At 50.1% G+C, this 71,584-nt stretch overlaps 1 protein-coding gene across 1 annotated transcript; it reads left to right on the top strand.

Annotated features, from left to right (window-relative positions):
- Positions 1-26,306: 26,306 nt before the first annotated feature.
- On the top strand, positions 26,307-52,001 carry TCN2 (transcobalamin 2). The gene is given in 11 exon segments (XM_065417827.1): positions 26,307-26,335; positions 29,410-29,461; positions 29,463-29,499; positions 41,646-41,835; positions 42,371-42,528; positions 42,963-43,124; positions 43,375-43,550; positions 46,211-46,388; positions 47,124-47,319; positions 48,530-48,651; positions 51,140-52,001. Coding segments are annotated over 11 exon segments (1,362 nt in total). The 3' UTR covers positions 51,202-52,001.
- The last annotated feature ends 19,583 nt before the right edge of the window (positions 52,002-71,584 follow it).

The following is a 71,584-nucleotide window of genomic DNA, read 5'->3' as shown; positions in this document are numbered from 1 at the left end:
TTGATGTCTGGTCCCTCTTAGTCCCAAGAGCGAACAACCCCCAAAAACAAAGAGCACAAACAAAAACCTTCCCCCCACCAAGATTTGAAAGTATCTTGTCCCCTTATTGGTCCTTTGGGTCAGGTGTCAGCCAGGTTACCTGAGCTTCTTAACCCTTTACAGGTAAAAGGATTTTGGAGTCTCTGGCCAGGAGGGATTTTATAGTATTGTACACAGGAGGGCTGTTACCCTTCCCTTTATAGTTATGACACTTCCCTTTTAGCTTCCAGTATTCGGTACGGTCTTATCGTCACCCTTACTCCAGGGCTGGTGACAATATGATGTTGGACCAGTGTCGTATGGCCCGGCTGTGTACAGAACACCTCCTGGTTCTGTTGGATCATATCAATGACCTCTGTTCGTTGTTCTGGGGTTAATTCAGGAGATATCTTCACCTGCCCCTGTAGGTCATCTGTCTGGGGTGGAGCTCCCCGAATGACCAGGCACGTCTCTCGGTCATGCCAGGGCTTTAGTAAGTTGATGTGGTAGATTTGCTCTGGCTTTCGGCGGTCTGGTTGTCTAACCTTATAGTCAACCTCCCTAATGGCTTCCACTATCTCATATGGTCCATGCCAGCTGGCTAGGAATTTGGTTTCTGCTGTCGGCACTAGCACCATCACCCATTCCCCCGGCTGAAATCTCTGTACTTTCGCCCGACGGTTGTAATATGTCCGTTGGGCCTCTTGTGCTTTTTCCAAATGTTCTCGTACTATAGGGGTTACTCAAGTTATTCGCTCTCTCATCTGTGTCACGTGCTCAATGACATTCTTTCCTGGGTTGGGTTGTTCTTTCCAATCTTCCTTGGCGATATCTAATATTCCGCGTGGGCAGGGCCGGTGCTACCATTAAGGTGAACTAGGCGGTTGCCTAGGGCGTCAAGATTTGGAGGTGCCAAAAAGCGGTGCCCCCAATTTTTTTTTACAGCGTTCCTCCCCGAGTGCGTGGTCGCCGCTCCACTTCTCCCACCTCCTAGGCTTGCAGCGCCAATCAGCTGTTTGGTGCCGCAAGCCTGGGAGGAGAATTAGAGCGGGGGCGGCGTGCTCGGGGAGGAGGCGGAGCAGAGGTGAGCTGGGGTGGGGAGCTGCCGCACGGCTCCCCGGGGGGGAGCTGCTGCGGGGGGGGCACCTCAGGGCTGGGGGGGAGCTGCCGCGGGAGGGGCGCCTCAGGGCAGAGGGGAGGCGGGGAGCTGCCGCAGAGCTGGTGTGGGGCACAAGGTGGAAGTTTTGCCTAGGGCGCGAAACTTCCTTGCACCGGCCCTGCGTGTGGGTGGCGTCCGTGTAGTAGTTCAAAGGGAAAGAAACCAGTGGACGCCTGGGGGACTTCCCGTATAGCAAACATTAGATACGGTAGAAGGGTATCCCAGTCTTTTCCATCCTGTGCTACTACCTTCCGGATCATGCTTTTAAGAGTATGGTTAAACCGCTCGACCAGTCCATCTGTTTGTGGATGGTAGACTGAGGTCCGTATGGCCTGGATGCAGAGTAGGGCACATAAGTCCTTCATTAATTTTGACATGAAAGGGGTTCCTTGGTCTGTCAGGATCTCCTTAGGGATGCCCACTCTGGCAAAAACCTGGAATAGTTCTTTTGCTATTTTCTTGGATGTGGGGTTTCTTAAAGGAATGGCTTCTGGATACTGCATGGCGTAGTCAAGGATGACTAGTACGTTTCGGTGGACCCGTGCTGATCTTTCCAGTGGGCCCACTATGTCCATGGCTATCCTCTTGAAAGGGACTTCAATAATAGGCAAAGGTACTAATGGGGCCCTCAAGTAAGGTCGGGGGCTATGCAACTGGCATTCAGGGCAGGAGGCACAATAGCGCTGGACCTCTGCGCGTATTCCTGGCCAATAAAACCTTCTTGGGACTCTATCCAGTGTCTTGTCTACTCCTAGATGTCCCCCAAATAGATGACTGTGAGCTAACTCTAGTACTGCCCTTGTGTGTTTCCGTGGGACTAAGAGTTGCTCTACTTCTTCCCCTCGTATTTGCTCTATCCTGTACAACAGATCACGTTTGAGCACATAATATGGCCTTGGGCCTTTGATCTTTCCTTCCACTGGTACACCATTTATTTCCATTACCTCCTCCCTCACATTCGCATATAACGGGTCATTGGCTTGGTCCTGCCTGAAATTCTCACGTGCGGGTACCAATCTGACCTAATTCTAGGGGGCCTATTTCTACTTTGCCCCTTGGGTTGCTCCTACTTGGGCTAGGAACCACTTCCGAGTCCTCACTGGCCTGAATTATCTCCTGGCCTCCTGAACGGGTTCGCCTACTCACAAGGGAGGTTTTTTAGTTCTCTGCTAGAATCCTGGTCCCTAATCTTTTATCTGCCCTCCTTTATCTGCTAGACTTTCAGGGTTTCCCGGGGGATGAGAATAACTCTGGGGCAAATTCGGCAAACATTGGGGTGAGGCTATCTGTAGGTGCCTCCATCTCAGCCCAGGGGTTGCTACTCTCCCCTGGCTCTATTGGGGAAGTAAACTCTCAAACCCGGGGAAGTCCCTATTAAGACAGGGTAGGGGAGCTTGGGGACCACCCCTGCAGTCACCTTGGTAGTATTCCCCTGTATCTCAATCCGTACCGGGATTGTGGGGTAGAAATTTATGGTGCCATGAACGCACGTTACCCCTGTGGTTTTGGCCTGGGTTAGTTGGTCTTGCCCCACCAACTTCCCCGAGACCAGCGTGACAGCACTCCCGGAATCGATTAATGCTATGGTCTTAATACCATTCATTTTTACTGATCTTGTATACCCATGCGAGGTCATTGTGACCCCTACCAGGCCGATTAGGCCACATTGCTCCCCATGATCCCCCAGATTACACTGCATAGGCTCTTCCCTGTTGGGGCATTGGGCTGCTATATGCCCCAATTCCCCACACTCGTAACACTGCCCCCTTATTCTGGTTGTCATCCTCTGCCTGGGGCTATTTGGCCGGCCCCCCCAGCCCTCTCTTCCCAAACTCCCAGGTCCCTTCTTGGCCTCAGGCCATTCCTCAGTGTCTTTCCTCCCCGTTACAGTTTTCCTATAGTTCTCGACAGTCCGGGGCCCTGGGTTTGGGGTTGGCTTCCTGGATTGCCGTGTCTCCCCGCCTGGGGTCTGGAACAGTTCACGGGCTGCCAGCTGTCTTTCCACAAGGGAGACCAACTCATCATAGGTGGAGGGGTCATTCTGGCCAACCCAAGCCCGGAGGCCTGGTGGTAGCCCCCTCATATACCGGTCCAGTACCGGGAGCTCCATCATCTTCTCAGAGCTGAGGGCCTCAGGGCGCAGCCATTTCTGGGTCAGGTGGATCAGGTCAAACAATTGCGATCGGGGTGTCTTGTCCTCCGTATACTGCCACTCATGGAACCTCTGGGCTCGCAACGCCATCGTTACTCTGGATCTGGCCAGGATCTCTGCCTTCAGCTGGGGGTAATCTGCTGCAGTCTCTGCGGCCATATCGTAGTAGACCTTCTGGGCCTCCCCACACAGGAACGGGGCAAGGATACCAGACCACTGATCTTGGGGCCAGGCCTCCCGCAGGGCTGCTCTTTCAAAAGCCAAGAGGTATGCCTCCACATCATCCTCCCGTGTCATTTTCTGTAGGCAGTGGCTGGCCCGTATGGTCCGGGTCCCTTCGCAGTTGTGGTTCAGTTCCATAAGGGCCTTCATCTGGTTCACCAGCTCTTTCAGCAGGGCTCGGTCCTGGGCAGCCTGACTGATCAAAAGATGATTAGTCTCCTGCTGCATCCAAGTCGCCTCCTGTTGGGCAGTTGCTTGGACCTGGGTAGCCTCCTGCTGGGTCGCGGTGGCTTGTATTAGGGCCTTGACCACGTCGTCCATCTTAAGGATGGGAGGGTTTTGGCTAACCCTGGTTTAAGTCCCCAGCGCGTAGATCCCACCCCTGACACCACGTGTGGCAAATTGCCGGCACTACTATGATGGGTCTCGCGCTTTATCTTCTTGGGGGGGGGGGTTTCAGGGTGCCGTTTCTTGCCCCTGAACCGGGATATTAACTGCCCCACTAGTGTCCTAGAGGAGGGGAGTGGAGAGGGAGGGACCCGGGCCCGCCCTCTACTCCGGGTCCCAGCCCAGGGGCCCTAGGGATAGTGGTAAACCACTTGAACTAGCGGTTCCTTCCCCTGGGCTACTTCCCTCTCCTGCCCTTCAGCTTGTGGAGGTGTTGGGGTCCACTAGGCATAGCTACCAGGTAACTCAGGGGAGTGGAAGGCCAAAGAGCCGATGAAGCTCTTCTGCTCTGGGCCTACCTGAGCCACAATGACTCCATCTTGTGAACTCTCACCTACTTCTATGCTAACTGCTTACATGCTCTGAAGCATGCTGAAGCAGAAATGTAAGGGTCAGCTTTTCTCTAGCATACAGCTGCTGTTTTGCTCAGACTGCTGTAAACAGGCCTTGCAAGGCCAAAAGATAAGCAGACGAATGGGAATTTTTCTAATTGTAACTGCTAGAGAAGGGAGGGGTGGGAGGGGTAAGAGGGAGTAACAGAACAAAGGCTTGCACAGAAACAGCTTGGAATATAAAAGGGAAAATTTTATTTGTATGTGCTGCACTGGATTTGAGACATGCTGGTCTCCTAGTGCAATTTCAGAGCTCTGAAATAAACTTGGCTTGCTTTCTCCCCTCAGTGTCTTTATTGGTGCCAAGCACACCGGGCGACGAACCCTGTTTGCCATCTCGGGGCCCAGTTCTGGGCAGGCAACAGGGGGCTTCCTGCCCTCCCTCTGCACAAGCCAGGTGTCCCTTTACCTAGGGTCTTGGTCTTCTTAGCCCACCGCAGCACTTCTCCAAACTTTCCTCTGCTTCCCTCCAAACTGCTCTCTGCTCCAACACCAATCCACTCTGTTTCTACTCCTTCAAACTGTTCTCTGCTCCAACATCAATCCACTCTGCTCCAACACCAATCCTCTCTGCTCCAACTCCTTTCCCTGTCTGATTGAAGCAGGGGTTTTTTATCAGGTGACTGACTTCAGGTGCTCTAATTAATCTATAGCAAACTTTCTTCCCTCTACGGGGAATAAGGCTCCCTTCTAACCCTCTCCTGCTGCCCTCTGGCCATGCTGTATCACACTGCTTACAGCGTTATCTAGTCCACACAAAAAGTTACAGAACCCTGCTTAAGAAAAAGCCTATTTGTAAGAAATCTAAAAGGATTAAGTTAGAGAATGGTGAGGGGACAAACATGCGATATAAAACTTGGTAGCTGTAAATTAAAAAAAAAAAAACTATTGAAAAAGGACTTTGTGACTATCTGTGTTTCTGATAGAAGGCCTTTGGCCCTTAAGTGAGCTAAAAGTTTTAATGAAGCATCTTGGTTTGTTTTCAAGGAGCTGTATGTCTTTTAAATAAAAAAATAAATTGTTTGTGAGAACCTAGCTCTTGTGTTTTTATGTAAAAGAGACCCATTTACAGCAAAAAGCTGAAATGTATGTTGTGGGAGGGAAAAAAATCCTAAAAATGTGTTTACAATAAAACAAACAGGGCTGGTTCAGACATGTGTTTGAGTACAATAGAGTTGACTTATCCTGTTGAACTGAATGGGTATTAACCACACTCCCACTGGATAGCCAGGTAACTGTGATTACTTACCCTTGTTGCCATAGGGTTAAATTGGGTGGGTGAGGATGGTGAGTTCTGATTAATATGAAATGAAATAAAACCTCAGGAATTCGCAGATGCTATTGGACAGTTTAAATATAACCCCTGGAGTTGGCAGAACTCTATTCGACAGTTTAAATATGACCCCAGGAGTTGGTGGAACGCTATTGGACAGTTTAAATATGGCCCAGGAGTTGGTTGAATGCTATGGGTCATTCTTTCTAGAAAACACCCCCACACCAAACTTTAAGCATTAAAGAAACATGTTTAAAAAAAACAAAAAACAAAAACAAGCCCCAAGACATTCATTGATATCTGCAAAGGGCCCCCCACTTGGAAATGGGTACTGTTTAATACTGTATGAAGGCCCTACAGAAAAATGTATTTTAACTTAAAGAAGGCCTTGGCTACACTCGGGACTTCAGCGCTGTGAAGCGCGAGTGTAGTCGCGCCGAGCTCTCGCAGCGCTGTATGTACTCCACCTCTCCGAGGGGAATAGTGTGCAGCGCTGCAGGCTCTGATTACACTGGCGCTTTACAGCGCTGTACTTGCTGCGCTCAGGGGTGTGTTTTTTCACACCCCTGAGGGCAGCAAGTTCCAGCGCTGTACACCGCCAGTGTAGCCAAGGCCGAAGAAAAAAAAGAAGAAAAGAAAAAAAAAGCCCTGTTGTGCAGACAATTTGGTTCCCCCACCCCAGATCACAAAAGGGAATGCTATGGGAGGGGTGCCTAAAGTCCTTAAGGCTCTATTATTTCAGAGCTGTGGTGATTAAATTAACCTGCTAGATACTATGTTGAAGTCTGTTTGAAACAATGGGCTAGGATGGTATAAAAACCTCAGGTATGTTGGAGACTGTCCTTTTCAACAGAAACTTTCTTGAATGGCTGCTGCTGCTGGACTGTAAAAGGAGGTATGCTCCCTGTTTTTAACTCTGAAACTATATATTATATAATGCCACTCTTTGCCCATGCTGTCTTAGTAAATAATGGTGCCTATGTTTATTGCAGTGTGATCTGTTTAGCATGGAACCAGTAACTTTAAACTGCATTTCACCACCAGGCCAAGGTAAAAAACATTTTAACTATAGTTGTGCTTAAGACTGTTAAATTAAAAAAAAAATTAGGTATTACACAGGTTGTATAGGGATTTGGTGGTAATACTAACTAAAATGTTTGCCTGTTCTTTAACCTGAACCCAAACACACATGGGGGGGGAGGAAACAGAACAAACATGTGCCTGCAACACTTTATTCTGTAGTAAAAGGTAACTTTTGCAATTGGCTTTTAAATGCATGTAGATTTATTGAAAAGTATTTTGTTGCAAACTGTTTTAAACTGTTGGGTGTGTAAAACATAGGTGGGTTTTTAAAAGTATTTGGTTGCAAACTTGGTTTGGGGTGTTTATAAAGCTGTTGATTTTGTGTGTGAGAGGGGTCTGTGCAAGGCATAGGTGTAGGTTTTTTTTAAAGTACTTGGTTTGTTTCAAACCAACAGGGTTTTTTACAGTGCAAATGTGCTGTGTTTTTAAAATGGGGGGTTGATGCATTTGGGGGTAATACTACCTAACATTTTTGCTTGTTCTTTAACCTGAAGGCCCAACACACATTGGGGGTGGGGAACAGAGCAACCATGTGGCTTTTAAATGCATGTGGGTTTATTGAAAAGTATTTGGTTGCAAACTGTGGGGCTTTAAACTGGTGGTATGTGTGTTTCAAACTAACAAGGGTTTCTGTGCAAAATGTGTTTTTAAAATGGATTTTAAAAGCAGTTTGGTTTTTTATTCTGCAAAATGAGATGGTTTTTTTTTTTTAAATGTTTGTGGGTTTTTTGTTGTTTTTTTGTTTTTTAAGTGGTAGAAATAAACTCAAAACTTGTGTTTGTTGTACAGCCTGAAATGGATTGTTTTGTTTTAAAGCTATGACTTTTTAAATAGAAAAACACCCTAATGAATATTTTATTTTTTAAGTTTACAAGATGGTTTCATATGTTTTATAATAATGTTGTTTGCTCCACAGTATGGTCAAAACATGAGAGATCCTTGACTAGAGGATAAACAAGCTCAAAAGAAAAAGGAAAGACAGCTGAAAAGGAAAATTCACCAGCATCAGTGACTGATGGATGGATGAAGCCCAGTAAATATATTCTGCTTATTGGTTTGGTTGTTTTGTGAGGTTTTGTATTTTAAGTAAATACATAGGTGTGGGTGAGAAAGATCGTAAAGTTGAGTTTTGTAAAAAAAAAAAAAAAAAAATTCCTCTCCCCCCGCCCCCCATAGGCATGGGCAACTTTTCTGACAATGCTGTAGTTAGAGCTACAAGGACACCTCCTCCAGAACCGCCAAAGAACCAAGAATCTGCTTTGAGACCTTTAACAAGGCAAAACAGCACAAGAGTGCAGATGAAGCATCAGGGCAGGCCAAACCTCATATACGTCAAACCCAAGGACAAAACAAAAGACTCTGGTAAAAAACAACCACGCCACCACAACTCCAGTTCCTCAGCGGCCACTGCCACACCAAGCCCTGAGGAAACTGTGAGCAAAAACACCCACATTCACAAACCCGGAGCATGCGCTCTAGGGGTTGTGAATAAAAAACCAAGGACTGACAAACCATTCTCCCCAAACCAGAAGCTCGTCACAGCTCCCCCATATTCTAGTATTTGGGAAGAGTTTGATGCTTCATTCAGAAAACTGATGGACGCTGTATCCTCGGGGGGTCTAAAAGAATGGCATTCTAAAAAGGTTTGGGGAAAATATGATGCTTTGTTCAGAACACTGGTGAACTCTGTATCCTCGGGGGCCTAAAAGAAAGGAGGGCTGGAAAGGGTGGCTCTGAGCAGTTGTGACTAGTCGTGGAAAGGGGCCTGGGTAAAAGGGGCACCCTCCAGGGTACACATCAGCTCATGTGTAAACAAAAAGGGGGGACAGCGCTTGGGGGATAAAGAAGATGGCTGCCAAAAAGTTCCAGGCCAGGGTCGCTATAAAAATTTTAAGAAGGGCTAAAGAGGTAATGAGGAAAAAAAACAAAAAGAGATGTCCCCTACTGGAGGCTTTCAAACTGGCTTGTCTGAAAATGAGGAGGCGGAATCAGACTCTGGTTTAGAAAATTCCCCAGAGGGCTCTCTAGACGGGTCCCGTTCTACTCCCAATGACCCTCACAGAGGTGCCTCGGAGTCTCACTCTCAAATAGCATCGGATGTAGAAGATGCCGCTAATGGTCCCATAGAGGAACCCGCAAGTAACCTTGAAAATGCAGAGGTGTATATGGAGAGAGTGAGAAGTTGGCAACGTGAATTACCTAGATTTGGGGGGTCGGTGTATTGTGAAGAATTTCGTTTTGTCAATCTTGAGCAAATAAATTCAGCTCAGCAGGTTGTTGAAGCCAGGGGCGGCTCCAGGCACCAGCCAGCAAGCGCGTGCCTGGGGCGGCAAGCCGTGGTGGGCGGCCTGCCGGTCGCTGTGAGGGCGGCAGTCAGGCGGCCTTTGGCGGCATGCCTGTGGGAGGTCCGCCGGTCCCGCGGTTTCGGCAGCAATTCGGCAGCGGGCACGCCGAAGCCGCAGAACCGGCAGATCACCCGCAGAAATGTCGCCGAATCCATGTGACCACGGACCGCCCGCAGGCATGCCGCCAAAGGCCGCCTGACTGCCATGCTTGGGGCGGCAAAAAACATAGAGCCGTCCCTGGTTGAAGCCATACACAGGGGGATACAGTTAGTGCTCGATGACATTAATGGTAGGCAGGGCCGTAGCAACAAAGAATGTGGCCCCCTCCGAACGGTGGCCCCCTCCGAACATATGTCCGGGCGGGGCCCCTTACAATGCAGAAACTGGAATGCGGTATTTATTTTGCCACTTTTAGGGGCCCCCTTCCTTGCGGGGCCACCTCCGGTCGGAGGGTACGGAGGGCGCTCGCTACGCCTCTGATGGTAGGGTAGGCCCTGATGATTATGTTCAGTTACGTTTAGAGAGCCGTAATTTAACTAACCCTTTGTTTTCGGTCAGAAGAACTAGGGATGAGCTGTCTGCTGAGGAGTTCTTAAATCAGACCTCAAAGCTGCTACAGAGCAATAGAGAGTTGCATGTCAATGGGACATTGCGCCTCGTTGTGACAGTTGTAAAAAAACAGGTGGGGATGCTCGTAGAGTTTTAAATTCTATCCTTAGTAGTCAAATTAGTCACAAAAAAGAGACAATGTTTAGTAGACCTAGCTTACACCGGTACCAATCTGTGTTTTGCAGGTGGGCTCTTGGCCGTCATGTCCGATCGTAAACCTATGGACGCGGAATTGTTAGTGGAGGCGAGAAAGTTGCATGAGAAACTGGGGTGGTCAGATCAAAAAAAGGTTATGCTCAGTGACGTAGCAAAGTTTGAACAGCATTTAGGAGTTAACATACAGGTGGTGCTGTATACGGCGAAAGGCGGCTGGGGCTTTTTTAAAATGGGGGGCCCAGTGTACCCCAAGACTTATTTCATCCTGTTGCACGATGAGCATTACTATGGGGTTCTGGATGTAAAAAAGTTGTTCGGAGCGAAAAAAAATTATTGTGAGTTTTGCCACACGGTGTACAGTCACGACCACTCTTGCAGGTATCGTTGCCGCCTCTGCTTGAGCGTAATGTGCTCAGACAGCATGGGCGTGCAGCTGCGGTGTCCTAGCTGTAGACTGTATTGTCGGTCCAAAGAGTGTTTAGACAGACATATCGACTATGCATCAAAAAACCAAGCTGAATATCTGTCTAAAACTTTGTGTGAAAAGTGTCAGTCTTACGTGGACAAGCGGCATAGGTGTAAAGGGAGGCGGTGTAAGCAGTGTCAGGGTTTGATCGTTGGTGATGTAGACAGTCACCTCTGTTTTATGGACAGCCTTAGAAAGCCCGAATCCTCAGAAAAGTATATTTTTTTATGATTTCGAAAGCACGCAGGAGACTGGGTTGCACACTCCCAATTACATTTTTGTTATGTCCCTAAAGCCAGAAAAATCCTGGGAATTTAAGGGCGATGAGTGTCTTTCTATGTTTCGGGACTACACACAATTCCAAAGATTATGATGCGTACTTCATCGTTAGACAGTTAGTGAAGGAAAAGATGTGCCTAGAACTGATCACTCAGGGTAGTAAACTAATATGTGTGGAAGTTGATGCCTTGGGCATTCGTTTTATAGACTCTTTAAACTTCTTGCCCGTGAAGCTTAGCAAGCTACCACAGGCGGTGGGGTTTGAAGGGTGCAAAGGGTATTTTCCACATTTTTTTAACACTTTAGAAAATCAAAATTACGTGGGGCCTATGCCCGGTGTGGAGCACTATGGTGTAGAAAGCATGATGCCCAGGAAAAAAGCAGAGTTTCTCGACTGGTATTGGGACCACAGCTCTGAGGCGTTTGACTTGCAGAAAGAGCTCGCGTATTACTGTCAGCAGGATGTAAAAATTTTGAGACAGGCTTGTATCCTATACAGAAAAGAGATTATGAAAATGACGGAGAAGGGAGATATAGTAGAGAAAGAACCTGGTAAATTCACCGAGATAAAACTGTGTATAGATCCATTCCAGTACATAACACCGGCATCTGTCTGCATGGCTATGTACAGGTTTATGTTTTTGAAGCCTAACACGGTAGCTCTTCTCCCTCCAGACAACTATCACAGGCAGAAAAAGAGATATTTGACCCCATCTATTCAGTGGCTGTTGTATACCTCTCACAAAGAAAATATACAGCTACGGCACACTTTACAGGGTGGGGAACTACAGGTAGGCCCCTACTTTTTAGACGGTTATGCCCATGTTGATGGGGTACGCACAGCCTTTGAGTTTAACGGGTGTTTTTTTCACGGTTGTGTCACCTGTCATTGTGAAAAAGCACAAAACCCTATGACGGGGACATCCTTTGGGTTTCTTTATTACAAGACGCAGCTCAAGACTGACTATCTAAAACGACTTGGTTTTGTAGTGAGGACTCTTTGGGAGCATGAGTGGGAGGTGATGAAAGAAACAGACAGGGAGCTTGCAGACTTTTTACACCGAGCCCAGTTACCCCAGCCTCTCGTGCCTAGGGATGCTCTTTTTGGAGGGAGGACAAACGCTATCCGCCTATATTACAAGCCTAACCCCGGGGAAGAAATCCACTATTACGATTTCACCAGCCTGTATCCTTTGGTAAACAAAACCAAAGAATACCCTATCGGACACCCCGCTATAGTTTATGACAAATTTGGACCCCTTGCAAATTATTTTGGAATTGCAAAAGTTAAAGTGTACCCCCTGTGAGGCCTCGTTTTCCCATTGTTATCTGTCAGAGCGGGTGGCAAGCTTATGTTCCCACTATACTGAACCTGTGCGGAAACCGAGCAGCGGGAGACATGCACCCATACTGACGAGGAGCGGGCCATCCTGGGGACTTGGTGCACAGTGGAATTAAACGCGGCCATAGCGAAGGGGTACGTGGTGGCTAAAATCTATGAAATCTGGCATTTTAATGAAAAATCTGATGAACTCTTTTCAGAGTACATAAAATTAACCTCCACCAGAAACAAGAGGCTTCAGGGTATCCCGGCTGGTGCACAGAAGAAGAAAAACAAAATAAGTACATTAACGATTTCTACCAGAAAGAAGGCGTGCGATTACGCCAACATGAGCTCAGGTCGAACCCTGCTAAACGCCAAATTGCTAAACTGTTTTTAAATTCTCTGTGGGGTAAATTTGGCCAAAGAACAAACACCAGCACCAACACCAGCATCGTGAGAGACCCTGACGAACTCTTTCAGTACCTGTTTTCTCCCAATTACGAGGTTTCATCCTGCGAGTTTTTTAAAGAACGGTACTCTGTCTCTGTCAATACCAATGTTTTCATAGCCTGTTTCACCACTGCTTATGCCCGCTTAGAACTATACAGCCTCCTAGACAGGTTGCAAGAGCGGTACCTGTACCACGACACTGACTCAGGGATATTTGTGAAAAGGGAGGGTGACTGGAATCCCCCTTTGGGGGATTATTTAGGGGACCTCACGAGCGAGATCCCGCCAAATCAACACATCACTGAGTTTGTGTCGGCCGGCCCGAAAACATTTGGGTATAAGCTGTCGGGAGGAAAGGCCTGTATGAAAGTCAAAGGTATTACCCTAAACGTAGCAAACTGTGAAAAGATCAACTTTGACAGTTTGAAAGATCTAGTCCTGGACTATTGCACAGGTCTGCGAGAAAACACCTCAAAAAAGATAGAGGTGCAGCAGCCCTCTATCGTAAGAAACAAAAATCAGTGGCAAATAGAAACAAAAACCCTTAAAAAAACACAGAAAGTCGTTTACAACAAGAGGGTCGTAGGAGAAGGGTTTTAAACCCTGCCCTACGGCTTTTGAAAAATGGATACGAGGTGGAAACACCCCTTTTCTGCAATTCTCGTGGGGCCTAGCAACTGTGGGAAAAGTTACTTTATAAAAACTGTATTGGATAATGCCAAACAAACACTGTCTGTTATGCCTGAGAATATTGTGTGGTGTTACAGTTGTTGGCAACCTCTGTATAAATAACTGCTTTGTAAATATCCCTTTATCAATTTTGTGGAGGGGCTGCCTGATGCTTTTGACGATGGCCGTTTGTTTCCTACCAATAAAGTAAATATGATTATCATAGATGATCTGATGAACTCTGCTTGTGAAAGCGATGAAATCGAGAAAGCCTTTACCAAGTACGTGCATCACAGGAACCTGAGCATTATGTATATAGTTCAGAACGTATTTTGTCAGGGAAAAAAGAGTCACACAATTAACCTAACACAAAGTACATGGTTCTGTTCAAAAATCCCAGGGATAAATTGCAAATCGCTATGCTCGCTCGGCAAATGTACCCCGGCAAAGCTCAATTATTTCTAGAAGCTTTTGAGGATGCTACCAAAAGACCTTATGGCTATCTGGTGGTGGATTTAAATGCTTCCACACCGGAAGCTTATAGACTAAGAACTGGTCTTTTCCCTCCAGACTGGCCGGCAGTTTATACTTTGAAAAGAACAACAGCCGGGTATAAAAAGAGATGAATTATTTGCAGGCCCCTTTTTAACAGCTGGGGCTGCTGACCGAAAACATGTCTAGCTGCGTGAAGAGAAATCTGGGCCTTACTTAGCAAATCGTCCCCGCAGCAAAGGAGGGCTATACTGTGTTCGGCCTCTGACGATCTAGTACTGACCATCTCAGAAATAGCGCTCAATACATTAAAAGGAAACGTACCTTTAACACAGAATCAAGTGCGCGTGCTGAAAAAGAAACGCATGCTTATAAAAACTTTGTGTAATAAAAGGGTTTCACTTAAAAGAAAGAAGCGTCTGGTGAAGCCGTCTGGGGGGTTTATCGGACCTCTGTTAAATTTTGCTATCCCTCTGATAACGGGGCTTTTAACTAATCGATAATGGAGTATGCAGAAAAAATGTATCTGGTGCCCAGCCGCCAGTTGGAGCAATTACGGGCTCCCCCTCCGGCACAGGAAAATATCAGAATGACGGCAACTCGCTTACTGGATGCTGAAATGAAGTCTGTTCTTCAAAGAACTGACTTAGCCGAATACGAAAAGGCTAAACTTTACAGTGCCGTGCTTCAAAGGTACCTAATGTACGTGAAGCAGAGCGATGCGGATAAAGGGAAAATAAGTCTGTTTCTACCGGAACAGGAACAGAGTGTGACTGCCAAACCCCCAGAAACACCAAAGACCTCAGACTCTGTTGCTCAGGAGGTGTTGGATAACGTGAATAAGCGTTATAAGAAAATGCATTAGTATTGCTAAATAAGCTGGGCCAGGATAAAAATATCTCTTCATGGAACGATAAAGGGGCTTTTGTGTGCATGGTTAACGGTTCTAACATGCTCGACTTTAAACCCCTCACCTGGGGTGCTTTATTGGGTAACGTGGCTATGAAAATCATTGCATGATACACGTCAGGGCTTGTTGAAACATGTTTTGAGCAAGGCTAGGCATGCCCAAGAATTTAAATTTATTTTTTACAAAATTCATCCCCATCCAGTCGTTTTGCACTAAGTCGTTAGAATACAATTTTAAAATCTGGTCAAAAGATAAACCCTTGCTACGATGATGTAAGAAAAACACGCAGTGATAGCCGCAGGCGACGGAGCAGGGGTCTTGTAATTGTCTATTGTGAAACACAATGTCTGTGGCATTTTTGTTTAAAAATTTCATAATGCTTTTAGGAAACAACACACTGTTCGGGAGGTGCCCATATGAGTCAAAAAACTCTCCACGGTTACGCTCCGCCAGATACAAGGCGAGCCAGTGTTCACCCGGTTGGTTGTGTGGATGCGTGTTCACCACCAAACCTAGGGATCTCTGAGACAGCTTGCCTCCAGGGAGCCAATCGCAAGGGAACACATCTAAGAAATTCTTTTTCGTGTAAGGGTCCGTTGATAAGACACGTGAGAGTTGCACGGTGTCCATGTTCACATATAGTCAAACAGAACGTTTCTCCTCTGATTAATCTCTATGACATTGTCAAAAACCCCATACACAATCATATTGACGGTGACCGTTAAAGCCTTCCCAAAATGTATTTCTGCTCTCAGGTTCCCGGTTTTAATCAGTGAATAGTGATTGGTGCATTCCTGGTTGGGAGACAGGTCAAAGGTAAACAAGGTGTAACCCTGTGCAAACTCCTCATGGTCGATTAACAGAGAATGATCTTTCATGTGTTTATCAGCCATCTGTACCAGATTCATGTATTCTCTCACGCAGCGTCCTGCCTCGAAGTCCGGTTGCAGAGGCTTGGTCAGTATCTGTTCACCATCCACATACAAGGCCACAAAATTAATATTGTAATGTTTAAAATGAAAGGGATTTTTAGCGTAACTTCCGCTAAAGGCATCATTATCCACAAACCCTAGGACAAGCATTTTGGGTAACTGTCCCAAGAACAACAGAGTCCTGTGGCACCTTTAAGACTAACAGATGAACTTTTTACAGACCCAGACTAACACAGTTACCCCTCTGATACTTGTCCCAAGAACAGGTTCTCCTGGTTACTGACCCTGCTGTCCGTGAGGATGCTAAACACTTTCATTCCCACACGGTCCATGGGGTATTTAGCATTAGCGGTAAGCAGGGCCTCCGCGTGCCCCAGACAGACACTTGGGACCACCTGTACTTTCTTCACAAAAAGGAACGCTGATACAATGAGCAGTTTAAAGCCTTCAGCCGCACTGCCCATTAAACAGAAAGCATCTTTACTGTGCGTCAGTTTAATTTTCACATCCACTCTGTTCAACAAAAGTTTTTCTTGAAAAAACAGGTCACTGTGTAGATGGCCCAGCAGCTCTACCGTTCTGCTCTGGGCCGTCAGCTTTGTACGCCTCACAAACCCTAGATTCCCTCCATCCAACTCCGTTTCTTTGTGTTGTCCGGCAGTGTCTTTGTAAAACAGGCCGGCGGAAAATTGCGTGGCGAGGGTGTTGTCGCTGTAATTGAGCACCGATTCTATAAAGGCCCTGTAAGGGTAACAGTTGTTGCTTTGGCTTACGAGGCGGTCTCCCAGCGTAACATCCAACTGACTGAAAATAGAGGCCATGGGGTAATTCACCAGACCCACCTCGGCGTCCTTGGCGAGTTCAGTTCAGTCTCCTTTTACAATCTTGCAACACAGGTACAGCAGCGTGTTGTTTAAATCCATATAATCTATGCCATTCCCTGCTATAAAAAAGTCAATGGGGGCAGACTCCGTAATGGCCGATAGAGGCGGCACCTCGATGTAGATGCTTTTCTCGATGCTGGTCTGCGTAGGGGCTATTTGGAACAAGTCTAGTTCGGATTTGGTGCACTCTTCAAACCCGCAGTGAACAAAAGCCATGTTGATTAAAATATATCTCTTTTACCAGGCAGAGAGTGTCTCCTCTTTTGCCCAGGCTTCCTCTTGGACTTTTGCTTATGGCCGGCCCTCCGTGTCAAAGCCCTTCTTTTAAAGGGTTTCGGGGGACCTGTGCATCGCGGGTATGACATATTTCTCTTTCTCTTCCTCCTTTTAATGTACATCAGCCCCGATCCTTCCTGTGAAGCTGTATTCCCCACCTTCTCCAGAACAGCACGGGAGACATGACATACCACATCTTTAGCTATGTTTTGAGCAGCGGTTTTTACGTGGGGTTTAATAATCTCTAGCCCCCTCCTTAAAAGTGGTACGGCTTTTCAAAAGAGGCTATGAAATATTCCACCCGCCCCATGATATCCAGGAAGGGCATATCCAGCCTGTGCTTTGTAATAGTTCCTGTAGATGGTTGGGTTGTCATAATTTTTTAGGATCACCATAATAGTGTTTTGCTTTTTAGAAACCTCGCTCTCTCCGCGGACGCAGATGCAGCTTGACGATCACCTTGCCAAAGTGAAATGAGACGCATCTGTTCTGATCTGTCTTTATTTCAATGGTGATGGTGTCAATGTGGTGTTTACTAACAGGGACGTAATGAGGTTTATCGTAGGTGATGGTAACAAACTCGTTGTTCCTTCCTCGGACAGGGATGCAGCGTAACAGGGGAAGAGAAAAGTCCCCCACAAACTGGTGTTCTACGATATCCGTGTACAGATACAAGGAGTTAAAACCCCCTGTGATGTCTGCCGAGAAGGGGAATTTTTGGACGTTGCGTTACTGTGACGGGTTGGATCACAGAAACCCCCTTGGGAGCTGCCACCCAATGTGCAAAGACTACCCCTGCTTCTGTTTTCCCTGCCAGCTCAGGATTCCAGCACCCTGTCTTGCTGAGCCAGCCACTCCTGTCCGGCTCCAACACAGGCCCAGGGTCTGAATCACTTGTCCCAAAGCTGCAAGTTTACCCAAAAACAGCTCACAGGAGTGTGCTTGTCTTTAGCACTCAGATGCCCAACTCCCAATGGGGTCTAAACCCAGATAAATCCGTTTTAGCCTGCATAAAGCTTATGCAGGGCAAACTCATAAATTGTTCGCCCTCTATAACACTGATAGAGAGATATGCACAGTTGTTTGCTCCCCCAGGTATTAATACATACTCTGAGTAAATTACTAAATAAAAAGTGATTTTATTAAATACAGACAGTAGGATTTAAGTGGTTCAAAGTAGTAACAGACAGAACAAAGTAAGTCACAAGCAAAATAAAATAAAATGCGCAAATCTATGCCTAATCAAACTAAATACAGATAATCTCACCCTCAGAGATGCTTCAGTAAGTTTTTCTCAGACTGGACACCTTCCAGGCCTGGGCACAATTCTTTCCCCTGGTACAGCTCTTGTTCCAGCTTAGGTGTTAGCTAGGGGATTCTCCATGATGGCTCCTCTCCCTCTCTGTTCTCTTCCACCCCTTTATATATCTTTTGCATAAGGCGGGAACCCTTTGTCCCTCTGGGTTTCCACCCACCCCCACTGGAAAAGCACCAGGTTAAAGATGGATTCCAGTTCAGGTGACATGATCACATGTCACTGCAAGACTTCATTACTCACTTGCCAGCACACACATATACAGGGAGACTCACAGGTAAACAGCCATCTGCAGACAATGGGAGTCATCAAGATTCCAAACCATCATTAATGGCCCACACTTTACATAATTACAATAGGCCCTCAGAGTTACATTTTATATTTCTAGTTTTAGATACAAGAGTGGTACATTTCTACAAATAGGATGATCACACTCAGTAGATTATGAGCTTTGTAATGATACCTTACAAGAGACCTTTTGCACAAAGCATATCCCATTTGCATTATAGTCACTTATCATCAAATTTTTTATAAAACTATCCCAGTTACATTATATTCACTTATTATCATGTTTTTATAAAACCATGTAGACTGCACAACGTCACAGCGTTTGGGGCCCAAACCCAGAATGTTAGCTAGCTCCCCGCCGGTAGAAAACAAATACATAAAATCAGTAGATTTAAGTCTAACTTTTCCACCCACAGGGTCATAGTTCATGACCACCTCAGGCAGTCCGGGATGACTAGCCACGGTGCAGTTCATATGATCCAGTAATTCGGGTATGGTCGAGTAATAACCTTGTCGTAGGATGAAATTCCACGTCATATCTCCAAAGGTGATTTCGAAAGGGGTGTCTTCGTTGATAGTATTCCAGCTTGGTGAATATTGTATTTTCACTAACCCCACCTCCCAGGCACCCAGGAGATCCAAGGGCTTAATTAGCCGTATTGTAAAGTTCGAGCTGGTGTTTTGGGGAAAAACTGCAGAGCTGGCATTGCTGGGCAAAGTAATGTAAAACCGGCCATCGCTCATCCATCTCTCTCTCTCTCTCTCTCTCTCTCTCTCTGTCTTTGCAGGAGGAATCTTTTTTGTTGTTGTTTTTGTTCGTGTCTAAATGTCACAGAGTTGAGAAGCTTCCACCCAGCTGTTAAACTTATCGGGCTCCCCCAACCATTTCACCAGTAGCTGCTTTTTTCTCCCTTTTCCTTTCTCCGCTAGAACTTTTTCAATCCTGTAAATCCTGTCTCGTTTCAGGGTAAAAAGATCCAGTAACTGCCTCACCCTCGTAATCTTTTAATCGGTATACAGGTCTCTGGCCCCTGGTTAAGGCTTCATCCACTATGAATATCTCATCGGTAAACGTCTGTTCATAACCTTTTTCAAAAGCGTCTTTGGTTTTAGATAGTCTCACGTGGTCACCTTTTCTAAAAGGGGCAACAACCAGTTTTATTTTAAAACCATCTCCGTAAACCGTTTTCCATACCTTCAGAGAATTTGAAGGGTTAACATCAGTGAGTCTGGTACGTATAGTTCTGTGAAAGCTCTGGTTGTAACTCTTTATAAAGTCAGGTAACCCATCAATGTAGCGAAAGGTGTTATGGGCTGTGAAGTATCTCCACATCCTAGTTTTTTAAAGTTCTGTTAAATCGCTCCACAGCCCCTGCTTTGACTTCATTATTAGTAACAAAATGGTGAACTCCATACCGCTTTAAAAATCTGCTTAAAGGTTTGTTTAAAAATTCTTTCCCCCGATCGGTTTGTAATTTTTGAGGCATGCAACCTTCACTGAAAATGGCTTTAAAGGCCTTGGATACCTCACCACTCGTCTTGTCTTTTAGGCCTAAGGCCCATGCATATTTGGATAGAATGTCTATCACTGTTAAGATGTACTTAAAACTGCTGTTGTGTTTGGAGAACCGGTGCATATCCACCAAATCTGCCTGCCATTGCGCATCCACATCTGAATCAATTGTCTTGTTTCTTTTAAAACATATTCGAGCCGGTTTGTGTAAAGTGTAAGCATCCTGGTCTGAAAGCCAAGCTGTTACCTGTCTTCTATTTAAAGTTTTACTACGCTTTCTGGCCACTTGAAAAAGAGGGTTCACCCCGCCAAAGCTCCCAACTTCCCCAGGGGTGTAATATATTTTCTTTAACAGAGCCGTCTGTGTAGACATGACTGTTACTGGTACCGTCTTTTACTACCACGAGTATGAAGGGGGACACATTCATATTGACACATTTAAATAAGTTTTTATTAATCGCCTGGTTTAACACGACTTTTTACAGCCACCTGTAAAAATGGATGCCATGACCCCTACCAAAGGGTGGGTGAGGAAATGGAGGCAGGGAGAGATGAAATGATTTGCCCAAGTCACACAGCAAGTCCTGGGCAGAGCTGGGAAGAGGTTTCCTTGATCATCTTCACTGACCACTTGCTCAGTCCAAGTGTATGGTGGGGCTTTTGGCCTCTTTCAGATCCCTGACAGCAAGTCTCTGTCCTTGACAGCTGAAGAAGAACCCATCTATGATATGTTTGTTTGAGCTCCTCAGTTATTTCTTTCCTCTCCCTATAGCTCTGTGTAAATCCATTGAAGATGGTGAACTAAGAGTACCTCTACACTGCAATAAAGGACCCACGACACAGCCATGGCTGGCCCGGGTCAGCTGGTGTGGGCTGCAGGGCTAAAAATTGCAGTGTTGACGTTCAGGCTTGGGCTGGAGGCCAGGCTCTGAAACCCCACAAGAGGGGTGGCTCTCAGAACCCAAACTCCAGCTCCCAAAGATCTACCCTGCTATTTTTAGACTCACTGCCTGAGCCCAACAGTTGACCCAGGCTCTGAGACTTGGTGTAAACGTACCCTAACAGAACACACCTGGGCTGTCTGTGCAGGTTGGAGAGTGGGCAGTGAGTGGGGCAGGTGCCCAATCGTTAAAGGATAAAAATAAGCATGGCTGCCCCATTCACTCTGCGCTGGTCCAATCTAGTCACTGAGTGTGCCGTCTTTCAAGATGCTGAGTGCCTCAGCTCCCCATTGAAGTCAGTGGGAGCTGAGGGTGATCAGCACCTTGTAGGAATAAGCCCTGAATGAGCCCAGAAATAGCTGTCTGTGGTCATGGAATGACAGGCCGTGTTGTGATGCGCACACACACAAGGGGGCAGAGTTAAGGTTGCACATGCACCCTGGGCTTTGACACTTCCTGGCTTTTGAACGTTTTGCTTTACAGCCCTGACATTGTCCTAGTGGAGTTTTCTTGTGTGGGGAATTCTTAAACGGGGTTTCAAGTGGAGTTAGGGTAGGGTACATACTTGAGCAGTTATGGCCCTACTGACTCTGAATTTCGGGTCTGATCTGATGGGGAAGAGTTATTTCTTTTAAATTCTAGGTGAAGTTCTAAATGATCTGGGAACAGACTTAATCTAAACCCAGGACTAGAACTCAGGCTATTTTGAATCTTTTCCCTTTGATTTTATTAATAATCAAACCCAATGCGTTGACCCATTCGGGGCTTTGATTAGGTCCTTGCCCCCAGTTTTCCATTCCAGAACTCCTGCTGCCCTGAGCTGTATTCGCTCTGTGCTTCCCGAAGCAAACTACAGCAAACAGCTGACTTCAGCAGTTGAACTAGCGGAGGAGAGGTCACATGACCACAACAGAAAAACAAGAGTGAGAAACAATGCCTTGGCCAGCCTTTGTTCTGCCTCCGGGATCTCTGTGCTGCAGCCAGTCAACAGAGCAAGTAACCAGGGTAAGGACGCCAGCCAGCCTCCTTTTATAACAGCTAGTTTTGGGACCCCCTGTCCAAAATCCTAAGACTGAAGCATTCAGGGGCAGAAAGACCCCCAGACGCCAATGGGAACTGCTGTATTATTGCAACTAGTTTTAGAGCCGCTCAGGCTAGCAGACTAGCTCCGGGCTTTAGTCTGAGCTCCAGGCAGCCCAGGATTTTCAGGGGAGATCCGATTATCGGGTGTAACTTTTGCCCCCTGCTCGTTTTGTTTACGAGCAAGACAGGCAGATTTCCGTCCCTCTCTGGGTCCTAAAGACCACCGGTCTGCTCTGGGCTGGTGTTTGCAGTGCACATGCTTTGTTACACATTTAGCACGTCTTCTGGTTCCTCGTCACTTGCTGATTACTGTCCTGGCCTGACTGTTATGAGCATTTGCAGTTCCGTAGCTCTGGTGCTCTGGAACATGCTGTGTCTGCACAATCTGTGCTGCTGCTTTATTTAGGGGTCTAGATGTGAGGACAGCAAAAGGAGCCTTCTGTGTCCATCACGCCTGCCGGAGCTGCCAGCAGCGGATGAGCTCTGAGGCCAGTGAGAGGAATGGCTAGTGTTCAGAAGGGCCAGAGAGGGTGTGCATCTGGGTAGAGATTGGGTTTAACGCTACCCGGGAGATCCACAGTCAGTGGGGTTTATTGGGTGTCACGGACTCACAGATCGTGCCCACTCTTGGCCCCGTGCGGTCCGTGGGGGGGTGCCCCTATCAGTGCGACAGCCCTTCTCGGGGGTCCACTCTCTCTCAGGGTTAAGCCCCACCACCTCCTGGAGCCGCACCTCTCTGAGCCTTAGCACACCTTTTTCTCGCCGTGGGCCCCCTCAGGGAGTCCCCTCGCTCTGGACCCCTGGGACCTCCACCCCCCGAAGGGGTTGATGCAACCCTGTTCTCTAGACTGGAGTGACTCCCAACCAGCGTAAAACAGGAGGGTTTATTGAGAGTTGAACACAGCACGAAACTCTCAGGGCCTCAGGCCTGGCCTCCCTCAGCCCAGCACATCCCAGTCTCCCTGCATCCAGGTGGGCTCTCCCTGCTCCCCCTCTCCAGCCCAGAGCCCCCCTGCTTCCCAGCTGGGCATCTGAGATCCCCGGCCCCAAGCCCCACCTCTGTCCATTGTCTTCTCTCCAGGTAAACAGGGTCGTAAACTGGGGCCTCCTCTCCTCGCTTCTGTCCTCTGGCTGGAACCAGCTGGTTAGGTCACTGGGTCCTCACTCTGCAGCCCATTGTCCTCCCACTGGCCAGAACCGGCTGCAACTCCTGAGCTGGGTCTCCAGGTAAGGGTCTCAGGTCACCAGTCGCTGGGGTATCCATCCTCCAGGCCATTGGCTGGGGTCCCAAGTTCCCTCTCCGGTCCTCTGTAACAACAAACTCCCTCTCCCCTCACCTCGTTAAACCAGTAACACCCAGGGAAACTGAGTCCCACCCCCTCTGCATACAAACCATTGAAACCTCACCGAAAACAAGAAAAAAAACAAGAAAATCCCCCACTTCATCACATCTCTCCCCCCTTCGAGGCTGAACGGAGCAGGGTAACTTAGCCAGTGACCTGGGGAAGTTCAGGGCCCCCGCCCCGTGGTATAGCATCGGCTATAACATTGGCACTCCCCTTCCCCCTGGCACAGCCCTCTCCCCCCACTACACCCCCCTAGACCAGTGGTGCCCCCTCTCAGGGGCTTCCACCCAGTTGACACCCCGCAGGTTCTGCTTGGCCGCCATTTCCTTCATCTTCAGGCACTGTGCCACCTTGTGTCCCTTTTGGCCACAGTAATTACATTTCAGGTCCCTCAAGTCCCACTTGAGGTGGGACTCCCCTTCTGAGTCCCCGATGTGGGTCTCCCTCCTGCCCCCGATTTGCTGTCCGCAAACTCATCTGCCAGTGCCCCTGCATTGCGCAGATCCTTGGGCTTCCGGTCCACTAGCCACATCTTAAGGTCTGGAGGGCAGATGTCATACAGCTGCTCCAACCCCACCAGGTTATACACGTCCTCTGCGGTAGTGGCCCCTGCGCCCTTCCCCCAGTTGCGGAGATATTCCCCCAGCAAGTTGGTGACTTCCTTGTAAGTGACACCTGAGGTCTTGCGTACACCCCGGAATCGCTTCCTGTACGCCTCGGGGGTCAGTTCAAACTTCCACAGCAAAGCCTGTTTGAACAGGTCGTAGTCCCCCGTCTCAACACCATCCATTTGGCTGAACGCCTGTATGGCTTTGGGACCCAGCAGGGGGGTCAGACAGCGAAGCCTGTTTGCAGGGTCAATCTGGTTCAGTTCACAAGCCTTCTCAAAGGCTGTGAGGTAGGCATCGATATCCCCCCCATCCTCAAACTGGGGCAGCAGTTTGGTGTCCAGATTCCCCCCAACACTGGCGTCTTGGGGCACTTCCCCACTTACCCCCCCCGGCAGGCCCTCTTGGCCCGCTGCTCGTCCAACTCCAACTCATGCTTCCGCTGTTCTACACAGTCCACCAGCCTCCGCTCCTCCAGCTCCAGCTCCTTTGCTTCCAGCTGCAGCTCCAGTCTCCGCAGCTCCTCTAGGGAGGAACCTGACTGAGGTCTCCCTGTACTGACTGGGGAGTCAGGTCTGACACACTCCCAGTCGCTACACAGACTGCCCCCCCGGCTACTCCCCGGCTCTCTGGGCACCCCGGGAGCCCCCCTGGGGCCTGGAGCCTGTGCCTCAGACGGGTCATTCTCTACAAGCTGAGCAATCAGCCGCTCCTTAGTGAGCCTCCCCATGCTCAGCCCTCTCTCCCTGCACAGACGGGCCAGGTCGCTCTTACGGAGCTGGTTCTAGGCCATTTCCAGGCTGGTTCCGTTCAATACCCTTGTTCTATCGCTGGCAGCCACTCACTGCAAAGCGCCGGTGCTCGCAGCCAAACCTCTACAGGGTGCACCCACGAACCATCCTCTGCTACCATGTTGTCACGGACTCACAGATCGTGCCCACTCTTGGCCCCGTGCAGTCCATGGGGGGGTGCCCTTTTCAGTGCGACAGCCCTTCTTGGGGGTCCACTCTCTCTCGGGGTTAAGCCCCACCACCTCCTGGAGCCGCACCTCTCTGAGCCTTCGCACACCTGTTTCTCGCCGTGGGCCCCCTCAGGGAGTCCATTCGCTCTGGACCCCCCGGGCCTCCACCCCCGAAGGGGTTGATGCAACCCTGTTCTCTAGACCGGAGTGACTCCCAGCCAGCGTAAAACAGGAGGGTTTATTGAGAGTTGAACACAGCACAGGAAACTCTCAGGGCCTCAGGCCTGGCCTCCCTCAGCCCAGCACATCCCAGTCTCCCCCTCTCCAGCCCAGAGCCCCCCTGCTTCCCAGCTGGGCATCTGAGATCCCCGGCCCCAAGCCCCGCCTCTGTCCATTGTCTTCTCTCCAGGTAAACAGGGTCGTAAATTGGGGCCTCCTCTTCTCTCTTCTGTGCTCTGGCTCTAACCGGCTGGTTAGGTCACTGGGTTCTCACTCTGCAGCCCATTGTTCTCCCACTGGCCAGAACCGGCTGCAACTCCTGAGCTGGGTCTCCGGGTCGGGGTCTCAGGTCACCAGTCGCTGGGGTATCCATCCTCCAGGCCATTGGCTGGGGTCCCAAGTTCCCTCTCCGGTCCTCTGTAACAACAAACTCCCTCTCCCCTCGCCTCGTTAAACCAGTAACACCCAGGGAAACTGAGTCCCACCCCCTCTGCATGCAAACCATTGAAACCCCACCGAAAACAAGAAAAAAACAAGAAAATCCCCCACTTCATCACATTGGGTTAATAACTAAATAGTGAGCCAAAGGCTGCAGTCAGTTACACCTGACCCGGAGATGCTCCCTGGACTTCTATCCCATAACTGAGGCCAGGATTCAGCCCACTGTCCCTACATATTCCCTTAGCATGTGCATAACCCCAGTGCTATTGGTGGCCATGAATGATCCAGCCATTTTTGCTAGTTCCTGATGCTATTTCCAGGTGTCTGTCCTAGCCCATTCAGAGCTGGGGGAGGGCAACCCTGGGATGCAGTAGTTTCCTAGCTCCGGGACATGGAAATGGTTTGAGTAGCTCTTTCCCTCTCCCCAGCTCCACGTCCCTCATACCCAGCACCAAGAGCTTCTCTAACAGTTCACAGGCATTCAGTAGGCTGGACTCTCCCCTCACACTTGTGTAAATCAGGAGTAGCTCCCGTGAAGTTAGTGAACTTACACCAGTGTGAAACTGACTCGCTTGTCAGGGCTGTCCGACCCTGCGTTGTTCTGCTGTTGTTTGCCCAGGAGAAGGGGCTGAAAGCCCCAGCCCGCCTGGTTAAGATGTCCAACAGACTATCTGTATGAGGACAGGAGACTGCCCCTTAGGGCGGATGACCAGGAGAGCGCAAAAAGAAGCAGGAAAGAAAAGCAGTTGCGCCTCCTTATCTCTGCTCCTAGCTCCTTGCAGCTTTGGCTCTCTGGGTTTCTCTTCATTTCACACTCAGCCAAAGTCCTTTCTCTTTCTGCTGACTTAGCCCCTGAACCCGAGCAGAGGATCCTGTTGCGACACTTCCCTGGTTTAATCAGTGACTTCAAAGGAATTGGTTCAGCACTGCAGCTGCCAGGCTCTGCAGATCAGTGTGTGGTCTCCCTGCCAGGGCTCTGATCACCTCTCCCCACTGCCTTCCCTCCTACTGCAGATATGGAGCCCAGGATGTTGCAGCTCCTTCTTGTCCTCCATGTCTTGGCCCTCCCAGTCCAGCTCTGTGGTGAGTACAGAAGCTTTCTACACACATTCTTCCTGTACCATGAGAGACTTTTAAAGGCAACTCGCTGCTTCTCCCCACTTCCGCTCCATGCATGCATCGATTAACACATGCAGTCCCCGACCAGGGTAGATGGAAGCACCTCTCTTCTTCCCATTAAAAATAAACCACAGCTCAGTATTGGTGCTGCAGTAGGGGGTGCTCTTCCTTGTAAGTCAGTACTGAAGCAATGCTAGGAATTCCTTGTGCTGCTGAACATATGTCACAAGACATAACAGAGCTCCTGACTGTTCTTGAGCATTAAAGAGTCCAGGCGGTTTTGTTGAGATCAAGTGTGTTAGCCCTGATATCCTCCTGACCAAATCCCCTTGTGGTTTTATGCCAGGATTCATCACTTCCTGCTTTAAACTGTTGTGTAGCTTTGCTGTATGCTAGGAAACAGATGCTGTCTTCCTCTCCAGAGGTGGCTGTTTTTCACTAGTGGGTGGCATGATTTGCATCTTCTGGGATTCTTCATGATGGAAAGCATTGTATAAATGCTAGGCGTTTTTCTCTTGGCTAAGAACGAGCTTGAACTCCCTGACAGAACCCCGGTCTGCCCGTGAGCAGCCCTAGATTCCTGCATGTCTGCAGTCACTGGGGGAGTAATGCATATACTTGTTTCAGCTTCTCTTCCAAGTAGTTTCTCTTTGGTGCTTGTGTCTGGCTCACTTGGTTTTTATTTCCTCTCCATTTCCTGGAGTGATGATGGTTTTCCTCTGAGCTGTAGGAGGTGAAAGGTCCTCAGATATCATGGCAATGGGCACCGTGTACGGCCCTGGATAAAAAAAGTGCAGACGATAAGCTCAGGGCATGGCTACACTTGCAGATGTAGAGCGCTTTGAGTTAAACCAGCCTTCATAGAGCGCAGTAGGGAAAGCGCTGCAGTCTGTCCACACTGACAGCTTCAAGCATACTGGCGTGGCCACATTTGCGACACTTGCAGCGGCATTGGGAGTGGTGCGTTATGGGCAACTATCCCAGCATGCAAGTGGCTGCAAAGTGCTTTTCAAATGGGGGGAGGGGTGGAGTGTGACAGGGAGTGTGTTGTGTGTATGTGGGGGGGAGAGAGAGTGGGTTTTTGGGGGGCTGAGAGCATGTCAGCATGCTGTCTTGTAAGTTCAGACAGCAGCAGACCTCCCCCTCCCCCCCGCCCCTCTCTCTCTCACACACAGCATTCCACAGTAATGGCTTGCATGTTGACTGTCAGAAACAGAGCTTTGAAAGGGCATTTCCACATTCCTACAGAGTTCAGAACAATGACAAGAGTGGCCACTTGACTTAAGGGGATTTTGGGACATTTCCAGAGGCCGATCAGAGCGCAGTAATGCAACACCTCGTTCACACTGACGCCTGGGCGTTGTAGCTAAGGCGCAGCAAACGTTATTCCTCTCGCTGAGGTGGAGTACCAGCAGCGCTGTAGCCACGGAGTCAGAGCGCTCTACGTGCCTTGCCAGTGTGGACAGGTAGTGAGCTAGTGCGCCCGGGGCTCCTTTATTGCGCTGTAACTCGCAAGTGTAGCCAAGCCCTTAGTGTTGCATTCCTTTTTTCACTGGAGTGCAGGGCATTTTATAGCTAACGTTAGGCCACATGTGGGAGCAAGCTCTGCCCTTGGTGTGAGCAAACAGCTTCTGTTGAATTGGGAGAGACCAGTGCACTGCTTTATGTCCCTCTCCTTCTTCCCCACACCCTATGTTTTTTAAAGTTAATTTAATGCTCTGAGGTCCCTGGAGCCTATCTGTGCCCAGAGCAGACACAGCATGGGCAGCGGCAATGGATGTCTCCCCCTTCCCAGTGCCTAAATCCTGACCTGGAGGGACCTCCTTCCTCTAGTGGAATGTAGGGTGAAAGCCTGGCCCCACTGAAGTCATTGTGGGTTTTATTACTGAACAGGGGCCAGGGTTTCACCTTTGGTCTCCATGTCCATAGGCGCCGACTCCGTGGGTGCTCCGGGGCTGAAGCACCCATGGAAAAAAATTGGTGGGTGCTCTGCACCCACCGGCAGCTCCCTGTGGCCCCGCCCCGCCCCCCTGCTCCAGCTCACCTCCTCCTCCGCGAGCCTGCCGCCACTTCCTGCTTCTCCTCCCATCCAGTGCTTGCACCGCAACACAGCTGATTCGTGGGGCAGGGAGGGAGGGGGGAGAAGGGGAAATGCGGCACGCTGGGGGAAGAGCAGGGCGGGGATTTGGGGAAGGGATCCAATAGGGGCAAGGAGGGGGCGGAGTTAGGGCAGGGACTTTGGGGATGGGGTTGGAATGGGGTTGGAATGGGGGCAGGGCCAGGGGCGGGGATGGGGTGGAGTCGGGGAGAAAGTTGGCGCCTATGTCCATGTCTTCTTGATCCTTGGCCCCTCAGCTGAGAGTGCCAGCCAGGGTGCCTAGTAGTGCCAGTTATGATGCCCCCCTGGTGGTGAGGACACTTGTCCCCTACAGAGTTGTCCAAGACTCCCAATATATTTCACGCAGACCACTAGCCAGATGGAACCAACTTTGTCATTGCTCACTTGGGACCAGATTCCAACGGGTGGCTTAGAGTCAAAAGACTCCATATCTCCTTCCCGGTCCCCTCAGTCATACAGTCCTCTAGATTAGTATCATGCTAGTTTCATACCCGTGAGGTCACGTAGCAGGCACATTCCTTGGGTGCATTCAGCTCTTCAGTTATTCTTTTAATTGTACATGGGCCATGACTGACGGCTTCTCTCCCTGCTGCCCCAAGGTCAGAATCTCTCTGGGAGGAACCCTGCTTCCTGCTTTCCAAGGCTCAAATCAGGCTGTCTAAAATAAGACTCCTCTCTCTCCAGCTACTGGAGAGAGGCACTAGAGAAATAAGGCTCCCCTAGATGGATATTGCAGGAATCTGTGTCAAGCAGGCCCAAAGCTTTAGTTCCAAGGCGTTGCTGGAGACCCCTGAAGAATGTGAAATAGCACAGAAAGCGTTGTCCATCTCAGCTGTGTGTCCCAGGAAAGCCCCGTGTGCAGCCAGAGCTGCTGCTGCCTTCCTTTATTAGGGATCATATCTTCTTGTCTCCCCCAAATCACCTTCCAGCCCTGCTGAAACCAAAGCAACTGACCTTCCCAACCCAGACCAGAGGGGGGCAACCAATTTGGATCCAGTTGCCCTGTCGGTAGGCCATTGTTTCCTTCCCTCTCATGTTAGCCTCCAGCACCTGCAGGAGGTGTTAGTGAGGCTGTTAGTGAGGCTGGCTTACTAAATAAGATTTAACATAGACTGTATAAAACACCAGGCATCTGTGCTCTGTCCCTTCCAGGCCATCCATGAGTTTGGCCTCAAATTTAAGGTAAGGGCACAATTCTGAATTTGAAAAGTTTGAACCCAGAATGTTGGATTCCAGCCTAAGGACTATGCTCTTAAAATTTTTATGTAAAAAACCCAACCCTTAGTGAGTTAGTGTTAACAGGGACTGAACCAGCACCCTCTAGAGCTAGAGGCATGACTGCCTCTTGCCTGAGCTAAACCCAGATCTCTGAGTATAAATGCTGTCGCAGGCTCTTAAATCTCTCTGTGGTTCCACCACTACAGAGTGCCCCATTGTGTGAACCTGGGTTACATTTACGTGAAAGCTTAGCCCTGGTCTATGCTGCAAATGAGTGTTGGTATAACTACGAAAATCCACACCCTGAGCGACACCGGTGCACCAACCTAACTCCTGGTGTAGGCAGCGCTATGCTGACAGGAGGGTTTCTCCTGCTGACACAGCTACCACCCAGGGCCATCCTTAAGCATATGCAGCAAACGTGGCTGCATAGGGCACCCATGCATTGGGGCACCACTGGGTCTTAGTGTCCACCCTTCCACCTCTTCCTATCCCTGTTCTGACCCTTCCTGCAGGCTCCCACAGGCAGGCTCCCACAGCTAGCTGCTGCAGCCTGGTGAGTCTTCCTCCGGAGGGGATCTAGTAACTTAAAAGTGAAAGGTTTCAGAGTAGCAGCCGTGTTAGTCTGTATCCGCAAAAAGAGCAGGAGTACTTGTGGCACCTTAGAGACTAACACATTTATTTGAGCATAAGCTTTCATGGGCCACAGCCCACTTCAAAAAGAGAATGGAACATATAGTAAGAAGTTATACACCTCTACCCTGATATAATGCAACCCGATATAACACAAATTCTGATATAACGCGGTAAAGCAGTGCTCCGGGAGGGGCTGCGCACTCCTGTGGATCAAAGCAAGTTCGATATAACGCGGTTTCACCTATAATGTGGTAAGATTTTTTGGCTCCCAAGGACAGTGTTATATCGAGGTAGAGGTGTATATAGATACAGAGAACATGAAAAGGTGGAAGTTGCCATACCAACTCTAAGAGGCTAATTAATTAAGATGAGCTATTATCAGCAGGAGAAAAAAAACTTTTGTAGTGATAATCAAGATAGCCCATTTCAGACAGTCGACAAGAAGGTGTGAGGATACTTAACATGGGGAAATAGATTCAATTTGTGTAATGACCCAGCCACTCCCAGTCTCTATTCAAGCCCAAGTTAATGGTATCTAGTTTGCAAATTAATTCCAGTTCAGCAGTTTCTCGTTGGAGTCTGTTTTTTGAAGCTTTTCTGTTGCAAAATTGCCACCTTTAAGTCTATTACTGAGTGACCAGAGAGGTTGAAGTGTTTTCCTACTGGTTTTTGAATGTTATGATTCCTGATATCAGATTTGTGTCCATTTATTCTTTTGCGTAGAGACTGTCCAGTTTTGCCTATGTACATGGCAGAGGGGCATTGCTGGCACATGATGGCATATATCACACTGGTAGATGTGCAGGTGAACGAGCCTCTGATAGTGTGGCTGATGTGAGTAGGTCCTATGATGGTGTCACATCATATCAATCACATCAGCCACACCATCGGGGGTGAAATTTCATAAACACGTCTATTGTTATGGAGATCACACAAAGTAAATTAGTGTTCCCTTTTTCTAAAAGCAATGAACATTGTTATGAACACACTAAACCTCTGTGACTGATTAATTTAAAATAATGTCTTTGTTTCAGTGAGTTAAATATGTAGTAATCTGGAATGATTACTTTATGAAGGCTTAGGAGTACATTTAAAATCAGCTTAGAAATACTGATTAAGAAAATGTAAAACAGAGAAGAGCTGCATCATATATTCCATAATATTTAATGTTGTATTCAGCAGGACAGCTGACTTGCCCTTACTACAAAGTTTTTGCAAATAAATCTTTGACAAACTTCAGGGTATATCAAAAAACCTGTGACTGACATTTTTTATTCCCAAGTTTAGTGTTTTTAATTAGGTATCTTCTGCATGTCCAGTCTTCAGCATCTGGCATGCAGTAGAAAATATGCTCCATTTTCTTTAGAAAGAAATTGCAGAAGAGTGGTTTTTCAATGTCATTTGCTTCATTTGGGTTCAGGGATTTGGCTGGAAGGGAGTGAGCAGAGAAGGGGGAGGGGGAGTGAAGAGAGGAGGGAGACAGTGGGGAGAGGGCGGGGCCTGGGCAGAGTGGGGCAGGGCCTGGGGCAAAGCAGGAGTGGAGTATGGACGGGGCCACAGGGAGAGGTGGCCTGGGGAGCTAGCCTCCTCAAGTGGCAGCTTCACCCACCGCCCATGACAGCAGGTAAGAGCGGGTCGGCTCCCGCACACCCAGCGCGCTGCAGTGTCCTTAGGCAGGGGCCGTATTCACAGAGCCTAACGCGCTGGCTCTGCACATTCTGTGTGAGGGAGAGGGTACGGGGGTCTCTGCGGGGAACTGTGACTCTGCCGCCGTGAGGTGGGCCAGGCGGCTCGATATCCTCTGCTTCCTCATCCCTCCCCCTGCCAGGCTGCGAGCCTGGGCTGCCGTCGGGCATAGGGGCACCAGCTTAATAATACTGTATAGGGCCCCATAAATCCTAAGGACGGCCCTGCTACCACCACTCGTTTAGGTGGTTTTGTAATGTCAGCAGCAGCGTTCTCTCCCATCGGCATAGAGTGGCTACATGAGCGATGTTACAGCAGCGCGGCTGCATCCGTAGAGGTGTGCCGCTGTAAGCTTGCTAGTGTAGACATGGCCTAAAAATCATGGATTGATCAGAGACATTGGATTTATGGCTTATTATAACAGTCTGTAACCCGCTAACCCCTGCTCTTTTGTCCTGTGACTGCAGAAGTGTTAACAGGCCACTGTCATGAAATATGTGCTAACTACTTATGCTGGGGGGGGTGGGGGGCGCACACACACTGTGGCCCCATCACTTTTAAAAGGGGGAGGGGGCAGAGAGGAGCGAGCGGGGGCGGCTTGGGGGCAAGAGGCAGTGTGGGAGCGGGGCCTTGGGGGAATGGGGAGTGCGGGGGCGGGGATTCAGGGGAATGGGCAGCGCGAGGGTGGGTGCTCCGGGAGAAGGGACAGCATGGGAGGGAAGGGGCAGCGTGGGGGACAAGGCCATGGTTTGGGCGCCAGTGGGCCACCCACTTTTAGAAAGCTTCTGCTGTTCCTGTACCTTGCCCACCTTGTCTCTCTAATATCCTGGGACCAACAATGCATACAACAATGGGAGATTCCAGAGCTATAGTTATGTGCAACTTTTAAGTAGGGTGTTAATTATTTGGCCATTTGTGCAACCACATCATACGCGTGGCTTGGAGGTAACTGATTTCATCCTCTGATCTCCCTCTGCAGCATGTCTGGGGCTGGAGAAGATGCTGGGCTGGAATTTTCCAGCCAGAGCTGCTAGGGCTCATATTTCCCCATGCCCCCACAGCTCCATTGTGAGATGCCAGGCATCAGGCCTGGCATCGCTCCAACACCGAGAATTGTTGGCTCCTGGCTCTTTCACTCCCTGGTCTTTTGTACCTCTCTGCTGTAATCAAGCCTGTCTCTGGGTTGGGATGAAGCTAGAAATGTCTTTGGCTGCTTACAGCGGGGACCAAGGAGATGGTTCCCCTCTGCAGATGTCCCCCCTCCTCTTTCCTTCCCCCCAATAGTGCCATAACATGACCGTGCAGCAATGGGAGGGGAAGAGTGGATGAAGAGCAGGCTGTGCATGGGAACTGGCAGCCGCAGGATGGAGTGCCACTTCCACAAATGCTGCAAAACCAGACTGATGAATTCTGCTATGCTGGAGACCTCTCCCCCTCCACAGAACCAGTTCGGCACGGGCAAGCTTCCCTGTGCCATCCCACCCATCAGACTCATCCTTCACCCAGCAGGCCAGCTCTGAGAGGGAGGAAAAGACTTGCTTTTCATCACCTTGGCCTCTGTACTGACAGGGAGTCAGATAACACCAGCTGAGACCTAGCCACCCACCCCCTGAGGGACTGTCTAAGCCTCGTTAACTCATTTCCTAGCAGCAGCAGCAGCCATCAGTCATGACTGACCTGGGATGAATTTGGACCAGTGACCTAGATGTGGACAATTCATCAGCCTATTCATTCTCAACCCTCTGCACCATCCAGTTTCCATGCAAATTCCATTTGGTGTCGTGGAAACTTTCTAATGCTGAGTCTAGTTCAATACCTGTAATTGTTCAACATTATTATCGGTGCCAGGGGGCCATGCTGAGATTGCTCAATTAGGGCAAACTGCAAAGAATGGGGCAGACAATCCCCAAAACTGGTGGTTATTCTAATACTTAGATTCACCAAGTCAGCAACAAAACAGCTACAATACCTTCCTGGTTACCCAGAAGCCAAAACACAGTTCTCTTAAAGCAACCCAGCCTTGAGCTCCCACCCAGACAGCCAAGTCAAATATGATGAGGATTATTGAAAATCTTGTTAATCATATAAAAAGTTCTACCAATCCCAAAGGATCAGACATATTACCCCCCAGGTAAATGAATATTTCAGATCTTACCCAAATACCTGCTTACAGCCAATTCTTCTTAACTAAACTAAAATTTATTAAAAAAGAAGAGAGAGTATAGGTTAAAAGATCATTACACATACAGATATGAATGAAGTTCTTAGGTCAGTTTTATAGTAGAGATGGTGAGCTTTTGAGTTGCAAAGAGTTTGTTCCAGAATCAGTTCATCAGGTTATAGTCCAATGACCAATATCCAACATCAGGGCAATCCAGAATGGAACTGGAGACCACAGTCTTGCAACTCAAACTTCCCCTGATGAAACTTAAGTAGATCTGAGGTAACAGGATCAGGGTCCAAGCATTCTTTTATAGACCACTGGCAGGTTATGATAGCCTCTTGACAGCAGATATTCCTTGGGTGAAGAATAGTTGCTTAGAAATAGAATTACCTATTTCCTATGTATACACAGGTAACTAGTTGCGTTCATCAGCATAAGGTAATTATCCATTAAGCAGTTCATAGACTGTTTACTACAAACTTTAAAGAGAAATATAGGTTTCATCTAAATGCTAATATTCCCTTTTGATCTCTGACTCAATAGATTATGGAACCATAGAATATCAGGGTTAGAAGGGACCTCAGGAGGTCATCTAGTCCAACCCCCTGCTCAAAGGGGGGCTAATCCCCAGACAGATTTTTGCCCCAGATCCCTAAATGGACTGAACTCACAACGCTGGGTTTGGCAGGCCAATGCTCAAACCACTCAGCTATCCCTCCTGCCCCCAACCTGAGCCCTCTGTTTACATGGTTAACATCTAACAAGATATAAGTAAACACAATTAGTATTCTAATTCTCTAACCATACAGATTTGCATTTCAAAGCTCTAGTCTATTTAACATGAAGTGGCCCTAATTACAATTTACATACTTTTTAAACATGTCTCTAAAGGTTAAAAATTAGGATAATTTAGCCTGTGAGCTGCTTAATCCTTTCTGGACTTGTGTCACATTATCCAAATTGCAGCTAATGGAAAATATAGCAACATTTCATCTCCTATAAGGCTGCTTTTATTAATCATGATATATGGGAAGCACCGGACAGGTACTGGTCTCCTTGCTGGGAGACCTCAGTTCTCTTCCTGGCTCTGCATGATTTGTTGTGGGACTTCAGACAAGTCATTTCCCCTTCTCTGTGCCTCAGTTTCCTAAAGGGGGACTTCACTTTGTGAAGCAATTTGAGATTTACGGATGATACTCTGAGTGTTACGGACTTGCTGTTTCTTCTTCAAGTGCTTGCTCATATTGATTCCAATTAGGTGTGCGCACACCACGTGAACGATCGTCAGAAGATTTTTACCCTAGCAACACTCGGTGGGTCGGCTGAGGCGCCCCCTGGAGTGGCGCGCTTATGGCGCCGGATATATGCCCCTGCCGACCCGGCGCCCCCTCAGTTCCTTCTTACCATCCATGACGGTTGTTGGAACTGTGGAGCACAGCTAGCTGTTCTCCACGCTCCCTAGCATTTGTGTTAATAGTTCTCATTAGTGATAAGTAGTTGTTTACAGTTGTAGTAGTTAGTGTAGTTAGATTAGATTAGTTTCTTTCTGAAAGGGAGTGGGGTCTTCCCCCCCCCCCGGCCCGATGCCTAGGCCCATGCCGGGGTCTCTGGGTTTCAAACCCTGCTCGGCTTGCCTGAGGCCGATGCCGACGGGAGACCCCCATGACTCCTGCCTAAGGTGTGTGGGGGAATTCCACCAAGCAGACAAGTGCCGCATTTGCAGAGCCTTCAAGCCAAGGACCAGAAAGGAGTGGGACTTTAGATTGAAGCAGTTCCTCATGGAGGCGGCACTTAGCTCAGTCCCTTCCACTTCGCGGGACCCGGCACCGTCATCGTCGGTGCGGAGTGCCCCTGCGGCACCGACTGGTCCGGCACCGCATTCGGACTCGTCAAAAGACGCGCGCCAGACCTCCACGGCGCCTCCACCACCATGGCGCCAGTCCCTGTCTCCTTGTCAAAGGAATAAGCATCCCAAACAGGTGCTGGCCGCTTCCAGCTCGTCGGCTCACCAACCGCCGGCACCTCCCGCACCGCAGCCAGAGCCGCGTCCGTTGCCGGAGCGCATAGGACAAGTAGCAGCTCCTGCACCGTCGACTCCTGCACCGCAAGGGCCATCGAGTCCGGTGCTTGTGAGCTCCCCAGGGCACACCGTGGTTGAGCTGGGACTGCCTTCTACACCAGAGACCTTCTCAACAGCGCAGGACTTGATCGCGCTCACAGAGCCGGTTCTTCAGCAGCCCCCAGCACCGCCGGTGCAGACATTCCGGTCAAAAGGGAAGCCGTCCCTGATGCGACCGCCGTCGCCCAGCGAAGCAGGACAGCACCGGTCCCGATCCCGATCGTGGTCCCGGCACCCGCCTCGGCGCCGCTCACAGTCCCGGCACCGATCTCGTTCTCGGTGCCAGTCGCACTCGCGCTGCCACTCGGGCTCACAGAGGTCTGAATTGTCGTACGGCCGGTACCGATTGAACTCTCGGTGCCGCTCCCGGTACCAGTCCCGGAGCAAATCTCGGGGCCGATCTCGTCGGAGGTCTCCATTGAGATCTAGATCAGGCTCTCGGTACCGCTATGACCGAAGGCATCGTTCGCCATCTCGGTACAGCTCCACATCACGCCACTGGTCCCCGGCACCGAGGGACTCGGCGCCGTCCCATATGGCACCGCCTTGGCCGTCCCGCTCCGCTTCTGCATCATCACGCTCACAAGGTGGCTTCCATGCCCAGGACCAGGGCGAGGGCGATGCAGGCCGTGGCTGGAAGAAGTCCAGGACCCAGGCCAGGAACCCCCACAGTGGTCTTTTTGGACCCCTTGGGCATACCATCAAGCCCAAGGGGCTCTTTCGAGGGCCTCTCATTCCGCCCCTTCGGAGCCACGAGTACCGGAGGCCATGGTATCTCACCCCCCGCCCCCCCGGGGGGATGCTGAGGCAACTGCTCCAGTGCCATTGCAGGCCCACTCTGCTAACGTGACGGACCTTGAACAGCAAGACCCTCCACAGGAGGACCTCAGCCAGGGTCCTTTAGCCCCAGGGGTATCTTCCTCGTCCTCGCCGGACGAGGCGGTGGCGGGCACTACAGTTACGAGTCCTCCCCCTATGGACCTCCGCGCCCACCAGGAACTGCTCCGCAGAGTGGCGTGCAATATGAACCTCCAAGTGGAGGAAGTGGTGGAGGTAGAGGACCCGGTGGTGGACATTCTGTCGGCGAAGACACCGTCCCGAGTGGCCCTCCCCGTCATACGGACTATACAGGCCCCTGCCAGGACAATCTGGCAGTCGCCATCCTCTATTCCACTGATGGCCAAGGGCGTGGAAAGGAAGTACTTTGTTCCCTCTCAGGAATACGGGTTCCTTTACACACACACCCAACCGTGCTCCCTTGTCGTGGCTTTGGTCAACAAAAAGGAACGTCACGGCCAGCAGGCCCGTGCGCCTAAGTCAAAGAACACTAGGCGCCTAGACTTGTTTGGGCGCAAGGTGTACTCAGCGGGAGGCTTACAGCTCAGGGTGGCCAACCAACAGGCACTCCTGAGCCGTTATGACTATAATTTGTGGGTATCTATGTCCAAATTCAAAGAGTTGGTCCCACAGGAGTCCAGAGAAGAGTTTGGAGCTCTAGTAGAGGAGGGCAGGAAGGTGGCCAGAACCTCCCTACAAGCCTCTCTGGACGCAGCGGACTCGGCGGCTAGGACCCTGGCCTCGGGCATAGCCATGCGCCGTATCTCATGGCTGCAGGTCTCTGGATTACCACCAGAGTTGCAACAGACTCTCCAGGACCTACCCTTCGAGGGCCAGGGTCTGTTCTCTGAAAAGACAGACTCAAGGCTGCAGAGTTTGAAGGACAACTGGGCCATCATGCATTCACTGGGCATGCATACACCGGTAACACAGAGAAGGCCCTTCAGGCCGCAGCCGGTAACACAGAGAAGGCCCTTCAGGCCGCAGCTCGGCCAAGGCAGGACTTCTCGAGAAGACGTGGCCAGGGTGGTAGGAGGAGACAATCTGGCCCTCAGAGGGGCCAGAATCAGGGCCCCCCCAAACCATCGGCGGGGCCCAAGCAAAATTTTTGAAGGTGCGCCTGAGGGCGGAGCACCAGTCTCCTTACAGGATCCTTTTCCACCCTTCACCAACCGCCTCTCCTATTTCCTCCCTGCATGGTCCCACATAACATCAGACCGCTGGGTCCTATGCATGGTAGAAAGTGGATACCGATTCCAATTTGTTTTGTCCCCCACCTTCCCACCCTCCCTCCCCATCCCTCTTCAGGGACCCCTCTCACGAGCAACTCCTTCTACAGGAGGTGCAGTCGCTCCTGGCTATCGGAGTGATAGAAGAGGTTCCAAGAGAACTGCGGGGCAGGGGGTTTTACTCCCGTTACTTCCTAATCCCCAAGGCAAAAGGGGGGCTACGGCCCATTCTGGACCTGTGCGTACTCAACAAATTCATGGTAAAGTTGAAGATCCGCATGGTTTCCCTGGGGACCATTATTCCTTCCCTGGATCCTGGAGACTGGATCACCCTCGACATGAAGGACGCGTACTTCCACATAGCGATTTTCCCACCCACCCACACACACACAGGCGTTTCCTCCGCTTTGTGGTCAACCAACAGCACTTCCAATTCACCGTCCTCCCTTTCGGCCTCTCCATGGCCCCCAGGGTGTTTACAAAGTGGATGGCAGTTGTAGCTGCTTCCCTTCGTCGACAACGGATTCAAGTGTTCCCATATCTCGACGACTGGCTTATTTGAGGTCGCTCCAGAGATCAGGTGCAGTCTCATGTTCAGACCACCATGACCATGTTCAATCGACTAGGCCTACTGCTCAACGTCGCGAAATCTACTCTGGTACCAATCCAGAGAATAGAATTCATAGGAGCAGTCTTAGACTCTGGCCTAGCCCGGGCACTTCTGCCGGACACGTGCTTCCAGTCCATAGCGAACATCGACCGCGGCCTGCAAACCTTCCTGACCTCAACCGTGAAAACATGCCTATGCCTCCTGGGACACATGGCATCTTGCATGTATGTGACCAGGCACACCAAGCTACGACTATGTCCGCTGCAAGCCTGGCTATCAACAGTTTACCGACCAAGTCGGGACAGTTTGCACACGGTGGTTACCATTCCGCCAGGAATATTAGCCTCTCTAGACTGGTGGTTGGACTCCAAGGTAGTGTGCGAAGGGGTGCCATTTCATGCCCCACAGCCCTCCGTCTCCCTGGTCACAGACGCGTCATCCCTGGGATGGGGGGCCCACCTCAGGAATCTCCGTACACAGGGACTATGGTCGGCAGGAGAGTTATCCCTACACATCAACGTACAGGAACTCAGAGCAGTGCGCCTGGCATGTCAAGCATTCCGACAGCGCATTCAAGGCCGTTGCGTTGCAGTCGACTCACAGACAACACAATGGCCATGTTTTATATCAACAAGCAAGGGGGAGCCCGGTCGCCCCCTCTCTGTCAGGAGGCCACTCGTCTGTGGGAATTCTGCATAGCCCACTCGATCCATCTGGTGGCGTCGTTTCTCCCCGGAGTCCAGAACACCTTAGTGGACCGCCTCAGCAGATCATTCCTGGCTCACGAGTGGTCGGTTCGCCCGGATGTTATCCATTCTGTCTTCTGGAGGTGGGGCTTTCCCCTGATAGACCTATTCACCTCTCGCGACAATCGGAAATGCCAGGTGTTCTGCACTCTCCAAGGTCGCTCCCCGGGTTCTCTCTCGGATGCCTTCCTAATACAGTGGAAGCTTCACCTGTGCTATGCCTTCCCTCCATTCCCGCTAGTCCACAGGGTCCTGCTCAAACTGCGCAGGGACAGAGCCCGGCTGATTTTGATCGCCCCGGCGTGGCCCAGGCAGCTGTCAGTGGACACTCCCATCCCACTCCTGCTGTGGCCAGACCTGATCACTCAAGACCACGGACGGTTCTGTCATCCCGACCTACAATCTCTCCACCTCACAGCGTGGATGCTGCATGGCTAAATCAATCTGAGCTGTGCTGCTCTCACTTGGTTCAGCATGTACTCTTGGGTAGCAGAAAGCCCTCTACCAGATCCACATACTTAGCCAAGTGGAAACGTTTTTCTTACTGGTGCGCCCGGAATCATAAGACCCCCTCCTACGGGCGTCAGTTCCTGTCATCTTGGACTACCTCTTGTCCTTAAAACAGCAGGGCTTGGCGATATCATCCATCAGAGTGCACCTGGCAGCTATTTCAGCATTCCACCCGGGTAAGAACAGGCGTTCTATCTTCTCCAGTCCCATGGTCACTAGATTTCTCAGGGGATTGGAGCGCCTGTTCCCACGAATTAGACAGCCAGCCCCTACATGGGATCTTAACCTGGTCCTCTCCAGGCTCATGGGTGCCCCCTTCGAGCCCATGGCGACCTGCTTGCTCCTGTACCTTTCCTGGAAGACAGCCTTCCTCGTAGCTATCACCTCGGCGAGGCGGGTGTCTGAGCTCAGGGCACTCACATCGGAACCACCGTATATGGTGTTCCACAAGGACAAGGTACTGCTGCGACCCCACCCACCTTCCTTCCTAAGGTGGTGTCTGCCTTCCATGTCAACCAAGACATCTTCCTTCCAGTCTTTTATCCGAAGCCGCACGCTTCTCGACGAGAACAGCTGCACTCCCTAGATGTTCGCAGGGCCCTCGCCTTTTACATCGAGCGAACGAAACCTTTTAGGAAGACGACCCAGCTGTTCGTAGCTGTGGCAGACCGGATGGTCTCCACTCAGCACATCTCGTCCTGGATTACATCATGTATCCGTGCGTGCCATGACTTAGCTGGTGTCCCAGCTACACACCTGACCGCCCACTCCACTCGGGCTCAAGCTTCGTCCTCCGCCTTCCTGGCGCATGTACCCATACAGGAGATATGTAGGGCAGCGACTTGGTCATCGGTACATACCTTCGCTTCCCACTATGCCATAGTGCAGCAGTCCAGGGATGATGCGGCATTTGGTTCAGTGGTCCTTCGCTCCGCGACATCTCACTCCGACCCCATCGCCTAGGTAAGACTTGGGAGTCACGTAATTGGAATTGATATGAGCAAGCACTCGAAGAAGAAAAGACGGTTACTCACCTTTGTAACTGTTGTTCTTCGAGATGTGTTGCTCATATCCATTCCACACCCGCCCCCCTTCCCCACTGTCGGAGTAGCCGGCAAGAAGGAACTGAGGGGGCGCTGGATCGGCAGGGACATATATCCGGCGCCATAAGCGTGCCACTCCAGGGGGCTTCACAGCCGACCCACTGGGTGTTACTAGGGTAAAAATCTTCCGATGATCGTGCACGCGGCGCGCACACACCTAATTGGAATGGATATGAGCAACACATCTCGAAGAACAACAGTTACAAAGGTGAGTAACCGTCTTTTTTCTCACACAGCTGCCTACCCTTTACTCTGTTCCGTGGCTTCCATTCTTCCTTCCTTTGTTTTTATCCAAGAAATCCCCAGGGGAAATTCTGCTCTGATCAAATGCCTGAACATGGAGCTCTTGAGACTCAGCCAGGATCTGTCAGAGGAGCTCAACCCCAGTGTGTATGTGGCCCTTCGTCTTTCTGCTGACCACAGTCTGGAGAAAGAGGCCCAGTACCTCCAGAGACTGAAGAATGTTTTCCAGCCCAGTGCCAGCAGGTATGGCCAATGGAGCCCAAATCCCACCATCAAGAGTGTAACAAGGAGCAGGGCCCCTCTGTATCTTGCCACTTGCAGGAGCACCCTTGGGGCAAAGGCATTCTAGATGAACACGCTTTCCCCCTGCCCTCCCCAAAGCCCGTCTTATTCCTGTCATGGGCTCCTCTCAAAGGGGCTGGCTTTCTGCTCACTTGTGTGTGGGGACCTCCCACACTTGCCCCAGGATCCTGTGCCCCAGCTGCTCCAGGGGAGATGCCCGGACAGTGTGAGGGTGGGCATGGCTCTCTGCTGATTTACTGTTGGCGTGGGGCTGGATGCATTTACGGGCTCCTGTCAGGTACACAAAAGGCTATGGTCAGTCAGGCCCCAAACTCTGCTAAGGATCAGACAGAGACGCTCTGTCCCAGAGCTGGTGTTTGCTGCCCCTGGGGACACAACTCCCCTCAGCCGGGGGGTGGGGGAGGCGGGAGGGCTGGGGGCACGTGTGGGAAGGAGGAGCCATGTGGTGAGTATTTGGCTTGTGTTGTCACCTCAGCTCCGTAGCAGGTGGCCAACAGAAGCAGCCCAACACGGGCCGCCTGGCTCTGTACCTCCTAGCACTGCGGGCTGCCTGCCAAGACATGGAGACGCTCGTGGGGAGGCAGCTGGTGACCCGGTTGAAGTACCATCTGCACAAGGAGAAGGAGCAGATAGGTAAGAGGGCGCTGCTTGGGGCTGGCACTGTGGGCTACTGCAGAGAGTGGCAGGAAGCTGCCTGGGGTGGCGTGCAGCATCTCTGGGACGCTTCCCAGCTCAGTGTCCCTGCCGGAGAACGGGGGTCAGTGGAACACTAGTTCTTTGCTCACAGCTCAGGCCCAGCGGCAATATCCCTCCTGAGCCATTCATAACAGAGAGCCACACTGGGATCACCAGGAAGCATCTGTCCACCCCCACCCCCAACTCAGTATGCACCGGGTGAGGATCAGAAGTGGGGGCAGTGGCTTGGATTACAAGCTTGCTGTATTAGTTCCATCCAATGGGGTGCGATGAGGAAAGTCCCTGGTGCAGAATCCCGGGACATGGAGGGGGAGGGATGGCTTGTGCTGGGGGGAGGGGAGCTCATCCTGATTCCTTTCTCCTGCTTACAGCTTTCAAAGGGAACGGCCGCCCCATCACCAGTTACTACCAGTACAGCCTGGGGGTCTTGGCCCTGTGTGTCCATGGCAAGAAGATCGACACCCATGTGATCCAGAAGCTCCTGAATGCTGAGAAGCACAACAAGTTCACGCATGGCGGCAAGCTCTCCGTGGGTACGTGCTTGTTGGCATGGTTCTCCGTGCCAGCTCCCCAGGCTAGCCGGCCTTCCTGCCATGACTGGAGACAGCACAGCCTTTGCATCTCCGTTGGGAGGTACATGCAAGTCAGCTCCCTCCGAGAGGGGTTTGGTTTCTCCCATTCTCAGCTCCGTGCTCCAGCCACACAGGGCCGTACCTCCACTGAAGTCGCTTGGGCATGGGGTGGTTCTCCTCGTAACCCCTTCTCCTGCTCTTCCTCACACAGACACCAAGGCCATGGCAGGCTTGGCCTTCGCCTGCCTGGAGCAGGCCAACCTCTACGAGCCCAGGCTAGTGGCAGCGATCAGCCTGGCTGTCCAGAGAGTGACGGACAGGATTCTCCAGGCTCAGACCACCAAGGGCACCTTCGGCAACATCTTCAGTAGCCCACTGGCCGTGCAGGTGGGGAGAGCGGGTCTCTGGAGCACGTCCTCCTCCTGCATGGCTTGCAGGATCCCAGCATTGCCAGCTTCCCGTAGCATAGCCCTTTGTTCTGGGGGAGCCCTCTGAGGGTACGTCTGCACTGCACACAAAGCCCGTGAGACATCCACACTGCAAAGAAGGACCCGCGGCACCGAGTCTCAGAGCCTGGGTCAGCTGACTTGGCTCACCCTGCAGGCAGTGTGGATGTTTGGCTGCGCTGGAACCCGAGCTCTGAAACCTGGCAAGGGGGTGGGTCTAACAGCCCGAGCTCCAGCCCGAGCTGCACGTCTACACAGCTATTGTCAGCCCTGTAGCACGTATCCTGCGAGCCCAAGTCAGCTGACCCAGGCTCTGAGGCAGGCTGTGTAGCTGTACTCTCGGTGTTTCCAAGTCCATGCTTGAACGTCCACACGGCATTGTGAACCTGGGTTTACTGTTGTTGGACTTGGATCTCAGCCGTGCTAATGTGACCATGCTGCACTACGCAGACCTTCTAACCGGTGTCTATGGCTTGAGCTCCCTCCACACTGCAAAGTGACAGGGTTTGGACCCGAGTCGCAGCAGGACTTGGGTGCTGACCCACCCCCCAGCAGGGTCCTAGGACTGGGCCCTGAGTGCTTGCTGACCGAAGTCAGACTGATTTGTGTGTGGATGAAGGGGCGCTTGAGCTCAAATCTGAGTCAGAGCCCAGGCTCAGTGTGCAGTGTAGACATACCCCGAGTCACCTGCTTGTCCATCAGCATGACCTCTGCCCTGCCCCATCTTCTTACCATACAGAGTACAAACTGGCTTAAAGGGACATTGTCCATTTAAAAACATAGGGCCTGGGTCAGGTCTCACACTGATGTTCTGCTTCAGTGGAGTTACTCCTGATCTACACCAGCATCTGGCTGATGTAGGTTTATTCCCAATGTCCTTGCCTGATTTAGTACCATAAAACTGACAGAGGTCAGCAAATCAAATCCAGTCTTTATCACCAGGCTAGCTAGGTTTCTGGGATCTCTTAGCCTCACTCCTTGTTGGAAGGCAGTCACCTCTGGGGTGGAAGCAGCTGCTCTTTAGCAATCTCCATCATCACTGCACAGTCACTTAGGACAGGAAATTAAGAACAATTTCAGCTGATCCTGGAGTGGGAAGAATGATCCCATGTTGGAATTTGGAGACCCTGGAGTTAACAGATTTCACTCTGAGAAAAAGTGCCAGTCAATGTGTGAGGGCCACAAGCAGAAAGGGCCTTGGTTTTATGTCTCATTGGTTCGTTTGCTTTTTGCACTTGGCTCAGCTCAAATAGAAAAACTAGTTGGTCGGTTGTGCTTCCTGGTTCTCCTGCACTAGCGCATGGCCAGCCTCTCTGAGTTTCTAACATAGGGCGAGCAGGGGGTGACATTGAAACCCTAGTTTATTTGAATCTTTTCTGAGTGCCAGGCCAACATTATTTGGCAATGCTCCTTTAATGGAAAGCACTCAGAATGATGATGAATATGACTCTGTGTCTTTCACAGAGGTTGCGGAAGTTATGGATTTCATGACTTTCTGCGACCTTTGTGACTTCTGCAGCGGCCAGTGTGGCTGAACCCAGGGCTGCCCAAGCAGCTGGCCCCGGGGACCACCTGAGCAGCGGTCCCAGGGGCGCAGCTTGGCGGCCCGCAGCAGCGGTCTCAGGGGCGGACGCAGCAGTGGCGGGTGAGCAGCCCAGCAGCCAGCCGCACCAGCACTAATGGAACGGCCCCGGGCAGCTGGCCCCAGGGAGCACCTGAGCAGCGGCCGGTGCAGCTGGCCCTGGGGACCACCTGAACAGCGATCCCGGGGGCTGTGGGAGCAGCCGCAGCTCAGTGGCCCCCAGCAGCTGGTGCCACTGGCTTGTGAGCCCCCCACCCAGCAGTGGCCCCCCAGCTTCCCCGCCCAGAGCAGTGCCCCCTGGCCCCTAGCTAATATTTAGTCAGGGGTATTTATAGTACAAGTCATGGGCTGTGAATTTTTGTTTATTGCCCGTGACCTGTCTATGACTTTTACTAAAACTACCTGTGACTAAATTGTAGCCTTAATGATGAGCAGGCTTATTTATATGGAGATATATCTATCTCATAGAGCTGGAAGGGGCTATGAAAGGTCATTGAGTCCAGTCCCCTACTTTCACACTAGGACCAAGTATCATTCCTGACAGATTTTTGCCCCAGATCCCTAAATGACCCGCTCAAGGATTAAACTCACAACCCTGGGTTTAGCAGGCCAATGCTCAAACCACTGAGCTATCCCTACCCCCTAGTTAGTGTAAGCGTGTTTGGCACACATGGGACAGTCACTCACCCCAGGGATAATACCACCCCAGGCCCCCCGGCTCTCTTCCCCCACATGTTAAATTGTGTCAGGCTGCTGACGCTTCACCCCTGCAGGTGTTACTATCCTGCCCTTCCTCTTACAGTGACATGCTCAATTTTATCCTGGCCCCACGTCCATCCCCGGGTGGGAGCAAACTGAGCAGGTGTCCGCCCACCCAACTCGTGTGAAGGGAAGTAGCTGCCTTGCAGGGGGTGTTGCCCGCCAGATGGTTCACTTTCCCCTGTAGTTGGCTTTGACACGGGGGGGGTCAGCTGTTTGAAATGAGGCTTCTCTCCCTTCCTCTGAACCCTTCCTGTTAGCTCTTGATCGCCACCGGGATGAGCAAGAAGCCAGAGTGTCCCAAAGGCATGGATGCCCTGCTGGGGAGCCTGGAACAGGGTCACTTCCAGAACCCCATGATCATGTCCCAGCTGCTGCCCGTGCTGGATGGCAAGAGCTACCTGGATATTGCCACCATGGAGTGCCGGGCAGAGCAAGGTAACAGGAAGGACAGGGATGCTAGAGTGAGGGGCAGGGTTTGGGAGCCCTGGGTCCCACACCTAGTTGCAGATCCCACCAAGAGGAAGGGAAGGGGAGAGGCTAGAGTTACAGTCACTGCAATAGGGGCCTTTGAGGAAAGGAGCTAGGGTGGAGAAATCCCAGGAGCCCAGCAAACATGCCCCGAGAAGAGGGAAGACTAGGACAGCAGGTTGTCATGCTAGGGCTCCCCACAGGGGTCTGCACATAGGCGCCGCATAGGCAGGGGGGGGGCGGTGCAGGGAGCTGCCAGTGGGTGCTCCGCACCCACCAATTTTTCTCCGTGGGTGCTCTGGGGCTGGAGCACCCACGGAGAAAAATTGGTGGGTGAGGAGCACCCACTGGCAGCTCCCCTCCCCGCCCCTCCCCACCCCAGTTCACCTCCACCTCCGCCTCCTCCCCTGAGCGGCTGCCGTGTCCTGTTTCTCCCCCCTCCCTCCCAGCGCTTGCGCCGCGAAACAGCTGTTTCATGCGGCAAGCCTGGGAGGGAGGGGGAGGAGGAGTAACGCAGCACGCTTGGGGAAGAGGCGGGGCCAGGGTGGGGATTGGGGGGGGGGGGCCTCCAATAGGGGCAGGGAGGGGGCGGAGTCAGGGCAGGTCCGGGGGGGCTCGAGCACCCACTGGCGCCAACAAAAGTTGGCGCCAGTGGGTCTGCATGACTATTGGTGCTTCGGACAGCCTCTCCCTCTTTCTCAGACACTTTGGAGCTAGACACCAAGTGCCCAGGATCCAGGACAGTAATTCTGGGGACCAAGATGATCACCGTTCAGCTGGCTGTGGAGCACCCTCCGAGCCCTGAGACACTGTACAACCACTCCATCCAGGTGCCCTCTGGGTCCTCCCTCCAGGACGTGCTGAGAACCGCTGCGGAGCAGGGCCCTGAGCAGTTCACGTGAGAGCCTCCTGCTTGTGCTGGGAACAAACTGATGGGGAGGCCTGGGAAGAAGACCGCGCCGCCTCCTAAAGGGGTGGGGGGAGGCAGTCCAGTGCATGCCCACCCACAATGCTAGCAGGGAATCTGCCTGCACACCCCCAGGACTAACGCTAGGAAGAGTGGCCCGGGGCCCAGGCCTGTAAGGCAGAGCTTCTTGGTTCCGTTCCTGGCTCTGACACTCATTCACTGTGTGTCCTTGAATAAGTTGCTCTCCCTCTCTGTGCCTCAGTTCCCCCTGCCCCGCTCCCGTAATATGGGGATGATCACACCCACCAACCTGCTGTGAAGTGCTGTGAGACCCTTTGGTGCAATGCGCTGTTAGTTCAGTAACAATACAGTGTCCCGTCCTCCTCCTGGACCTGGTCTGGATTTTCCAGGCCCCCTCAGGGATTCCAGACAGTTACCAGGTGTCAGATTCTTACGACAGTTCTGGAACATCCGTCACTATGAAACAACCCCTCTGTGCTTGAATAGGTTGTAGTTTCTGTAGGGATCTACTGGGTATGTGGGGAAGGTCTGTACAAGTGGGATGATCCTGAAGGGAGAGTAACAGGGTCTCCCCAAACCTGGCATCTGCTTCAGTTTCCCCACTCTTGTGCTAGCCGGCAGACCAACTCAACAGCCAGCACGTTGGGAAAGCTTCCTCCAGTATCAGCATTTCATTCCCTTCTCCAAGGCGGAGATTTATTGTTCACACAAATTCAGTGCAACATCAGTACAGATAGGTGAACCAGGCCCTGCCATCTGACGCCTCCTAAGGTCTCTGCCTCAGGGGCTTCTGCTGCTGCCAGCACCCCAGGGATCCCCAGCCAGGTCTCTCCCCTGGCTGGTGTGGCCAATTCCCTTCCATCTCTGTTCTCTGGCCCAGGGTCTCCTGCAGGAGCCTGTCTGCAGCGCTGCTTGTTAGTCTTTTATCCCACCTGCGGGAAGGCAGCTAGTTAGTCATAGGTGCGGGCTACACCCAGCACCTCCCTGTGACAGGAGGTTTGGCCCCATGTGCAGCTATGTGTGGTCAGGACTATGCTCCTAGCCCATCAGTCCCTGTGCAAGGGCCCTGATGTTGGGGACACGCTGCTGTTGCTGCCTGAGTGGAACCAAAGTAGAAACAACCTGCTCTCTGCTCTGCCTGGAGGTCACGTCCCCTCTTCTTCTTCCCCTTCAACTCTAGGTATGAAACCCAAAACACCCTGCATGGGCCGTTGTTAACCGCAGTGATGGGGGTGAAAGCCAGCAATGGAGAGCGGAGATACTGGCAGCTCCTCCAGGCCCCAGACACCAGTCTTCAGAAAGGTGAGGGAAACAGCGCGTGGGAAACAGTGCAGTCTGGCACCTTGCATGGTCAGTGTGTGCTTGGGGCCCCCCCAGCTTCCCTTGCCGCCCCCCCCAGGCACCCCTGGAATTTTCTGTCTAGCTGCTGCTGCTGCAATGCACCAAAAGCTGCTCTAAAGAACACGGGCAGGGGCTGTTTGCTCACGTGGCTATGAAGGGCAATGAATTCCGGGCAGAGGGGTACAGCTCTGGGGCACGGAAAGGGAGAGTGCTGTAAGAAATGGACCTGCTGGCCTGGATCCACCCCTCTTCCTAGGCCGCAGGATTCTTCCAGGGATCGACCAGCTTCAAGAAAGGCTTTTCCATGCATCACACAAACCCTAGGGGCCAAATTCAGGCTGGTGTAAGCAGGTGTAATTCCCATTACTTCAGTGAGAGCTGCATCCCCCAGGGCTGGATTTGGTCCCATATCTCCAGATGGTGCATAAAGGGGTTATGTTCCAGCTGCCAAAGGAATCGCAGTGATAAAGTGCAGTTCTAGCCTAAAATGTGGTTTTAAAGTGGCACCCTCTTGCTTGGCAGATCTGCTCTCTGTGGGTCTGATGTCCCACTGTCCAGCACCTTGTGCTGTCACCTACCCCTCTGCACAGTTGCTGCTGGAGGCAAGTTGAGCCATCTGGTTTGGTGGCTTTGTGCACAGCTGTTATAGGGCTACGTGAGGTGCCAGGTAATGGGGAATCCGGCTACGTGCGTGGGTAGGTCAGTGCTGTCTGAAGCTCAGGTAGATGTACCCATGGCAGCGTTGCTACACAGAGCAGTGGAGATGCAGTGCCGTGGGCGGCAGCAATGTGAGTAGGTACCCAGGGATCCAGGCTGGCTTGGCGAGCCTGTGCTGAAGCTCATGCCACTGCAGCTACACTGCACTGTTTGTAGCAATGCTAGTGCAGGTAAAGCTAGCAAGGATAGGTCTGCCTGAGCTGCAGTCACACCTTGGATTGCAAGCTAGACTTGCCCTGTGTCCCAGCCAGATTAGCCCACTTTAGAGATGAGTGTGGTTGCTGTTACTGCTCTTAGCACTGCAGCACGCCTGGCACTGGGAAGGGAGGTGGATTCCATTCTGGCTCATGCATCATCAACAAATCTCGCCTTCAGAGACCCCTGGGCTGCCCCACTGAAGACAGTGGCTCTTTTCAGGGGACTTCTTAAGCCTGTATATATAGTGCCTGCCATCACCAGTGGCTTATATCCCAGGGGCAGATGTGAAGCAGACTGGGCGTGTAGGGACAGGTAGCTACGCAGGTGGCTTGAGATGCAATAATACCTCTTAGGGGAACCTAAATAGGCTGATAGGTTTCAGAGTGGTAGCCGTGTTAGTCTGTATCAGCAAAAACAATGAGGAGTCCTTGTGGCACCTTAGAGACTAACAAATTATCTCAGCAAGGTGGGCCAGACTCACTGTAGGCCGATGGCACAGAAAGGGTCTGGGAGAAAATAAAGGAGCACATGACTTGGGAAGTCAGACCTAGTGGTTGGAGCTGGGTGGTCAGCATCCAGGAACAGCACCAAAGGTCAGAGCTGTGGTCAGAAACCAGAGCAGGAGTCAGAGCCAAGGGGCAGGAGTCCGAGAGCGAGCCAAATGGCAGGTCTGTCACTATGGCTGGCAGGGGAGCATAGAAGCTTCAAGAGAAGCTGTCAGTCTGGCCTGCTGTGAGGGCTCTATCATAGCTGCTGAGTAGTGGCATGGAGATATCGGCCTTCCCGCAGACCTGGGGTCTAGCCCCGCAGAGCCCCAGGAAGGCTTATAAGTAAACAGAGCCATTCACAACCAATTGTCCTACTTAATGGGAGCCATCAAGATTCCAAGCCACCATTAATGGCCCACACTTTGCATAATTACAATAAGACTTCAGAATAATACTTCATATTTCTAGCTTCAGATACAAATAGGATGAACACAGTCAATAGATTAAAAGCTTTGTAATGATACCTCAGAAGCATATTTCCATAACATATGGAATGCAACATCACAACTCCATGATGTCACCCCTTTGGGGCTCAGCTACTGCTCTGGGCTCCATCTCATCGAGAAGGATGGTCCAATGGTTAGAGCACTAGGCTAGGACTTGGGAGACAAGGGTTCAGTTCTCTTGGGCTGGTCACTCACTTGCTCTGTGCCTCAGTTCCACACCTGTACAATGGGGATAATAGCACAGCCCTGCCTTGCAGGGTGATGGGAGCATAAATACATTAGATATTGTGAGGTATCAGACACTACAGTGAAGGGGTGGATAAGCACCTTAGGCAGATCCTCCAAGCACATGAGCCAACACCCAGGAAATCATTCTCAGTGCCTCCTTCATGAGGAATGGTACCAAACCCCGAGGAAGCCGACTGTCTCTGAGGTAGTGGCTCTTGCTCCTAATTCAGCTGTGCTGCATGAATTCCTTAATCTGTGCCCAGGCTGCTCCTTCTGACTCATGGACTTGTGCTCTGCTGTCTTGTTTTGTAGGCATCTCTGACTACCAGCCTCAGGACGGAGAGTCCATCATCCTGAAGGTTAGCCCGTGGTAGACGGCCTGCTGCCTGCCTTCCAGCTCCCTGCCCCACCTCAATCCACAGTGAACTCTCCGTGTGTGTCTCTCTCTGCCCCAGAAGCAGGAGGTCTCAGCTGGCATACGCTTGTCAGCCTGCAAGCCCTGTGCCCACAGAGTGGTATCTTCCTCCCCACAGACTGAAGTCCATAACACAAGTCCCTGGCCCTCCTGGCAGGGGGTGTGTGTGTGTGTGCGTGTCTGTCTGTCAAAAGGGGCAAATTCCCTCCTGCCCCGGAGACCTGTTCTGCTGTGGATCAACCACAACCATCCACTCAATGGAAACTGACCATGCCAGGGGGTGGGGAGCTGCAGGTTTGGTGTGAATGAAAAACCTTGAATATGACGACACAGCGCATCATAATTCTCATTTTCTAATGCAGCTTTAACCCTTGCTATGCTGTGGCTGTCTAAACTGCCACCCAATGAGTACATAGGAGGAGGTGTCTGCATCCTCCTGCTGGACACACTTTGCTCCCCCCGGGCCCACTGTACCAGCGCCCTGGTGTGACTGGGCTCCTGGGGATTCTCTAGACTGCATCCCTCTCAAGCAGTCACTGCACGGCTCGCAGGCCAGGGATTCCCTCCCTGCTCCCGCCCCAATTCCTGAAGTGACAGAACTGCTGCTATGATGAGAGGATGTGGCTGATATCTCTGCTGTCTGGAGAGCAGTGGGTGGGAACCTGGCACCTGTGCCGAGGGGAGATGGTGCCCCCATGCAGCCACTCTCCCTCAGTCTGACATTTGGATCTGAAATGATTAAAGCTTTGATTGCAAACCTGACCTTCCAGTTTGTCATTTGGCCCTTACCCAGAGCACCCAGGTCTCTGAGCCAGGCCTGGGCCCTCAGCACGGAGCTGCCTTCAGGGTCTGGGCATTGTCCTGTGGGTTTGCATCATTCCCTACAACCAATGGACAGTTCTGTTCTCCTGGGTGACTAATCACCAGTTTGATTTTTATCTATTATTTGTATGGTTGTAGTACCTAGGTCCCCCAGTCATGGACCAGGACCCCATTCTGTTTGCCAGAAGCTGGGAATTGGTGACAGTGGATGGATCACTTGATTACCTGTTCTGTTCATTCCCTCTGGAGCACCTGGCATTGGCCATTGTCAGAAGACAGGATACTGGGCTAGCTGGACCATTAGTCTGACATAGTATGGCCATTCTTATGTTCATTGTGCTAGGTGCGATATGGACACAGAGCAAAAAGACACCGTCTCTGTCCCGCCCCAGAGAGCTTACAATCTAGGGATAAGACAAGAGACACCAGATGGAGAGAGACAGGCAAGTACAAAGAAACAAAGACAATACTGGTGGTGATGGGCAGTGGTCTCTGCACACCAGCAGCCTAACTGGTGTCAAGATTTATATAGGCATCACAGCAAAGGAGAGTTTTGAGGCAGGACTGGAAGGAGGACAATGTGACACTAAGCACACGTCTTCACAGCTCGCACTACTATGCTAGTAATCTTGTACAAAATATGCCTTGTGAGTTATCATTTGAAAACTAATAATTCACTGATCATTAATATTCTTGCATGATGTATGTACATGATGGGTATTAAGACACCAATATATGCTGGAGTTATAACTAAAGAGTGTGTGAACTAGATAGGTCAGGGCAAGTTGTTAAGCAGGTCTAGCCTAAAGAAAGAAATGTGTTTACCTCAATTTACATATAAGCAGTAAACAGACTCATCAATCTAACAAGGGGTGGAGGCAAAGTCACATTAACAAGCTGGGGGTGGGAAGGCAGCATGGCGCCCACATCTGGCAAGAGCGAAGCTTGGTCTGGGATTTACTTTTCAGAAGAATCCAGTGCAAAGGTTCACTGGGCTATACAGACAGGGGGGCTGAGCCTCAAGTGATAAGCAACTGAATCAGCTGATTGGATACAATATGACCGTATTATACAAGTGTTCAGAGTGGGGTCTTTGCTGAAAGCCTCTGAGATACTGGTGATTAATATCACTGTGAACAGCCCGTATTAACACTAGGAGGAATTATGGATATTCATTGATATGTTTTAAAGTGTGAGGCCAAACAAAGGAAGGGACAGTTCCCTCCCAGACAAGAGGTGGGCGAGCTATTTACCTGTCGCCTATGTAAATTAAGCCTGATAGAATCAAAACAATGGAAGCCCCATTTACGTAGAAATCACACTGGGAGATGGGAAGCCCACAGGAAGGGAAGAACAGCATGAGGTCATCCTGCCTCTTGAACCAAGGTCATTGAGCTTTGGAAGATATAAGCAAGGAAAGAAGCCACCTTTGGCATCACCAGAGCCAAGGGAGCAGAGCTCTTGCAAGCAGGGGAAGATGGGTCCTTCAACCAAGAGGTGGGGCCTGAAGAGGGAGTTCTCCAGGTGAAGGAGGAGCAAATACAGGACCCTTGAGGTAAGTGGCTGTCTGTAGTGTGTGTTTGTGTTTGGGGGTTACTTGATGTGTGCTGAGCTTCTGTTTGTCAGTTTGTTTGTTTATTTGTTTGAAGGACCGTGTGCTGTGGCCGACATTTGAAAGCTGTGAGCTTCTAAACAAGGTTTGAACTCTAGAAGCCTCTGTTCATTGGCTGAGCCTTAGTCAGGGGGCGGGGCTGTCAGGGAGGCCAGGGCTTTATAAAGCAGTGAGTCAGTGACCAGGGGCCGCTAACAAGGAGCTTCAAGAGGGAGTTTGGAAGGGGGTGAGGTACACTTGCCATTCTTTAAACCTTTAAACTAAACTATAATCAAAACTTCTTGATTTAAACAAAAACCCCTGTCAGTAACCTAGGCAGCTGTAGGAGAGTGGGGGCTATCTTGTTTATTGCACTCAGTGTAGCATGTATGATTACCTGCCCTGTGGGCAGGTGGCGTATGTGTACATTCGGTGCAAGGAGCGCCTGGCCCTCAGAGACCGCGTACGGGCTTTGGAGGCCAGGGTGGCGGAACTGGAGGAGCTAAGGGAGGTAGAGAGGTGTGTTGATGAGGCTTTCCGAGACACTATAGATTTGTCCCACCTCCGGTCAGACAGCCCCAGCACTGTTAAGGAGGATGAAAGGCTCAGGGAAGGAGAGCAGTCAACAGGAGCAGAGGGAAATCTTCCCATAGTTGGGACCCTCCTTCCAGATGATGTTGGGGTATCCTCTCGCACTGAGGTTACCTCTCCGGGGGAGGGAACTCCAGTCATTAGGAAAAGGCAGGTGTTAGTAATGGGAGATTCGATCATTAGAAACATAGATAGCTGGGTTTGTGATGACCGGGAGAACCGTACGGTGACTTGCCTGCCTGGTGTGAAGGTTGCGGATCTCTCAAGGCATCTAGATAGACTTATGTGTAGTGTTGGGGAGGAGTCGGTGGTCGTGGTACATGTAGGTACCAATGACATAGGGAAGGGTAGGAGAGACGTCCTGGAGGCCAAATTTAGGCTGCTAGGAAAGAGACTGAAATCCAGGACCTCTATGGTGGCATTCTCAGAAATGCTCCCAGTTCCACGCGCAGGGTCAGATAGGCAGGCAGAGCTTCAGAATTCCAATGCGTGGATGAGATGATGGTGTAGGGAGGAGAGGTTTAGATTTATTAGGAACTGGGGAAACTTTTGGGATAGGGGAGCCTATACAGGAAGGATGGACTCCCCCTAAACCAAAGTGGAACCAGACTGCTGGCACTAAACATTAAAAAGGTTGCAGAGCAGTTTTAAAACTAAGAGATGGGGGGAAAGCCGATTGCTGCAGAGGAGCACGTGGATCAGACAGAGACTTCTCTAGATTTTAGTCAGGAGCAGAGGATGGAAGAGGATAAAGTGTGGGCCAGATCAGACAAGAAACATTCACATAAAAAAGAATCGGACACATCAGAAAAGGGCAGACAAATAAACAGTGACACGTTTTTAAAGTGCTTGTACACAAATGCTAGAAGTCTAAATAATAAGATGGGTGAACTAGAGTGCCTTGTGATAAAGGAGGATATTGATATAATAGGCATCACAGAAACCTGGTGGACTGAGAGCAATCAATGGGACACAATCATCCCGGGGTACAAAATATATTGGAAGGACAGAACAGGTCGTGCGGGGGGGAGGGGGGGGAGTGGCACTATATGTGAAAGAAAATTCAGAATCAAATGAAGTAAAAATCTTAAATGAATCCACATGTTCCATAGAATCTCTATGGATAGTAATTCTATGCTCTAATAAGAATATAACAGTAGGGATCTATTATCGACCACCTGACAGCACAGTGATAGTGACTATGAAATGCTAAGGGAGATTAGAGGCTATCAAAATAAAGAACTCAATAATAGTGGGGGATTTCAATTATCCCCATATTGACTGGGTACATGTCACCTTAGGACGAAATGCAGAGACAAAATTTCTCGATACTTTAAATGACTGCTTCTTGGAGCAGCTGGTACAGGAACCCACAAGGAGAGAGGCAATTCTCAATTTAGTCCTGAGTGGAGCATAGGATCTGGTCCAAGAGGTAACTATAACAGGAGCCAGCAAACAGAGCTGTAAACAGGGGAGTTTCAGTGGGAGTTTGCAAGGGGAGTTTCTGGGGGAGACTAAGGGAGGCAGGAAGAGGAATAGACAGGCTAGTGAAGGGAGGGGGTGGTGGTGTGCCAGTGTTTTGGTGCCTGCTGTGTGTGTGTGTGTGTGTGTGTTTTTTTTTTCCTTTCTCTGTGCGTGGTGGTGGTTTGGTTTGTGTTTCCCGGACTACCAGGTTTTAGGTGGGAAGTCTATGACCGATACAGAGGCAGCAGTGGAAGACACAATGAGGATGACTGGATGTGGAAGCTGTGGAATGTACATGATCCTGGAGGGGGTATCTGAAAAGAGTTTTGTCTGCATGAAGTGCTGCCTGATAGAGCTGATGGAAGAAAAGATTCGAGGATTGGAGATGCAGGTGGAAACTCTGACTGAGTTTAGAAGGGGGTTCGAGCAGATGATGGAGCAAAGACATGAGGAGGCTGAAGGAAAATGCTCAGACTTACAGATGGAAACAGGACCACAGAATTCTGAGGGGAAACTGCTGGGTGAGGAAAGTGGACAGTGGAAGCATGTGACTAAGAGAACCAGGCAGAGGAAAAGACGGGCTAGTGAAGGAGAAATAGAGCTCAGGAACAGGTTTGCGGAGTTGGAAAATGAAGGAGGGGCACAGCAGGTGGTCGCTGAAGGTGAGAGGGCAAGGAAGAAGAGAAGAGCAGCTAGTCCTATAGGAAGAGGGGAAGAGTCAATGGAGATAACAACACCAAACATGAGCCCCAAGAGGATACGGGATGGGTTGCGGAGGATTACAAGGGACAATAGAAATCGAGAGGACTTGCACCCAGAGGGAGCAGGGGATAGACCGGAGAATCTCACCGTTACCAAGAAAAGGCAGGTCTATGTGATTGGTGACTCCTTACTGAGAAGAATAGACAGGCCTGTAACTAGAGCTGATCCGGAGAACAGAAGAGTGTGCTGTCTGCCGGGTGCTAAGATAAGGGATGTGGACCTGAGACTGAAAAGGATCCTAACGGGAGCGGGAAAGAATCCACTGGTTGTCCTTCATGTGGGAACAAATGATACAGCTAGATTCTCGCTGGAACGTATCAAGGGAGACTATGCCAGGCTGGGGAAGATGCTTAAGGAAATCGAGGCTCAGGTGATCTTCAGTGGGATTCTGCCCGTTCCTAGAGAAGGGCAACAAAGGTGTGACAAGATTATGGCGATCAACAGATGGCTCAGGCAGTGGTGCTACAAGGAGGGCTTTGGGATGTATGGCCACTGGGAAGCATTCATGGACAGAGGACTGTTCTCTCGGGATGGACTTCACCTGAGTAAGGAGGGAAATAGACTTCTAGGATGGAGGCTGGCGCAACTGATGAAGAGAGCTTTAAACTAGAAATTTGGGGGAGATGGTTGGGAGATGTCCAGGTAATCTCCACGCCGGAATTTAACATTGAGAAGGAAGAAAACAAAGTAAGAAAGGATACAGCCGTGGGTATGAGAATGGACGTAAGGAGGAAGGGTTGTGTAGATACCAGTCTAATAGGTGACACTGGCGGTAGAATGTCTGTGCCTAATCGGGTAAAGGATGTCAGGAAGCCAAATGGCAAAAAATTAAGATGTTTGTACACTAATGCGAGGAGCCTAGGTAACAAAATGGAGGAACTAGAGCTACTGGTGCAGGAAGTGAAACCGGATATTATAGGGATAACAGAAACATGGTGGAATAGTAGTCATGACTGGAGTACAGGTATTGAAGGCTATGTGCTGTTTAGGAAAGACAGAAATAAAGGCAAAGGTGGTGGAGTAGCATTGTATATCAATGATGAGGTAGACTGTAAAGAAATGAGGTGGTGGAATCTCCTTCCTTGGAGGTTTTTAAGGCCCGGCTTGACAAAGCCCTGGCTGGGATGATTTAGTTGGAAACTGGTCCTGCTTTGAGCAGGGGGTTGGACTAGATGACCTGCTGAGGTCCCTTCCAACCCTGATATTCTATGATTCTATGAAATAAGAAGTAATGGAATGGAGAAGACAGTCTGTCTGGGCAAATATCACATTGGGAAAGAAAGCTACTAGAGCCTCCCCTGGGATACTGTTTGGGGTATGCTACAGACCACCGGGATCCAATTTGGATATGGATGGAGACCTCTTTAATCTTTTTAATGAAGTAAACACTAATGAGAATTGTGTGATCATGGGAGACTTTAACTTCCCAGATATAGACTGGAGGACAAGTGCTAGTAATAATAATAGGGCTCAGATTTTCCTGGATGCGATAGCTGATGGATTCCTTCACCATGTAGTTGAAGAACCAACAAGAGGGGATGCCATTTTAGATTTGGCTTTGGTGAGTAGTGAGGACCTCATAGAAGAAATGGTTGTAGGGGACAACCTTGGTTCGAGCGATCATGAGCTAATTCAGTTCAAACTAGATGGAAGGATAAACAAAAATAGATCTGGGACTAGGGTTTTTTATTTTAAAAGGGCTAACTTTAAAGAATTAAGGAAATTAGTTAGGGAAGTGGATTGGACTGAAGAACTTGTGGATCTAAAGGCGGAGGAGGCCTGGAATTACTTCAAGTCAAAGTTGCAGAAACTATCAGAAGTCTGCATCCCAAGAAAGGGGAAAAAATTCATAGGCAGGAGTTGTAGACCAAGCTGGATGAGCAAGCATCTCAGAGAGGTGATTAAGAAAAAGCAGAAAGCCTACAAGGAGTGGAAGATGGGAGGGATTAGCAAGGAAAGCTACCTTATTGAGGTCAGAACATGCAGGGATAAAGTGAGAAAGGCCAAAAGCCATGTAGAGTTGGACCTTGCAAAGGGAATTAAAACCAATAGTAAAAGGTTCTATAGCCATATAAATAAGAAGAAAACAAAGAGAGAAGAAGTGGGACCACTAAACACTGAGGATGGAGTGGAGGTTAAGGATAATCTAGGCATGGCCCAATATCTAAACAAATACTTTGCCTCGGTCTTTAATGAGGTGTGACAAAGTTCCTCCTCTATCTTGGTGGGTCCTGCACTTATTGACGGATTTTCTTGCCTCAGAGATTCACCATGTGGGTTGGGGAACAGCCCAGAGACCTTCCCCTCTGGAAGAACCCACAGTCCAGGTCAATTGGGAGGTTTGGGGGGAACCTGGGCCCGCCCTCTACTCCGGGTTCCAGCCCAGGGCCCTGTGGACTGCAGCTGTCTATAGTGCCTCCTGTAACAGCTGCATGACAGCGACAACTCCCTGGGCTACTTCCCCATGGCCTCCTCCAAACACCTTCCTTATTCTCACCACAGGACCTTCCTCCTGGTGTCTGATAACGCTTGTGCTCCTCAGTCCTCCAGCAGCACACCCTCTCACTCTCAGCTCCTTGCGCCTCTTGCTCCCAGCTCCTCACACTCGCACCACAAACTGAAGTGAGCTCCTTTTAAAACCCAGGTGCCCTGATTAGCCTGCCTTAATTGATTCTAGCAGCTTCTTCTTAATTGGCTCCAGGTGTCCTAATTAGCCTGCCTGCCTTAACTGGTTCTAGCAGGTTCCTGATTACTCTAGTGCAGCCCCTGCTCTGGTCACTCAGGGAACAGAAAACTACTCATCCAGTGACCAGTATATTTGCCTTCTACTCCTGTACCCCACTGGTCTGGGTCTGTCACAGAGGCTAATGAGGAGCTTAGGGATAATGGTAGGATGATGAATGAGGAGATGGAGGTAGATATTACCGCATCCGAGGTAGAAGCCAAACTCGAACAGCTTAATGGGACTAAATCGGGGGGCCCAAATAATCTTCATCCAAGAATATTAAAGGAACTGGCACATGAAATTGCAAGCCCATTAGCAAGAATTTTTAATGAATCAGTAAACTCAGGGGTTGTACCATACGACTGGAGAATTGCTAACATAGTTCCTATTTTTAAGAATGGGGGGGGGAAAGTGATCCGAGTAACTATAGGCTTGTTAGTTTGACATCTGTAGTATGCAAGGTCTTGGAAAAAATTTTGAAGGAGAAAGTAGTTAAGGACATTGAGATCAACGGTAATTGGGACAAAATATAACATGGTTTTACAAAAGGTAGATAGTGCCAAACCAACCTGATCTCCTTCTTTGAGAAGGTAACAGATTTTTTAGACAAAGGAAATGCAGTGGATCTAATTTACCTCGATTTCAGTAAGGCATTTGATACGGTTCCAATGGGGAATTATTAGCTAAATTGGAAAAGATGAGGATCAATATGAAAATTGAAAGGTGGATAAGGAACTGGTTAAAGGGGAGACTACAACGGGTCATACTGAAAGGTGAACTTTCAGGCTGGAAGGAGGTTACTAGTGGAGTTCCTCAGGGATTGGTTTTGGGACCAATCTTATTTAATCTTTTTATTACTGACCTTGGCACAAAAACTGGGAATGTGCTAATAAAGTTTGCAGATGACACAAAGCTGGGAGGTATTGCTAATACAGAGAAGGACCGGGATATCATACAGGAAGATCTGGATGACCTTGTAAACTGGAGTAATAGTAATAGGATGAAATTTAATAGTGAAAAGTGCAAGGTCATGCATTTAGGGATTAATAACAAGAATTTTGGTTATAAATTGGGGACACATCAGTTGGAAGTAACAGAGGAGGAGAAGGACCTTGGAGTATTGGTTGATCACAGGATGACTATGAGCCACCAATGTCATATGGCCATTAAAAAAGCTAATGCGGTCTTGGGATGCATCAGGCGAGGTATTTCCAGTAAAGATAAGGAGGTGTTAGTACCGTTATACAAGGCACTGGTGAGACCTCATCTGGAATACTGTGTGCAGTTCTGGTCTCCCATGTTTAAGAAGGATGAATTCAAACTGGAACAGGTACAGAGAAGGGCTACTAGGATGATCTGAGGAATGGAAAACCTGTCTTATGAAAGGAGACTCAAAGAGCTTGGCTTGTTTAGCCTAACCAAAAGAAGGCTGAGGGGAGATATGATTGCTCTCTATAAATATATCAGAGGGATAAATATCAGGGAGGGAGAGGAATTATTCAAGCTTAGTACCAATGTGGACACAAGAACAAATGGATATAAACTGGACATTAGGAAGTTTAGACTTGAAATTAGACGAAGGTTTCTAACCATTAGAGGAGTTAGCCAAAAACTCAAAAGGTAATAACAAAATGTTTTTTAAGTACATCAGAAGCAGGAAGCCTGCTAAACAACCAGTGGGTCCCCTGGATGATCGAGATACAAAAGGAGCACTTAAAGATGATAAAGTTATTGCGGAGAAACTAAATGAATTCTTTGCTTCAGTCTTCACGGCTGAGGATGTTAGGGAGGTTCCCAAACCTGAGCCGTCCTTTGTAGGTGACAAATCTCAGGAATTGTCACAGATTGAAGTGTCACTAGAGGAGGTTTTGGAATTAATTGATAAACTTAACAATAACAAGTCACCGGGATCAGATGGCATTCACCCAAGAGAACTGGTTAGTTTCCACTGACTCAGGCTTCCCAAAGGCTGGGCTGGGCTAGGAGGGCTCTGGCTGCAGTAACAGCTGCAGTCCGTTAGCTGTGCTGCTCTTGGCCGGTCAGGAACAGGCGGAAAGAGCAAAGCAGCCGCTCGAGGAGGTCCTCGCACACAGCGCGCCCCACAGGAAATGGGAGAGGGTGCAGAAAAGAGCCACAAACATGAGCCCCAGGCTGAAGAAAATGCCTGACAGTGGGAGACGGATAAACTGAACTGATCAGGCTCCATCCGAAGGAAGACTGAGAGGGGATGTGATTACGGTGCCTAGCTACCTTCGCGGGGAGACAACTCGGGTACCAGGGGGCTCTTTGAGCACATGGAGAAAGGCAGAACTAGACCCAGTGGCTGGGAGCTGAGGCCAGACTCATTCCAATGGGAAATGGGGCCCAGTTTTTCCCCTGGCAGGGCGATTGTTCCAGTGGCTACAGTCCCACGGAACTTGGGGGAGCCTCCATCTTTGGATGTCTTCAACCCCTGACCATATGGTGCCTTTCTGGAAGACGCACATTAGCCAGATGCTAGTTATTGGGCTCCAGGCAGGGGTAACTGGGTGAAAATTAATGGCCTATGCTATGCAGGGGGGTCAGCTGAGATGATCTAATAGTCCCTTCTGACCTTACACTTTACAAACACCCCCTCCCCCACCAGGCCCTTCGCAGGGCCAGCACAGTCCCCCCAGGAACAGCACCTGATCCTCCCGCTGCCTGTAACGCCCAAGAGGCAGCTGCTCCCTGGCTGTGAGACTGCCTCCCCATCATGTGTGCTGTTCCTGTGGCCGGCTGCTCCAGGGCCATTCAGGAGAGCAGCCTTGGTGGAGCTGCCAGCCACAGCAGCAGGAGGTTCCTGCACGGAGAGGGGGATATAGCAGCTTTCCTGACCCCTGCTCCCCCATGCCAGACCTCCCCCTCCCCAAGAGCCCACCGGCAGCCAAGCTCCCCTCACCCCCCACCCCACCTCCTCAGGGGAAGAGGCGGGGCAGGGATTTGGAGAAGGAGTTGGAATATTGGCAGGGAGGGGCGGAGTTGGGGTGGGAAGAGGCAGGGGCGGGGCCTCATGGAAGGGGTGGAGTGGAGGCGGGGCTGGGGGCAGAGGTGGGGTTGAGCACCCACGGGAAAGAGGGGAAGTCGGCGCCTATGGCCTAATACCCCTGCTCCCCTGCCCCAATGCAGATGGGTAGGTAGGCAGGCGGGAGCCATTTCTAATAGCAAGTGGCAGGGGGTTGTTTGTTTGCTGCACCTGGACACGCAGGGCCCAATTCTGCCCAAACTGATCCCTTTACAGCCCCACGGACATCAGGGCAGAATCTGGTCCATGCATTATTGGCTCAAACCCTTATCTTCTGAGTCCCATCCATGTGATCAGATCATAGCGGGAGGCATGGTCCCTGCCCCAAGGCACTGCCTCTGTTGGAGTCCCTGGCAAACTTTGCATGAATTCAGAGCTGGATCTGGCCTCTATCTACGCCCAAACCTCTGGGCTACAGGGCAGGAAATGGGCAAAAGGTACGTTCTGTGATGTTAACATACCGAGTATGAGCCACAGGCGGGGGGAGAGAATGGCTGCCAGCCCCACCTCCAAGCCCCTCTGAGAGCTCCCTCCACAACCAGCTTTTCAAAGGTGAGGTGCCTGTGAGAGCAGATCGGTGCCCAACTCCCATTAGATTTCACTGACCGATTTCAATGGGAGTTAGGCATCGAGGGGTTTTGTGGGATTTTCACAAGCTCCCGTCTGCTTCGTTAGATGCCCAGATGGTTGAGTTCAGGATCCTCACAAAAGGAAGAAAGGAGAGTAGCAAAATACGGACCCTGGACTTCAGAAAAGCAGACTTTGACTCCCTTAGGGAACTGATGGGCAGGGTCCCCTGGGAGGCTAATATGAGGGGGAAAGGAGTCCAGGAGAGCTGGCTGTATTTTAAAGAAGCCTTATTGCGGTTGCAGGAACAAACCATCCCGATGTGCAGAAAGAATAGCAAATATGGCAGGCGACCAGCTTGGCTTAACAATTAAATCTTCGGTGAGCTTAAACTCAAAAAGGAAGCTTACAAGAAGTGGAAACTTGGACAGATGACTAGGGAGGAGTATAAAAATATTGCTCAGGCATGCAGGAGTGAAATCAGGAAGGCCAAAATACAACTGGAGTTGCAGCTAGTAAGGGATGTGAAGCATAGCAAGAAGGGTTTCTACAGGTATGTTAACAACAAGAAAAAGGTCAGGGAAAGTGAGGGACCCTTAATGAATGGGGGAGGCAACCTAGTGACAGATGATGTGGAAAACGCTGAAGTACTCAATGCTTTTTTTGCTTCAGTCTTCACAGACAAGGTCAGCTCCCACACTGCTGTCCTGGGCAACACAGTATGGGGAGGAGGTGAGCAGTGGTGAAAGAACAGGTTAAGGACTATTTAGAAAAGCTGGACATGCACAAATCCATGGGTCCAGATCTATTGCATCTGAGGGTGCTGAGGGAATTGGCTGATGTGATTGCAGAGCCATTGGCCATTATCTTTGAAAACTTGTGGCGATCGGGGGAGGTCCCAGATGATTGGAAAAAGACAAATATAGTGCCCATCTTTAAAAAATGGAAGAAGGAGAACCCGGGGAACTACAGCCTCACCTCAGTCCCTGGAAAAATCATGGAGCAGGTCCTCAAGGAAACCATTTTGAAGCACTTAGAGGAGAGGAAGGTGATCAGGAACAGTCAACATGGATTCACCAAGGGCAAGTCATGCCTGACCAACCTGATTGCATGCTATGATGAGATAACTGGCTCTGTGGATGAGGGGAAAGCAGTGAACGTGATATATCTTGACTTTATCAAAGCTTTTGATACGGTCTCCCATGGTATTCTTGCCAGCAAGTTAAAAAAGTATGGATTGGATGAATGGACTATAAGGTGGATAGAAAGCTGGCTAGATCGTCGAGCTCAATGGGTAGTGATCAACGGCTCAATGTCTAGTTGGCAGCCTGTATCAAGCGGAGTGCCCCAGGGGTCGGTCCTGGGGCCGGTTTTGTTCAACATCTTTATTAATGATCTGGATGATGGGATGGATTGCACCCTCAGCAAGTTGGCAGATGACACTAAGCTCGGGGGAGAGGTAGATACGCGGGAGGGTAGGGATAGGGTCCAGAGTGACCTAGACAAATTGGAGGATTGGGCCCAAAGAAATCTGATTAGGTTCAACATGGACAAGTGCAGAGTCCTGCACTTAGGAAGGAAGAATCCCATTCACCACTACAGGCTGGGGACCGAATGGCTAAGCAGCAGTTCTGCAGAAAAGGACCTGGGGATTACAGTGGATGAGAAGCTGGATATGAGTCAGCCCTTGTTGCCACGAAGGCTAACCGCATATTGGGCTGCATTAGTAGGAGCATTGCCAGCAGATCAAGGGAAGTGATTATTCCCCTCTGTTCGGCACAGGTGAGGCCACACCTGGAGTATTGTGTACAGTTTGGGTCCCCCACTACAGAAAGGATGTGGACAAATTGGAGAGAGTCCAGTGAATGGCAACGAAAATGATCAGGGGGTTGGGGTACATGACTTACGAGGAGAGGCTGAGGGAACTGGGCTTGTTTAGTCTGCAGAAGAGAAGAGTGAGGGGGGATTTGATAGCAGCCTTCAACTACCTAAAGGGGTTCCAAAGAGGATGGAGCTTGGCTATTCTCAGTGGTGGCAGATGACAGAACAAGGAGCAATGGTCTCAAGTTGCAGTGGGGGAGGTCTAGGTTGGATATTAGGAAACACTTTTTCACTAGGAGGGTGGTGAAGCACTGGAATGGGTTACCTAGGGAGGTGGTGGAATCTCCATCCTTAGAGGTTTTTAAGGCCCGGCTTGACAAAGCCCTGGCTGAGATGATTTAGTTGGGGTTGGTTCTGCTTTGAGCAGGGGATTGGACTAGATGACCTCCAGAGGTCTCTTCCAACCCTGATATTCTAAGATTCTATGATACCTCTAGAAATCTGGCCTCCAGCACCCACTCCTCAGCACCCTCTCCTGGCGGGAGTGGCTCTCTGCCCTGTTCCCCCCCACACCCACCCCCCGCAGGCACGGGGCTTTGGACAAACGGGGCCCCCAAACTTACCCCTGCACTGCTTCAGAGTCCTGACCTTCCTCCCTGCCCTTCTCTCCCTCCCTGAGCCTTCTGGGGGGCCCTGAGTCTCCCTGCCCAGACACAGACTTGGTGTGGGAAGGACTCGCTCTCTCCCTCCCACCAGCCCCCAGGCCTCTGGCCCAGCATCTAAGTGCATTCTGTGGGTTCAGTGCATGGGAGCAGGGCTCCCTCTACTGGCTGGCCTCTGTCACTGTGACAGCTGGCTACGTACCGCTCCAGACATTGCTCCCATAGCTGGAGTGGTAGGCGCCTTTCCTCTGACCACTATGGTGCCTGTATGTGGCCACAGGTCCGACCTTAATCTGCCGCTGCCTGGAGAACAGAGATGAGGAGACAGCCCCCATGTGGACTTGAATCACTGTGACTGGCCATTGCTGGCCTTTTGGGGTCTGTTTACATTGCAGTGGAAGCCCAGGGTTAGCTGAACTCGAGTTAGCAGACCCTGGGTTTGTTAACTTAGGGCTTGAGCGTCTACACTCATTTGTAACCCCAGGTTCAGAATTGTTGATCCCTGGGTCCCAGCCTGGGGCTCCAGCAGCTACAATATATATGGAGACATACCTATCTCACAGAACTGGAAGGGAGCCTGAAAGGTCATCGAGTCCAGCCCCCTGCCTCACTAGCAGGATCAAGTACTGCTACACTGCCTGAGTACACCCACCCATATCCCAGACTTCCTAGCGCCTTCCCAAAAAGTGCCACTCTAGCTCTTTGTTTGTAGTGCAGTGTAGGGAAAACGTGACTGTCCACCAAACTTGACTGTACAGAGGACAAAGAAAGTAATCCTATGGAATTATGGGATACTTTTGGCAGACTGCTGGAGTACATCTACACTGTAACAAAAGGCCCACGGCTGGTCCATGGCAGCTGACTTGGGCTCAGGCTGCGGTGCTATAAAACCTCAGTGTAGATGTACAGGCTGGGGCTCTGGGAACCCATGAGGGGGTGGGTCACAGAGTCTGGGCTCCAGCCTGAGCCCAAACATCTACACTGCAATTTTACAGCCCCGCAGCCTGAGTCTGCTGACCCAGGCCAGCCATGGGGGTTTTATAGCAGTGTAGTCATACCTCTAGAGCATGAGCCCAGTGTGGCTGCGTCCACACTACAAAGCAGCAGGGCTTGTAACCTTGAATCCCAGCTTGGCACAGGCTTGGATCCTCCACCCCATGGGGTCCTGAGCTCTGGGTTAGAGCGATTTGTGTGTAGACGGAAGGGGGTTTAGGCTGGAGCTGGAGTTTGAACCCTTACACTGCAGTGTAGATAGACCTTTGCAGAGCCTGGTGCCCGTGCCCAGGAGGTCCGTGAACTGCAGCGTGCCGGAGAGGCTGTGACAGATTTCTGTTACCAATTTGCCTGAAGCGTCAGGTGATTAGGCTGAGGCCACAGGATTGTTTGGGGAGGAGATGACGAAACACACCAAGTGTCTAAGGTTTAAAGAATTGTCTTCATGGCTTCTCCCCTCCAGCCTCACGCCATACCACGGCTCAGGGCCCATCAGCCACTCGAACCAAGGAGAGCCTCTGGAGGTGTTTTTCCTTTTTATAATTATAATTATTTAATTTATTTTATATACAGGATTTTAGTGAAACATTTTTACTACAGGGCTTTGGAGCAACAGGCAAGGACAAGCACACCCACTTTTGAGGAGTTCACTCGGTACAACCTTTGGTGTTTAATAGCTTCCCTTCCTCCCCAGCCCACTGGCTCGAGGTCTGGAGTAGCCATATGAGGAGTGGGTTAACTTTCCATATTTTTTACTTTAAAACTAATTTTTTTTAATATGGTGTTTATTACCTGAGGATTTTTTTGCAGTATTTTTTAATATACAATATTAGCAACAAGACAAACAACACAAACAACACAAGACAAAACATGAAACACAAAACACAATTTCTATTGTGACAGTAAATTTATGGTATTTTGGGCTGCTCTTCAGCTGGTATCAGCTTTTCCTGATTTTTTGAAAGACAAAAAGAACATGTTTCTACCCCTTTGGGGGTGGCAGATTCTTGCTTAAAATATTTCTTTTTTTTATAAATACCTTTGCTGATTGCAGGCAAAACAGAACAAAAAATACCCCCATATTTTCCTGTGTTTGTTCTATAGGCAGGCTAGGTTTCCATGGCTTTTACCTTTATTAGTTAGGTAATTTGCATTAACACAGATACTTTCTGGCTTGCTTTTGGATTTAAAGCAAGCTCAGAGACTTTGTCTTAAAAGGAACACAAGCAACTTTCACCAGAGTTTTGATTACTTTTAATTTTTAATTTTTGCTTTTAAAACACACAGTGATTTGAAAAGGAAAACACAACCTCTTGTGGCTTTTCTGGGAGCCCTTATAGGAGTTTAATTAAGTAGCATGGTAGGTTTGCAATTTTTTATATATTTTTTTACAATCTACACCGCACATATTCTGGGGAAAACGCACATTTCTTCTACACTGCTTTGTTTTTACATAGTTGTATATAGATTACATCCCCTTTATACATTTGGGGCAGTTAAGTTTCACTAGACACTCCTTATGTTTTTTTAGCAAATTTGACTAAATTGTTTATAGTCAAATGATTTAAATTAGATTTTTTTTTTCCTGCCTGGCTTATTTACAGACATTTTTTTGGAAAAGGGACCATTTTTCCTTCAGAATGGGTGCAAAGAAACCAAGAATTTTTTTTAAATATTTTTATAATTTTAACCGTTTAGGAGTATTTTTTAGCATTTACAGAGTTAACTTTTTACTTTTTTTTTAATTATTTGCTTATTTTTTTAAATGACACCTTAATTAACTTAGATGTTACCATTTTAAGTACTGTTTCAGAGATTTAAATTTCCCATGTCTGCACTTACTTTTTCCTTTACTCCTGCCACTATGCCCTTAGGGCTTCCAACCCATTTTCCAATCTTTTTGTTTGCTGCCTGCCTGCTTGGCTGGGCCCAATCCTGCTTTTTTGTTGAACCGTTCCTTTTCATGGGCATAGGCTTTGTTCCACTACCAATTTAGCAAGGACGGTGGGCTCCTTAACTATCCCCCACCCCTCCTGATCCCTTTCCTTTTTGTAATTACCCCATGGGGTGCTCTCCTCATAGTTGGGGGTGCCGTACATATGACCTTCTCCCCCTTCACCTGCTGGACCTCTCCTCGGTCTTAATGAGGGCCGCTATAGGGGTGCAACAAGGTTCCGCCCAAAATTGAGGAGCCTTACAAAGGGAGAGATCAAAGCCCTCATAAGTGTCACCCGAATCATCCCCCGTGAGGCTCGCCACCTGGACCGAACGCACGGCCAATTGATGTTTTAACTGTTCAATTTTTTTTTTATGGCGAGCACACTGCCGTCGCGGCGTATGCTGAGCATGAATAATCAAGTCTTTGACAAGTCCCTGGAGGACTGGTATTTGCTTAGCCAGTGCTTCCAGGTGGGTGCGGTCCACCTTTTCTGCCTGGAAGTCCTGTCTTAAGGCTTGCAACTTGTCCTGGGCATAGGCCTGGGTTGCTGCCTGGTTAGTGATCTGCGCTTTCAGTTGCTCAATTTCTACCAGCTGTTGGGTACACACCTCTTCCCTTCTCCACAACTTTTTTTTTTTTTCCGTTTCAACAACATTTCATAGAATATCAGGGTTGGAAGGGACCTCAGGAGGTCATCTAGTCCAACCCCCTGCTCAAAGCAGGACCAATCCCCAGACAGATTTTTGCCCCACATCCCTAAATGGCCCCTCAAGGATTAAACTCACAACCCTGGGTTTAGCATGCCAATGCTCAAACCACTGAGCTATCCCTCCCCCCCATTTGATACCACATGGCTGCTGCAGTCCAAATTAATCCCACAACTGCCCCTAGGTTTTTACCCTTCAGCTTTTTATACTTGGCATACAGGTCTAACAAATCCTGCCAAGTCTGCCCTCTTTTTTGAAGCTCCGCTACAGAACCCCAGGGATTGTATCCCACCTTGGTGAGAGCCCTCTCCAGCCGGGAGAGGTCTTCACCCCCCTTTGAAAGAGGCAGCAGGGTCCCGTCCCTCTTTGCTGCCTCTCCCATGGCTCGGGCATCAGGTTCACCTGCCTCCCGTGACGCCAGCTGACCGGGCCTTGAACCCATCATTGATGCCATCGCCCACGACTGCGAAACTCCCGAGTCCACAGCTGTACCCTTCTGTTTCCTGAACATGTTGTCACAATTCGTTAGTACAACTTTTAAGATTTTTTAATTATTTGAGATTTCACGTAACTCACGCCGGCACCAATGTTACCCCACTGGGCCAGAGGGAGAGACGCTAAGCTCAGCCCCCAGACCTTGTGGAATCTCAGTGCAGAGGGCGGGGAGCAGCAGGAGCAAGTGCCTTGGCAACCCTACTGCTGCTGAATGGGTTTGGGAGTGGAACAGGATCCCCATTCATCATTCACCTGCCTTGGGACAGGCTGAAGTCTGCTCAAATCATCACTCACTCACCTGTTTGATAGACGGCTGACTGTCCGGATGCTGCAAGCTATATCTAGGCTGTGCAGCAGCGTGGGGGCTGTAATGATGAATGATTGTCCATGTGTACAGTACAGCCTTTCCTCCTGTAGGGAGCCAAACCATCCAAAATATACTCGTCTGGGGTGAAACATGGCAGCAGCTGATTAATAGCCTATAACACCAACAGCTGGGATAAGCTCTTCAATGGAAACTACAAGGGAAGCAGAATGTAATTCTCCACTTGCAGCATGGCCAGGATGCTGGGGCTAATGCATCCACTCTAGTAAGAAAAAGTCCCCTGGAATCTCTCTCGACTGCAGCCAGTGAGTGCCTCAGGATGGCGCTCTATCCCCTCTAGTGGCGGCTAGGCTACATAGAGACATTTAGGAGCCTGCTGCAGCCTTGACTACCAAAGCTTAGCTGAGGCAGTAGAGGCTCACACAAATAATGTAGTTCAATTCCCACTGCTGACAACTCAAGCAGGTGCAAGACATTGCATCATCTTTACATCTTGTCCAGCAGACAACCTCTCCAGTAGCTGGGTGACCCTACCACCACGCTGGCAGCCAACTTACTGGGGTGAGGGATAGCTCAGTGGTTTGAGCATTGGCCTTCTAAACCCAGGGTTGTGAGTTCAATCCTTGAGGCCATTTAGGGATCTGGGGCAAAAATTGGGGATTGGTCCTGCTTTGAGCAGGGGGTTGGACTAGATGACCTCCTGAGGTCCCTTCCAACCCTGAGATTCTATGATCAGTCAAGAGTCTGTCTCTCCCCATCACCACTTCCTGCTGTTCCTTAAGAAGTCTCCCCTCTAGGGCCGGGCCTGGCCTGGCTTGCTTGACCTGTTTAGTTCATGCGTGAGAGCCAGTAGGATCACAGCACAAGGTGGTATGTCAACAGGTGATTGCTGTTGATGTAGTTAGCATTGTAAAGCTATGGGAACAGCTACTACATTTAGCAGGGTCCCTGCCAGGTTACCCTGCACCCTTACTCTGCAAAGTGCCATGGGCTCTTTAATGTGCATCAGAAGTTGGGAGCTTTGTTTTACCTCCCTCTCCCTTGAGAGTGGGTGTGTTATATGGGCTCCCTGCAGCTGGGTCTCTAACCCTTAGGGATGAACTGCCTTGACTCTTGTTTCTCTTTCTCGACTCTGTTGCTATAACTTTCCAGCTTTTGGAGCCCTCCCTGGGAGGTGAAATCCACTCACCTGGGCAGGATTCAGCACCTGGCAAAGTTTGTGGCGTTTGCTGAACAGAGGTGAAGGGTAATTCAGCGGTAAGTGCAGACAGCCCTGTTTGTTCCTATGGACTCAGCTCTGTGTCGCTGGACAGGGATCACGTGTTTCTGCAGGGCCTTTACCTGTAAAGCACAACGTACATGTCGTTTGGTGGGATAAGTGCAATCGGTTCAAAGCAGGACTGGCTGCCTCTGTCTGTGCAGTGCCTAGCATAATGGGGGTGCTGCTTCTGAGAAGAGCTACTAATCTAAGCAGTGACTAGTGCTCAGAGCTCATAGAGCTGTGCTGTCTCTAGTATATCCTGCAGCCACCAGCTGCTCTGTTAGAGCCACTTTGGCTCAAGCTGGACCATAGGACTTGTAACCTCACAATTAAAGGTGAGGGACCTCCATCTCCTCCGTTTCATGCCATGTGGCCGGGTCCAGTTTTCAGTATGCTGTCCCTGTGGCCTCAATCAGGCAAGGTCTGCTGCCCCCTCATAGTGCTCAGCCCTGCATGGCTATGGAGACAGCTTTTGTAGTAATCACTACTTCATTCGGCAGGCTGTTTCAGGAAACTCAGACCCTGTCTTCTACCAGGGCAGCCATTATGCCAGCTGTGCCAACTTCTGGTTGAA

Source organism: Emys orbicularis, chromosome 16 (genome assembly GCF_028017835.1).
Source record: "Emys orbicularis isolate rEmyOrb1 chromosome 16, rEmyOrb1.hap1, whole genome shotgun sequence".
NCBI classification, from domain to species: Eukaryota; Metazoa; Chordata; order Testudines; family Emydidae; genus Emys; species Emys orbicularis.
The sequence above is the reverse complement of the archived record's forward strand: the minus strand, read 5'-3'. Positions and strand labels throughout refer to the sequence as shown.